The sequence below is a fragment of the Parasteatoda tepidariorum genome, chromosome 5 (assembly GCF_982258835.1).
Source record: "Parasteatoda tepidariorum strain Cologne lab strain chromosome 5, Ptep-v5.0, whole genome shotgun sequence".
In the NCBI taxonomy this organism is placed as follows: Eukaryota; Metazoa; Arthropoda; class Arachnida; order Araneae; family Theridiidae; genus Parasteatoda; species Parasteatoda tepidariorum.
Window position 1 is genome coordinate 57,933,033 of NC_141759.1, and position 72,089 is coordinate 58,005,121.

General features: G+C 30.7%; 2 protein-coding genes and 1 long non-coding RNA gene across 10 annotated transcripts in view; 2 read left to right on the forward strand and 1 right to left on the reverse strand.

Moving 5' to 3' along the window:
• Positions 1-2,111: 2,111 nt before the first annotated feature.
• Positions 2,112-50,529, forward strand: LOC107437354 (scoloptoxin SSD14). Of its 4 annotated transcripts, none has more exons than XM_087164002.1 (12): positions 2,112-2,271; positions 19,088-19,135; positions 22,737-22,940; positions 30,693-30,815; positions 32,976-33,073; positions 37,957-38,149; positions 41,050-41,216; positions 43,042-43,328; positions 43,842-44,029; positions 46,100-46,340; positions 49,286-49,399; positions 50,219-50,529. In XM_087164002.1, exons 1-12 carry the CDS (start codon positions 2,261-2,263, stop codon positions 50,369-50,371), a joined length of 1,827 nt encoding a protein of 608 aa, XP_087020128.1. In that variant the 5' UTR covers positions 2,112-2,260; the 3' UTR covers positions 50,372-50,529. The 4 variants fall into 4 exon arrangements, with proteins under 4 accessions (XP_087020128.1, XP_087020127.1, XP_087020129.1 ...); XM_087164001.1 differs by lacking the exon at positions 2,112-2,271 and adding an exon at positions 8,405-8,540; XM_087164003.1 differs by lacking the exon at positions 2,112-2,271 and adding an exon at positions 14,422-14,444.
• A 7,079-nt stretch (positions 50,530-57,608) lies between these two features.
• AP-1mu (adaptor protein complex 1, mu subunit) overlaps positions 57,609-72,089 on the reverse strand; it is a 15,200-nt gene continuing 719 nt past the window's right edge. Inside the window, exons 1-2 of one of the 4 annotated variants that reach the window (XM_087164005.1) lie at positions 63,132-63,362; positions 57,609-59,207 (exon numbers count right to left, since the gene is read on the reverse strand). In XM_087164005.1, coding sequence (XP_087020131.1) covers positions 57,931-59,199 — 1,269 coding nt within the window. In that variant the 5' untranslated portion in view covers positions 59,200-59,207; positions 63,132-63,362 and the 3' untranslated portion in view covers positions 57,609-57,930. Of the gene's footprint in view, positions 59,208-62,843; positions 63,363-72,089 lie in introns of those variants that run through there. The other 3 variants (XM_087164006.1, XM_087164007.1, XM_016049328.4) reach the window with 3 other exon arrangements.
• LOC147809402 (uncharacterized) lies at positions 63,388-67,038 on the forward strand. 2 transcript variants are annotated; one of them, XR_015433734.1, is made up of 3 exons: positions 63,388-63,755; positions 64,024-64,229; positions 66,494-67,038. It is a non-coding gene; the product is annotated as an uncharacterized LOC147809402 (long non-coding RNA). The 2 variants fall into 2 exon arrangements; XR_015433735.1 differs by lacking the exon at positions 64,024-64,229 and having other exon boundaries at positions 63,391-63,755.

A 72,089-nucleotide genomic window follows, 5' to 3' on the forward strand; every position in this document is an offset into this window, starting at 1 on the left:
GGTTTATACTCAGTGCGTGTTGTTAAGTGTGAGGATAACAACAGAAGTAAGTATTGACTTATATCATCATCATCATTATCAATATTTATCTGGGCGCCTGGGGCCGTTTGCGGTCTTTTTCCCACTCATCTTGAATTGTGATCTTTAGGGTGGTTCTTTCTGGTTATTGGAATGCAATTGGAGTAAAAGGAATTTAAATATTTTGAATTTTAGATAAAATTACGTCACTACAAAAGTGAGCTGCCATCGGCCTAAGGTTTATGTCTTCTCCTAAGTTTTCAAAAGTAAAAATTTCGTTGAATCCTGCGGTGTCACAATTTATGAACTATTCAATATTATGAAGAACTATTTCAATATTAGATAATATTCGCGAGGAGTTAATCTATTCTCAACAATAACAATTCACTGTAAGGAAATTTATCAAGGCGAAGAAGCAATTCAATATAAAAATTGCATCCGTTAGAAACAATTGGTAGTTATGGATTTTTATTATTCCCGGAAAAAACTAAAAAACTAAAAGAATATCAAGTCGATAGTCAATTTCGCGCTAAGTAGCGGCAATCATGTCAGCACCCACAGAGGTAATTCTGGTTTTTAGGTCATCAATGTTCAACACGATCCTCTTGTAAACATTGTCCTTTATAAATTCCCAAAGAAAAAAGTCCAGCGGTGTTACATCAGGTAATCTGGGTGGTCAAAGAATTGGACCTCATCGCCTCAGAATTACAACATTGTCGAACATTGATGACCTAAAAGCCAGAATTACATCCGCAATAGCCTCTGTGGATGCCGACATGCTTGCCGGTACCTGGCGTGAAATTGACTATCGACTTGATATTCTCCGTGCGACGAAGGGGGCACACGTGGAAGTTCATTGACAAGGGTCATGAAACTTTTTGAGTCAATCTAACCATTTATGTTATTAATTTTAATCTACCTTTATTATTTTATGAATCATTAAACATCAAAATGGGTCCGAGACATTATAAACACCCTGTATTTTGTTTGATACCATCATACCCAGTAATTTTATAAATATCTAACTTTTTTTTAATATATAAATATGTTATATATAAATATATTATGTATATATATATTATGTATAAATATATTATATATAAATGCATTATATATAAATATATCATGCTGATAATAAGTGTATAATTTTAAGTTATAAAATAAAAAGAAAACGCAACCAATGAGAATGAACTCATAATCTCAGAGAAAAATGAAAATTTGCTGAAAATGAAATTAAATGTTGTGGAGGAATTCTCGTCCTCAGATTATTGACAGATATTAAAAGCAGAGTAATCTTAGCACATTATTTTTTTATAATCTTAACTCGTTAGTGCATGATAATTTAAAAAGTCTCGTGTTTTAAAAAAATTTATCAAAAATTTTAAGACAGTTTTATAAAATAGCCCATTTTTATTTCTTGATGAAAATTGTTGAAATCTTTTATAAAAAGTATTTGCTTTATATAAAGGAAAAACGTCTAAAATAAACTTTGACTTTACAGATATATTATTAATTAAAGTTGTTTGAACTGGATAAAAAAAAGTTGCTAATTTGCGTCAAAACACAAATATTTCTGTTTTTTAAAATATATTTATATTTCATTATTATCTCAATTTTTTTTTATTTCTATTTTATCTTTAATTAAAAAAAATTCAAAATGAAAAAGTATTTTTAACTTCTTCTGAATTGTCATAAATGGTACAGATTTTTTTATGATAGAAATAAGACAATTATTTTTTGTACCATGATCTTCAAAATTTATAAGCATTTTGACTAAAATCAGTATAGACGCTACAATTGGAAATACTATAATTTATCTAAAATCAGAAAAATTTATTACTTTCCTTAGTTGTATTTTTAATGCAGTGAATATCTTAAAAATTGGAGACAAGCATCCAATGAAGTTGATTAACTAAAAAATAATTTCCTAAATTATTTTTAGAATTTGTTGAAATAGTATGTACTACATTAATTCAATAATAATAGAAACAAATATCTTACATCAATATTTTGATTAAAAAAAACACTGATAGTCTTTTTTGTTGCAAAGATTAGATATACTTTTTAAAATATGCGATAAATATCAATTCACTGATAATAAAAGGGGAAATCACGGTGTAAGCATTACCTTTACGCACTTAAACTCGGTCAACAAAAAACGCATTTGAATTGATTGTCATTCCACTTATATCAGCTATCTGAAAATCAAAGGACATTTCTTAGAATAAAATATATTACGGATATGAACCATAGGTAAGTGAATAAACAATTAAATTACTCGTACACTTAAACATTCAAAAGCCAAATTTTGAAGTATTTTATTTCTATTTTTATGCAGGGGTTAGACAAAAATATAGAATCACTTCTATACTAACTCTAACTGAGCAGTTTTTCATTTAGCAGCAATTGTTTTGAAGAATATTGCAAGGCAAAACTGTTGGTACAATTTGAAAGATTATGCTTAAAGGTTTTTTAAATTGGGTGCGTTTTACCCATGCAAAATTCGAAGAGATAAAGTTAAAAGCTGACTGTCTATTTCAATACCACTATAATAAAAAAAAGCATTATAATACAAATATTGCAATCCCATAACGCTCCTTCCGAGAATGGATTTTCAGAGTGGCTGTTAACCAATAAACGAAAAACAATCTGACTCAAAAATATATTTATATTTTGATCCCGTTGAATTTCCCTTGCCGCGAATTGCGCAATGAATATTATGCTTATATATATTTATTGTAATTATTTATATGTAGTGGTGATCAAACTCATTTATAATTATAATTGTAATTCAAAAAGTCAATTGGAATAACCTGAGTATTGCTACCACTTTAAATATGAAAATAAAATCTTCCGGAAGAGTTGGCAGGTATGCATTTGCTACTAAAACAAAGATTGTTTACACAGAGTTAATACAGAGGTGTTTCCATATTTATGTCCAAGTTCCCGTGTGTATTTTATATTAAAACATGATATGATATTTAAGCACAGAAACTTCAAGAAATTTTTTTGTTAATTATGAGTTAGGGCACCTGACAAGTGTTCTAATTTCGCTATAAATACGACATTTTCTAAAAGCTGATACTTCAGTTAAAAAAATTATTTTTTAATTTTATTTACTTTACAGTATTTATGAATAACAAAGGTATATAATAATAGATTATGTCCTAGACCAGGGGTGGCGAACCTTTATACACCAACGTGCCATTTTCTCTAAAAAATTACTTAATGAGGTCATAGACGTGCCGTCTATACTATATATATGCCGTCTATAAATAATAATACTAAATATACTATCAACTCAAAACTCTTTATTTACATTGGAAAAAAAATACATTTTGCAATGTCTCAGTTATACACGTAATTCAACTTAGAGTAACATCAGTGTGACTTCTGTTGTTGCAGATTAGATGACCAATAACTTATATTAGGTTGTAAGATGTTAGTTTAAGCAGGACTGTTGATTTTTTTTTGCTAGTTATTTATTGCTAGCTTGTTTTTTACGGTTATTAATTGTTTTTTTAGCTTTAATTTTTTTATTAATAATTGTTTATTATTTTGTTTGTGTTTTGTGAATTTTAATTTAATTGTTACATATGCTTCATAGCGTAATAACATTTGTGTAACAACAATTGTGATCGGTGGAGAGCCCAAAATATTGTGTCGCGTACCATAAATGGCACGCGTGTCATTGGTTCGTCATCCCTGTCCTAGACAATATATTAATTCTTAAAACATTTACAGATTATATCACAAAGCATTCAGTAAACAAGGTCAAAAAAAAATTTTTTTAATTATTATTACATTATTTTATGTATTGTATACTTTTAAAATTTCGTTGTAAAATATAAAATAATACAAATTTTAACAGGTGTGCAACCTGCATACCTTAGTTGTAGAGAACATCTAAGTCATAGATTGCACACCTGTTCAAATTTTGATTTATGAAGAGAACATTTGTTCAGAATTTTTGAGTAAATCGGATTAATAGAATTAAATATATTATATTTAAAAATAAAAAAAAAGATGCAACGAACGATGCAAAGCTAAACAAAATAGGGGGCTTACATTAAAAGGAAAAAGTTTAACAGTTACTGCCACTGATGTGTATAGTTTATCTTTAAAGCAATTTGAGATTATTAAAAAAAAAATTGACATATTATTAACTAGTCCCACGAGTGTAGCATTTCTTTCACGTGCCTGAGCTCAAAGTTATTACTGAAATCATAAAAAATAAAGATAATTGATAGAAAATCCAGATTTAATTACTACTCTAACACATTAAATTATTTTATGACGCACAGGAAGCTTTAGTCACAAAATAAATATTTTTCAATCATTTTTTTCGATTTGATGTAAATTATCTCATAAATCTTTTTTTAAACTGTTGTTCAGGGACATTTAACTGATTTTTAAATATAAAGAACTTAGTGGATGAAGTAGGCGAGTAAAGAAGTCGCATTTACATGAATGTGTTTAATGTAGCAGAATTGCTTTTGTTTTCACTTTAATTTTAACATAACAAAATTCATATCAGCTTTGAATATACTTGGATGGTTTTTATTTTAATTTACTTAGTAGTAAATAAAATAAGGCAAAGAATTATTAAACCCTCCTTCTAATAAATCTGTAATAAAATAGTTCGATACGGCTTCTTTTTCTTCTTACCCTATTAATAGTCACTCTGAAAATGTCTCAATCTTTTTTTCATCCACTCAGCTCTTTAACCCCTTGGGGACGGGTGATTCAGAAAAGCATTCGTACGAAATCAGAATCAAGTTGCAATTAAATAAAAAACGGTAACTTAAATGTAGTCGTTTCTAATTTGACAGACTTACTTTGCTTTTACTTCAATTATTGTTAGTTTAATCATATATATAATCAATGTTAATTCAAAGTATAACTAAATAGTTTTATTTTGAACAAAGTAATGGTGAATTAAATAAATCAAAAAATTATAACTCCGCCCACCAATAAATTGCTAAAGAAATACTTTGATTACCAGTTTTATCTTCTTACCCTGATTGATACGGTTTTTTGCTGTCACGTATTTGTGACAGTCGGCGCGAAAGGGTTAATTAAAATATCTGCCTACACACATGGTTCTCGCGGGTGTTGAAAATTTTAAAAATCGGTAACGAAAATAAATTGTTGCCAATATTTTAATTTCTGTGCAACCACCACTAAAATTGCTTGAATGAAATTTCCTATTCTACCCCACTTTACAATATAGTGGTAAATTCAAGTAAGAAATATCTTCTAGCATCAACCTAAATTTACCACCACTACTAAAACTTTTCAAAAACCGGGGGAACCCTGTACAATTAATTAATTGTTTGTTGCAAAACTTAAGGTTACATTTGCATTCTAAGTTTACAACTGCATTGTATTGCTATCTAAAACAAATGCATGTTATGACTCCGCTTGAGACGGAATAAGAAAAGTGGGGGCACTTATAATTCACTCGAATAATTTTCTTAAAAATAATAACCTGGTTAGAAATATATTTTTAAATTGTATAAAAGAAAGAAACCGATTGCAGATTTGAAATCAGCAATCCGAAAATATCGAAGATCTATTTAAAAATCGCATATAACAGAAAACAAAAAAAAAATGCTCCCTGGTGATATTACTTGAATAAAATAAATAGAGGTATAACAAGAAGATGAAGAAAAATTTAAATATTTAGATCAACTTGCGGTAAACCGAACAAATATACATCTCACATTGATTTTCTCAAAATTCGTGATAGTAGGAAACCAAAAACCAGTAAATTCAATGAATTCGCCATGATTCTTATGTACCTAAACGAACTCATTAAAATTTGTATCCCAATTCATTTTTTATAAACTCCATTCAATCATTTTAATCTCTGCTGACAATGATTGAAATTGATTGACAATAATTGAAAACAAATAATTGTGTCCGTTATCAAAATAAGTTTAATACGAATTCAAAACACTGAAATACCGCACTACCACTACCATTGTTATTGTGATTCGTAGTGTAAATAAAAATAACATTTCACTCAAAACGTCAGTCAACTGCTATTATCAGCTTTCTATCAAATCGGTAGAAAATTCATATCAAATAACAATGCATTCACTTCACTTATCAAATGGAGCTTGAGCTAAAAATGGCTTTTGTCCCTTTCATCGTATCCGTAAGAGTCAGCAAGGTTGATAAATTACATAAAAAAAGATTAAAAAATTTCAAATGCAATAGAATATCGTTGTTTCTTCTGCTTAGTCTTTAAAGCTGAGTGTAATAACTTATGAATTCAATTTATAAATGTAAAGTCTTGATTACGTCATGTCACTAGAAGAGCAACATCACACAGACTACAGAAAGTCTCCACACGGTTTCTATAAGCAGTCGTCGCAGACTGTTTAAAAAGTCTACCAGTTTTGCGCATAAGAAGAATTTCTATGGATGATTAACCGTGTAAAGCTAAGCGCAGATGGCGCTGGAGGTCGAAATTCGCTGTAAGACTTCCGGGTTAATATAATACGACTGATTTTTAAGCCTAAACTTGAAAAAAATTGCGCCATCTAATTTTATAATGCTTGTAGTGTTTTCAATGAAACTCGTTTTTTCAATTTAACTTTCAACGAAGCAAACAACAGAAGATTCCGCAAGCTTGCTACTTATGGTGCTACCTAAAAAATAATAAACAGCGCCATTTTACACAAATATAGCCAATTTAGGGATAACGCTCAAACCATGGCAAACCTTACATATTATTTATGCTGTGATATTAATTTTCCTAAATTTGTTTTAGGCTCGCGGCTTGTTAGAATTGATGAATTACAGAAAAGTCTTATGAAAGGTAAAATTAATCGCAAATTTAAACACAAATCACAATAAAAAAACTTCCTGGAATATTAAGCCTGTTCACACATTTCCTCGTAAGCATAACATAAGCGGAGGGATACGCTGGAAGTTTTCTAAATTTCGTCCGGTTGTAAGAAAGCTTGTTATTGTTTGCATACAGTCAACTATCCATAATAATTATAACCAAATAAGTTTATCTTATTTTAATATTCATATATTTGACAAATTAATATATAGTGGTTAGCAAGGAAGTAAGACAAACTAATTATATTCATTAATAAAAGAAATTTTTAAATATATACAGGTATATAATGCAATTTTCTTGTCTTTACTGGATTTTCTATAAAATAGCAATTGTAAACTGGTTTTCTTGCTTAATGGTCTGATCAGGCTACCTTTAAGAAACCGTGTAGAGGCTTTCAGTTATAGGAAGCAATGTCTCAATACTGTATAGCATTATACATTGTATAAGTACGCATACGTAAACTTTAGTACAAATACGTACTCCTTAGCACGCATACGTACTCTTTAGTACGTATAAGGTCAGTGTTTGCGAGCCTATGAAAGTGACGGAACATTTTCTCCGTCTTCTTCAACCCCACTACAAACATGTTTTCTCTCATAGAAAATTGCCTCGTTAAAATTTAAAAAAAAAAAAAAAAAATTAAACTATAAACGTTAAAAAATTTTTACCTTAACACTTAAGTGAGGAATTTAATTTTGCAAACCACCCATAGGGAGCGGAATTAAAATCAGGCAATGACGTGCATACACGTTTAAACGCAGATCAAATGTTTTTACTGTAAATTTTAAAAAAAACTTACTTCCAAAAAAATTTTTACAGCTATAACATGTTATAGAACTATAGAACTTAACTGTTTTTCAAACCTAAGATAAATTAAATAGTTTGTATAAAAATAGTAAAGTCTTCTCTTAAACAGTTTTAAATAAAATGGTAAACAAAGGAGAAATGACTCCCCCCCCCCTTTTTTTTTTTAGTTTTTAGAACTAAAAATTTTTTAGGTAATTTTATATAGCTTTGAGAACTTTCGCTGCTTTCAATTATAAACAGCAAACTTATATATCATGATATAATTCTGCTCAATCATGTGATTCGAAAGGCTGATTACATTTCTAATACATTTGCGTAAAAATACGACACGAACAAACAAATATATTTGTAAGGGGTACTCTATTATGACCAGGTTCTTGATCACATGTAAGAAGTAAATGAAATTATTGAAAACTGATATCGATAACAGGATAATTATATTAAGATATAAAAAGTTACTTTTTATACATATACCTGTTTGTATCATCTTTAATCTTTGCCTATACGTGTCGTTTCTTCTTCAAAATCTGCTAAACAACAAATGATGTAATGATAAACAATACTGAAAAACACGACGAGCTTTACTATGTATCTTACACACGCAAAGCAAATGTTTTTACGATTATTTTGAGACAAATTTTAGTTTTACTACAACAATAACTTTGGCGTCCTATAAAAATGTATTTGGCTGAACGTAACTTTTTATAGGAGTTAAAATAAAATTTCAAAGGAGGATTAATTATTTTTGTATGTTGCGTTATTTTGTTGCAATGTTAGACATGATTGCACCAGATCAAATCAACGGCACGCAGCTTGAGGATAGCGGTACACTTATTGCCTTAAAAAACAGACAAAAGTAAGTGGCAACTATTAAAAAACGTACGTAATTCTTAGATAATTATTTAAACTATAAATTGAATTTCAAATTATAAAACTATATAAAAAGGTTTCTACGATTAAGTAAAACTGCTGAACATTTAATTTAAATGTAACTATAATTACAATTTCAGATAAACTACTAACTAAATGAGACTACGTGAGAAACTGCATAAGTATTCTTAATCTGTTTTGTTCTCACTGCTGAAGATATTTTTTTTATTTACTGCCAATTTATTTCCTGCTTAAATTTCGGAAAAAAAAAGGTTTTCTATTGATAAGGTATAAGGGTTGATAAAGTAAATTATTGATTAGGTATAAGGGTTGATCAAATAATGGAAACATATCTCTAATAACTCTATTTAAACCATTTTCCATTTAGCAACAAATGTTTTGAAAGATGGCAACATGTTTGATGATAACAATGATTGTAACAATGTTTTGATGATGGAAAGATGAACATGGCAAAACTGTTGCACCATTTGAAAATCATGTCATTTTTACCCATGCAAAGTTCGCATCGACCAAAATAAGCTTTCGAAATTAATATATTATATTTGGCTGTAATACCAATAGGATTGAAATCATTCAATAGGATTGCAATATTTATATAAATATGCTTTTTTATAGTGGTATTGGAAAAGGAAATTTGCTTTTAACACTAGGTTTACGGACGTTTCTTATATATCTATCTCTACGAACACGCGTCAATTTGACGCATGAACGAATACATATAACAGCACTTACAGAGATGCCAACTTGCTTCGGACAGCAAATATATATTTTAAAATGGTAGTTTATCAATTGTGATTCTTGGTTTAATAAATTCAATTTAGTAGATTTTTATCCACCACTATTTCTAAACAATTCGTAGGCTTATATTATTCACCACTAAATAATTGCAACATTTAATTAGTAGTTATCTACCGTTTTTTCTAATTACTTTGGGTGTCCGGAACAGTTGGCATTATATACTAAAAGAAATAAAAATAAAAAAAATACAGATTTATCAAATATTCTACTATTTTATTTTTCAATACTCGAATTAAGCAACTGAAACCTTCAAAATCTGACATCAATTGACATTCTGCGTTTGTTCTTTCTATTATTGCTTATCGGCAAAAGTTGTTTATCGCTTGTTTCATTTGATATAACGATATCGGATAACGAATCGAAGTATTGTCGGTACATTCTTATTTATTATTGATGTGATGTTTGCATGCTTACTCAAAATTTTGTCTAAATTACGATCGCCTCAAATTGACGCATATCCGTAGCATATCCAATATTTCAACGCTTTTGAAGAAAATAGACTTCAGTATACATTTACCTCGAACAATGGATAAAAGTTATTACAAGAGATAAAATAAAAATGCAAACGGGTTTTGAAATTTTCCTTATTAAATTCGAAATGCGTCAAAAGGACGCGTCCAGAAAAAACCCAGTGTTAACTTCCTACCCTTATTTTAAACAATAATTTAAATTTTGCATGGGTGAATCTTTTGCATCATTTCTAAACGCTTCAAGCATGTCCTTGCAAATTGTTCAAGTAGTTTTGCCATCAAAAATCTTCCAAAACATTTGTTGCTACATTTGTTGTCTGATCGGTTACATAGACAGGGTTTCCACAATCGCAAAGAAAAAAATTAGTGGTAGCTAAGGTTTATTAAGAATTTTAAGAAATGCTTAAATTTATCTTTAATTTGTAAATTACGAAACTATTTCCGCTTTATTATTTGCACCCATATATATATATATATATATATATATATATATATATATATATATATATATATATATATATATATATATATATATATATATATATATATATATATATATATATATATATATATAACGTCGTTGCCGAGTGGAAGGATTAAAACAGGTCATAAGTCGGGAAGGAGGGTACAAAATTTATTTATTAATTATTAGACAAGAGCAGTCATGAGAATGAGTAAAAGTGCACACGAAAAGTTGCGCTCCTTGGTTATATGTTAGGGAAAATCTTGCAAAGTAAAATCCGTAATATGTCTTAATTTAGGGACAGAGGGAACTCTTAGTAGTTGCTATTGGTTTATGAAATAGATCGAACGTTTCCCACACAAGAGCAAAGGGAAAAATGTCCTGCTCTTAATTAAATGCATACTTGAGCCAAAAATAGATTTAAGAACAGGATGTGGCTTTTAAAAGTGTGAGAAAGTATTTCGTTTAGAATAATTAATTAGTAATAAAGTAGGAGTTGTTTTATAGCAAAGAAACTAACATAAAAAGATTAATAAAAGCTTTTTATGTTACATCCCCCCTCGCCGAAAAATTTTGACTAATATCTAAAAATTTTTAAAATTATCCCTTTGCAAAACTTTCCTTATGATGACACAATTAAAAAATTTAATACTAATATTTGTAATATCAACAAGATATAAAGTAACATGAATTATAATGAAAAAAAAACACATTTGCACACTATGTAAAAAAAATTTTCATGCAGTGTTAGAGGAAGAAAAAAAATTTGAAGTAGCGCTACTATCGAAATGACGTGTTAGATTTCCATTTTCAAAAATTCTTTGTGATTAAGTTTTTTCAGTCCTTCTTTATAATCACAGTAAATAAAGTTATTCCTCATACTAACACAATTAAAATAAACTTTTCACTTAAGACAAGAAAATCTATAAAAATTTCTTAAAAGATGTAAATATTCATATTCAATAACAAGAAAGATACAAAAATATGAAAATGCAAGTGATATGAGATATAAAAATACAAATTGACACTTTTTATCAAAAAAAATTTTCAATATAAAATGTTAAAAAATTTTTGACACAATGGTCTTTAATCTGAAGTTTAAGACTTCAGTAGTTTTATTTCAATGAGATAATAAAAAGTTTGACACTTGGTCTTTAATCTGAAGTTTAAGACTTCAGTGTTATTAGGGGAAATTGTTTTGTTGGATTAGGGGCTGTATTCCCCAAAAGGAGGAAAACAGTCCCTATTCTCAACAATAATATGCTGGAAGATCCAAGATTCAACAAGATGCATAAGTATTTATTTTTTTGGTTTTCACCACATACAAAAACTACAATCTTCCCATATCTTACTAGATTTGGGTAAACGTTGAACTTTAAGAAAAAAATTTGAAAGGTCGGATCTTCCAGAAAAAAAAAGGGGTCCACATGTTCCATTGAACTATGTGTATTATTGTCATATTTGGTATTTAATTTTATTTTCATGAAACAAAACAAAATTGACACTGGTAAATTTGATGGTTATTTTACCCTTTGAGGTTCAACTTTTATTGTCTCTATATACTATTTATTTTTAGCAAAAATATCTGAGAAATTTCTTAAAATTTCTGAAGCTGGAAATTTTTTTCATTATCTTGAATTTGCATAATTCCGTCAACATGATTTTGACAATGCGGCCCCACATTATCACAATCAGTCTCAAGAACACTTGAAAATTCAAGATTTTTTCAGTTTTGCTATTTAAATCTTTATTTTCAGTCTATCTTTTGTTTTATTTTTCTTTAAACTCACTTTGTTAACATTTTTCTTTTTACTATTCTTTTTTTTATGCCCACATTTTTATTTTCTTCCTTTCTTTTTGTTTTTCTTAGATTTGAATTATTTTTTTTTCTTTTCTATCTGCTTTCTTCTTTGGTTTTTTTTATTTATTGCAAACATTACAAATTTGATTATTTTAATTGTGCTTCTACCAAAGGGAAGATTTTGCAAATGGATAATTTTTAAAATTTTTGGATTGTAACTAAACATTTTTGGCGAGGGGGGATGTAACATAAAAAGCTTCAATTAATCTTTTTACGTTAGTTTCTTTGCTATAAAACAACTTAAAATTAAACAACTTACAACTAAACAACTTAAAATTAAACAACTTAAAATTAAATAAAACAACTTTGCAAGAAACTTAATTATTCTAAACGAAATACTTTCTCACACTTTTAAAAGCCACATCCTGTTCTTAAATCTATTTTTGGCTCAAGTATGCATTTAATTAAGAGCAGGACATTTTTCCCTTTGCTCTTGTGTGGGAAACGTTCGATCTATTTCATAAACCAATAGCAACTACTAAGAGTTCCCTCTGTCCCTAAATTAAGACATATTACGGATTTTACTTTGCAAGATTTTCCCTAACATATAACCAAGGAGAGCAACTTTTCGTGTGCACTTTTACTCATTCTCATGACTGCTCTTGTCTAATAATTAATAAATAAATTTTGTACCCTCCTTCCCGACCTATGACCTGTTATAATCCTTCCACTCGGCAACGACGTTATATATATATATACATATATAAGTTCATAACGAAGAACAAAACAAAGAAAAATAAAAGACATATGAAAAAGGGGGGAAATAATAAGTAAAAAATAACAAACAACAGTTTATTAAAAATAATAATAAAAAAAAAATTAAAAAAATTTAAAAAAAAAAAATCATGAAATGTTAATTAAAAAACCAGAAAAAAAAAGGATATAATCTTTTCTTCAGCCCACACGATTATATCCGCAAAACAGAGTGCTTTCTGATATTGTATCAATAAAGCCAAAGCTAAATAAATTAATACAATAGTGTGAGGAGCACTCAAATTTTTTTTAAAAAATAACAACAAATGAAATAGATCACAAAAAGTACAAATAAGTAAAAATAACATGTAAAAACAGATAATAAAATAAAATAAAAAGAAAAAACATTAAAAAGGGGAGACTATAAAGCGAGCAGCAAAATCAGTTCAACTTACATGGACGGATATTTTTCAAGAAAGATTTAAAAATGTTTTCGCAGAAAGATTGCCAGATTACAAAATATGAAAACAAAAGATGAAAACAAAAGCGCAAATTGAGTGTAACAAGAGGGTTTTAAAGTGTTGTTCTTACTGCACTGTTGAAGTGATTTGTTATTCTGAGTTTTGATTTCTTAGTTACCAAGGATGGGCCCGAAATGGATGTGCGCAAGGTAATATTATACTGGATAATTTTAAAAATTGATCATAAATAGTTTTAGAAGATAGATGTTTATTTAAGAAAAAGTATAAAATAGAAAAGAGAAACATAAATTGCCTGTTTTGCAGATAATTTTAGCCGCGGATTTGCACGATATGGATTAGTACATAGAAAAATTATTTAAATTATCAAAGAAAAAACCTAAGTAGATAATTTTAGCCACATATATATATATATATATATATATATATATATATATATATATATATATATATATATATATATATATATATATATATATATATCCCGCTTCCTACGTCATTTTCTGCTGGTCCGTGAAAAATGCCTATGCCGATAATGTAAAATTGTCCCGGATTTCACGCTACTCTTTTTAAAAAATCCAGCTTCATACGTTTTTCTAACATATCGAAATCCATTTTTCGTAACATAACTTGCACAAACTTTTAATTTCAGATCAGAATAAATTTCAGATTAAAATTGAACACTCTTAAAAAGAAAATATTTCAACCATGACAACATTGTTGGAAAAAAAACATTTCAACAATGATGGTAACAACTTAGTTACAAAATTATAAACTGTTAAAAAACAAAATAAAGTAAATGTGATAAAAATGGAACATTATACTAAATGGAAATTATTTCAACAATGATAAACATTCGATGATTCAACAATGACAACGTTGCTGAAAAGAAAATCTTTCAACAATGCTAACAGCTTACTTACAAAATTACATGCTGTTAAATTGCAAAATAAAACGAATGAAATAAAAATTTAGCGCTGTTATAGAAAGAAAATATTTCAATAATGATTCACATCCTGAATTATTTTGTTTTTGTTTACACAAATGTCTCATCTTTAATAAAAAAAAAATACCACTGCAGATAACAGAAAGCATCAATGCAAAGGTAGGTGCAAATGTCTTCTTTCCTAGAAAACACTTATCTTTAAACTCATAACTCCGCTATCTGATACTATTTTATGTCTCATAATGAGACATAAAATAGTCTCTCTCTCATGGAAAATACGAATTTGAAAACACAAATCGAGAATATTTTTGAAAATTTATATATATATATATACACACCTATGAAGCCATTACATTATGACCACCCTCCATCTATAAAAATGGGCTCGCCCAGGTTTTCATGGTTCCTCGCCCAGGAACAAAGTTTTCATGGGGCACATTAGGACCCATAATCCTCATAGAACAATCCCTGACGTCTGTAAGCTACTTGAACATAGTTGCAGAGCAGGTTCACCCATTCATGGCAACAGTTTTTCCTGCGGGGGATGGTGTTTACCAACAGGATAATACACCATGTCATAAGGGTCGAATCGTCGAGGAACATTCCAGTGACTTTCAAGTCATGTCTTGGCCCCCAAATTCACCTGTTACCTTACTCCAATAGAACATTTGCGGTCCTACTTGGAAAACCAAATTCGTGCTGCCACGCTACTCCCTCGCAATGTGAGGGAATTGCAGGACCAGTTGGTGAGCACTTGATACCAGTTACCTATGACTACCTATCAGCACCTTGTGGAATCAATGACTCGGCGGATGCTAGCAGTTTTGAGGGCTAAAGGTGGTCCTACATGTTATTAGCAGGGTGGTCATAATGTAATGGCTCTTCGGTGTATATAACCTTACACGGTATAGAGAACATTTCGTTTAAAAATGTCAATGTTCGAACATTGTTTAATTGTTTTATTAAATTAACCAAATGCATAGTAACAAATACGGAAACTTTAGCTTTATATTTAAAATGGTAGTAAAAGAACAGTTTAAATAGTTAAATTACTAAAAGAAGCTAAAAGCTTACCCATTTCAATCCAACAATCCTATAAACGTGGAAAGCAATTTTAAATCAAATTTACAAAACGAACAATCATATATTATAACATAAACTTAACTGCCACAAAAAGAAATTTTACCAAAAAGCATAGAAAGTTGCCAATCCTACTTTTGATAATTAATTAAAAAGGTGAAAATGAAACTAAAACCTCATCTTTGTGAAACTCAATTTAATAATTTATTAATTTAAAATTATTTGTTCTTTAATCTTCTTAAATTTATATATAACTATAAGATAAGTTAGGCTGGCGGTTTTCAGTTTATATTTGCCTAAAAAGTGACTTATAAACAAACTTTTAAGTTTCAATGTTTAGTAACCATTATAATTTTGAGTTTGACTAGCAATGTGATAACAGAAACGATTATGAAATAATATTTCTTTCAAGAAGTTCGACAAGTTAACTAAACTATTGCAGACTGTTTCTTCCAAAAATGCAACATTTAGTAGACGAATTTAAATTGATTATGCTTGGGCTAATTTAAACTTGGAGAAATTTTATAGTTTCTTGTATTGGCTACAACACAGAATTATAAAATATCGCAATCACCTGATTTTAGATCAAAATCGTGAAATATACATCATTAAAACATTGCATGTGAGTGAGTAGGCAACTTTTAGAATAATATTTAACATAATAAAAACCATAATTTGGCTTTTATCGATAAAAATTTGAAGAAGGATTAAGCAAAATTTTATCTTATCTAGTGCAAAGTTGTTCCATAGCACCAACTTCATTTTAATTTTTTCCGGTGTTTTATCATAGTCCTTCCTTCTCTTATTTAATAAAACTGGGCACCTGGGCCGCGTAGCGCCCCTTTGTTTTATTGTAGTACTGAATATACCGTGTTATTGTAGCACTTGAATTATTTATAATATCGGTAATAACGAATGTGTTACTCCTTTCAAAACAAATGGGAAAATGAAATAACTTTTAATTGAATTAATTTTGAGGAAGTTAACAATCTATAGGATTGCAATATTTCTATCAGAATGTTTTTTCCTCACTATTGTGTTATTGAAATAAGAAATCAAATTTTAACTTCCTTTCTACGAATTTTGCATGGATAAAATTCATTTAATTTCTAATACCTTCAAACTGTGCCAACTGTTTTGCCATGTAAAATCTTCCAAACTCTGAAAAGAAAGATAGTTTACACAGAATTAAGCGTTTCCATATTTTTGTTTAATCCCTGTAGGTGCCGTTTCTTACATTTAATTCCTTTTTAGTTAAAATTCTTTGCCAAGGTATTGATATAACAATTTATTTTAAAATTATAAACAAGACTTGTTTTAATTACGCTAACACTTTTTATGTGTAGTAGTGTTTATAATATTATAAATCATAAAAAAATAAAATAATAATAATTTACGTGTTTTGTTACCAATATAAAAAACAAAACCTCTCGTTAAGATGTTCGAATAAACTACTTTTTCCTGGAAATCAGAATTTTTTTTTCCTTTCGAAATGCTCGTGAATATAACCTATACCTCTATAAAGTCGCTATCTGAGTACGCAGCCCATTGAAGGCTTTAACTCATTCATTACGTATTTTTTCATTAAATTCTAACGTCATTCTAGCTAGATCATGTAATTTGGCAAGGTACCTACCCGCGCAAGCGGGCTCTAGACCTCTGATCTGTGATATGCCCTAGGGCGACTGAGACTAATGACATTGGAAGTAATGAGGACGGGAAATTTGGAGGAGTACGAGGCAGTAACGGCTCGAGATATCTGCTTATGCAGTTCAAATCATGATAACGTCATTCGATAATTTTAATAAATGCTATCAAAACTAAATTTTATATTAAAAAGTGGTAGTAACAATAATTTAATATTTTTAATTACTATTTCAAGAAATATGCAATGTCGCTACTTAACTCTTTCCGGTTCAGTGTAACCCAGTCCGGCAGCACTAATTCAGCAAATGTTACAAGCTACTAGGAATGTAAAACTCATTGCTTTTAAATGTTTAGCAACCACTAGTTAAGGTATGTCGCTTCACTTCGAATGTACTGTATAAGATCTCTCTAGCTTATTTCTTTCCTAACTGAAATTTACAATCGAAACTTGCTGTTATGTAAAGGGTTAAAGAACACAGTTTCGCTGAGCTGATTAAAAAAAATTGCAGAATCGATATTAAGCTGGGTCTGTAAGCTAGAATCAGTATATAATAAGTTACGAAACGCTCATTTTTAAATATTATGACAATTTAAATGGGAAAACTCTGCCAAAAAATTTCCATTTTTATACACTGCTTCCCTGGACGTCCAATGGTCAGCCAAAATTGTCATAGCAGCAATTTTGCCAAACCTGCCAACTTTTAATCCTTTCAAGGACGATTTTCCCGAGGGGTAGCTAAACGAAATTTAAATTACAATTTCAGTCAGAAACATTCTGTGTATTTTGAGCAAATTTGTGCAGTGTTTAAAAAATATTACAGATTAATATATATGCTTAATTTTTTTAATAATAGTGGTGGATTAAAAATATTATAAATTAAGTTTATAAATGCAAGGGACATATAGAAAGCATACATTTTACCACCATTATAAATATAGAAATAAAATTTTACGCCAAATGCGTAAAAGCTGGCAGGTATGCAATTAACTTATTATCAAAACAGGGGAAATTTACCTGTATCTAGAGATGTCAACTGCTCCGGATTCTACACAGCATTCTAAAAAACGCAAGAGAGCTGTTAACTGTTGCAGAGTTTTGGTTGATTTTGCTAACTCTTTAAAAGACGGGGCACGAAATAACTGTAAAAACCAATAAAAGTTCGATTAGCTACATAAAACATTCCATTTTGTTCAATAACAGGCATTGAACAGCCGACCCATTTTTAGGTTTATGACTATCAATGTTCCGTTAGGTTTATGACTATCAACTCCGTAACCTTGTAATTTTGCTGCAACCAAACCTATTAGATATTGAAACTCCAGAATCAAGAATCGGGACAAACTAGCCATCGAGGAGGACTTCTTGATGGAATTAACCCACGTTAAGGTTACATATGCAAGGAAAACCTACCACGTTACCGCTAGAAAATATTCATCGTTGGCAGCTCTGTGCATCAGCAACCACTTGAATGCTATACATTTTCACCCCATCCATAGCATAACTCTTTATATGTGTTCGAGTTATAGAATTATTGTGATCAGAAAGGTTTCATATTAACTTTTCAAAAACATGAAATACATTTTCGTTCGTTCGTTTGTTGTAGTAGAACTGGGCATCTGAGGCCCAAACGGCCCTTATCCCATTCATCATGAACTATCCCAAAGGGACATACATAGGAAAGTTTAGAAATACATTTTAGGATCAAAAATTACGTACCTTTATAATAATTTTGAGGAACCACTGGTAGACCTGCTTCCCCTCATAAAAAGTTTAACGATAAAAATAATCATTTTATTTTCCTTAAAATCAAACGGTAATCATATGCTGATTTGGAAGGCCATTTTACATTAAAATCAAAAAGTTTTAATTTTTTTTTCCCTGCTCAGTTTTTCTTTTTTCTTTTTTTCTTCTTCTTCTTTTTTTTTTTTTTTTTTTTTTTTTTTTTTTGCAATGGCAGTTGGTTAAGATGCTAGATTTCGTCCATTGTTATGCACTGTTTATTGTCATTTAATCTATTGTCATTTGAACTATACTTAGATAATTAAAACTTAAAGTCTTGTATTTATTTTTCTAGGGATCAATTTGTAAGATTAGAATGGGATGTTGGTCGAAAAAATGTCAGGTAAGAAATGTTTGTCTGATCAGAATGAATAATGAACATTTTTTGCGTAAAAATTAATGAATAAAAAAATGCTAAGTAGGGTCCTATTTTGTTTGATTTGTATTAAAAAAATGAAGTACAATTTTCATGGGAATTTTCAAAACTAAGCAGTTGTTAGAAAACAAGAAAAATGGGATAATAACGGCTGTGTAGTAATCATAACACACTTGCCGATAAAACTGAACCTTATATTTACTTTATTACACCTACTTTTCTCATAATCATTTTATTGTTAAATATATTTTTCTTGATATCTGATTGTTTGATTTAACCAAGCAACAGGACAGATTGGTGTTTTACGATCTTCCCCTACATTTCATAACATTTCTATTTGTGCACAAATTAATTATCTAGTTATACTCCATCTTTCCATGATCATGTATGTCATACTTTTAATTATTCTTATATTTTTATATCAAAAACAGTAGAAAGTAACTCAAATCAAGTAATATTTTTTTCTTATTTTGTATGTATATGACTTTTTAATTGTTTCAGTTATTGTACATTGCTTTTTCTTTTCTATTGACTACCTCATTGAGGAGCTTAATAGATAAGACCAGCAAGTAATATTTTTAGAGGTACATAGATATGGAAATAGCCGCTCGATACTCGCCACATGACGGGTCAAAAAAAAAGTGAATAACTATACTAAGTGAATAATAATAAAAGTGAAAACTGAATAAGCAACCGGTCACTTTTTCTTAGTTTTTTTTCACGATTGCTTAATGATAAAATGACATCAATGCAGGAAGACTCTGGAAAACAAAATTGTCATTAAAATGTCTCCATTCACAATTTTGATCCTTTAGAATTCATCAACTTGTGGCGGAAAGATTCATGTAGAAGTAGAGTTCTTTAACTATCAAATATTTCTAAGTTGTTATGCATACATTAAATGTATTTTGAAACAACGCTCTTTAACCCTTTTGAAGGCTGTGGTAAGTATACTTACCACCACGTTTTACCACTTTTAATTTAGGTTTTCATTTTTCAATAACTTCAGCTCTCTTGAAGTGAGTTTGAATAAAATTGGTAGCCATTTGTCACTTTTAAAAAACGTATAAAAGTTATAAAATACATAATTCCTTTTGAAGTTTGTAGCATTTACGGAATTTATTTTATAAATAAAGAGAAATAAAAGTCAGTATGTTCCTAATAGGTCATGTTAAATATATTTACCACCAAAAAAATGGCATTTTTATAAACTAAATGAGTTTTTTTTTTATATCAATTACTGTTCTTAAAACAATTTCAATTCCAAAAATACTTTAATTTACCTTTACTAGAAATAAAGGGCCCATCAAAGGGTTAACATGTTGGGCGCCACGCTAATTTTATATGACTTGCCCTTCTGGCCTCGGTAAACAACTACAAAAAAAATTTGCAAATATTAGACGGATTTCGCTATTTTTTTTAATGCTTTATCATGACATATCTGACAAAAATGGTGAATTATATAAGCCTACGAATTCTTTAAAAATAGTGGTGGATAAAAATCTACTAAATTGAATTTATTTAACCAAGAATCACAAGAATTAAGTACATTTTGAATACATTTTCTGCAATTCCATAAAAGAGTGTAAATTTTATAGTTCTATATCACGTTATACGCTGTCAGTCAGCTGTTTTTCGCGGCCTATGTGAAAGGTCAGTGTCAGCAAGCGGTGGAAGACGCAGCCTAAATGTAATTTCAAAGTCAGACGCCGGTAGTTAAGGCGACCTAAACGTAATTTCAATGTCAGCCACCGGTGGTTGACGAGGACTAAATGTAATTTCAGTGTCAGCCACCGATGGCTGACTCGGCGCTAACGTGTTAAAGCATCACCTCCTACATCAAGAAGCCTCCACACGGTCTTTTATAAGTAGTCCGCGCAGACTGCTTAAAAAGTGAACCAGTTGTGCGCATAAACCTAAAACCTTTTAAAAAAGTAATTGAGAGAAATTCATCATATATATTTGAGAATTGAATCTGTAGTGGTTGACAAGTGAATAAGGCAAACCAATAATATTCATAAATAAAACAAATTTTTAGTCATATATGTGCTACCACTTTCTTATTTTAACTAGATTTTGTTTAAAGTGACTCGTTCGGAAAGAGGATATCCTTCATAGTGGTCTGATCGGACTACCTATAAAAAACCGCATGGAGGCATTGGTTAAAGTCGGTTACTTATAGAATGTTTCATTAAATTACGTCATATATTTATATTATTTTTTATTTAACTTTTATAGCCATACATTATTTCTAGTATTCTTTTTTTTAAAAATAAGTTTTAATCCATGCAAAATAAGAAGTTTGCAAACACTGGCTCTTAAATGAAAAGGAACAATCGATATTGGTCACCGACACATAAAGTTTGAGGAAAGTTTTAAGAGTCTACCGACCACTGGTTGCTAATCGAAAATTTAAACTCTTAGAGATATTTATGAATAAGGAAAAATAAAATAAAGTGATAGCATCAGTATGGGTACATCTTACGTTGCAGAATTGTTTTTGCTTTCACTTTAATATTTACATTAGTGTTTAGTATGTTCACATGATTTTTATTTCAAATTAGGTAGTATTAAATGAAACAAGGCAAAGAATTGTTAACCTCTACGCACTAAAATATCTATGATAAAATAGTTTGGACACATCTTTTATTCTTCTAACCTTGATTATAGCCACTCTGAAAATGTCACTTACCTGGTTCATCCACTAAACTCTTCAGTTATAACTAAAATTAATATTTTATATTGAAAAGCAGCATTTAAAAATGGGTCTTAAGTTTAGAATTCGTTATTACATAATTGATAAAAAATTGAACTTACATAATTTCATTACTAAAAATATAACACATTTTAAACTAGTATAATTAGAGGGATGCCACAGGTGACTAAAAATCTAAAATGTGGTAGAAATTCAATTCACTTTTTTTAATATATTATTAATTACTCAATTTTAACTACCACTATAAATAATGTTTTAAATTATTCATATTTAAAATAAATTTTTTAAGTATGTAAAGGTATAAAAACGCATGTTAAATTCAATTAATATTAGCTAATATTTTGAATTTTGTTAGCACTTTTCTCTTACCTGCGGCACGTGGTATAAGCCAGTAATATATAATAAAAAAATAAGCGTAGATGAATAACTATAGATGGAATATGTTTGAATCACTAAATTGAAGAAAAGAAATCTAAAATGTATATTACATTTTTGCATCAAATTCAGCTTAAAACAACTATCTATTTTAAAGCCAATTATTAACTCAACTTGTTGCCTTTATGCTGTATTTTGTTCATTTAATACTAAAAATTACATTTTATCATAAAATTCAACTCAGAAAGGTTTAAACAGGCTATCACAAATCTAATTCATGATATTAAAAAAAGTTCACACCTAAGAGTTAAAAGTTATATTAAAATTCATGTCACGTATCGTTTAAGTTACAATGGGCATTTCGGGAACTATCCCTTCAAATTCAGAATAAACTATTTCCTATTATCATTTCCATCGTATTATGAAATTTTTTAACGCTGTCTACATGAAAATCTTCAATTTTAATTTTACTTGCAGGAAGAGCCTGACCATCAAAGCAAAGTTTATTTTTGGCTCCGTCGTCTTTGTTTTTATACTAGGCCTAGCACTCATGATAGCTTACTTTGTCATATCTACAAAAAAAGATAAATGGTTGCCAGAATATGAATCCAATTCCAAATTAGGAAAATATGAGTATGCAGCAGTTTCAACAGATGCTGCACCTTGTGCTGTAATTGGAAAGTAAGAAATTTATCTTTTCATTTTATATTGCTGTTGTTGTTGTCTTGTCTACCCATACAGTGTTAGTGCAAAGATTAGAATCCTCCGAAAGTCTTGATAACAAGATTTGCAAGTTCTGGAGCCCGATGGCCATGGAGAATGTTGGGGGGGGGTGCTCCAAGTTGAAAGAGGGAGCCGATAATGGCCTGGCAGTCAAAAACATGGTCTGGAGTTAGTTGCAAATGAGGACAGTACTTGCAGATGGGATAGGATTTTAAATTGGTGCGTGAGATCTTCATGCCTTTGAAATGTCTAGTACGTATGAAATGTAAGTAGAAATGTCTAGTCTATTGTAGAGGAAAGGTTTCTTGGGCAGTTTAGATCGGGGATTGTTGCCTTGCTAAAAGCTGGTTGTATATCCTTCGCCTGGCGACAGAATTCGCATCAGCACAGGTGACAGCTCGAGGTTGATCTTCGTCGCGTGCTTCCTTTCATTTTATATTATGTAAGTTATATAATTATTATAATGTAAACTAGGAGCAAGTCTTCAAGATAAGTATGAACCGTTGTGAATAAGGAGATAGAGCATTCGCCTCCCAATAAGGTGAACCGGGTTCGATTGTGCGATTTTTTAAGTTCGATTGTGCGAAAGTTTTAATAAATTGGTAACGAATTAAATATTAAAACTTTTAGAATAAGGATAATTACGCTAACTCTTTAATAGCGTAACAACGAGTTACACTTTTTATGATGCTTCGAATTTTTGATGTGTTGCATACCTGCCAACTTTTACGCATTTGGCGTAAAATTTTATTTGTATACTTAAAGTGGTTGTAAATATATACTCTATTTTCATTTATGAACTTTATTTTTAAATGATTTTGATCACCACTATTCTTAAAAAAATTAAGCATATATATTAATATGCGTTGATATCATGATTGTCAGATCATGTTTCTTCAAATACAACGTATTTTTCTGCTAACAATCGAAATTTTAATTCCATGTTACTACCACTGGGAAAAATCATAATAGAAGGGATTAAAAGTTGGCAGGTATGGTGTTGTGACAGAGAACTTGCTTAAAATGAAAAATAATAAACTAAAAATAACTTAAATTTTGTTACCACTAGAAAATTTTTACGAAGTGGAGCAAGTTAGCATCTCTCCATTCATTTAGTACTAGTTCACAGCTGGTAGTTATGGGATGCTTGTCCGATATATATCAGTCGGAAGAGGATCCGGAAATGCTCAATGTCACAGTAAAATTATTCTACAGGTATGATTTCTTTCTTAGTGAATTGATAAAGTTATATTTGATCTACAACAACGATTGTTGTGTCCAGATATTGCAGTGACAAAGTTTTGTGCCACAAAATGTGATGCCTATTTGAAAACAGACTTATTTGTTTACTACCGCCTTCGGGGCGTATCACGCTAACTTCTACAATTTGCGTTTACGATTTGGATTGCAAATTTCAGTTTCAATAGTGCTTACGTCAACAATTATAGTGGGCGTCTCACGAAAACTTGAAATAAATTAATAGTGTGATTTATGACTACAAAAGCTGATTATTTGTGATTTTTTGCAAACATTTGTGCATTCTGAAACTTTTATTTATCCTGGTCACGGCACCAAATACAGCTTCATAGTGCGAGTTGCACTAAGACAATTTTGTTTTCTTGTCAGCATAAAGTGTATGCTGAACCACAATTTTATTTACAGGTTATAATTTTCGAGCAGCGGTAGCTGCATTTATTCCAAGTAAGTGCAGATAAATTTATTTTATAAACTTTATAATAATTTCTGTGCTTACAATAACACTATAATGTCTAATACAATTCAAATCAGTGAAAGTGCTGTTCCCAGCTGGGTAATGGACACTATGGATGTACTAAAGCAACAACTTCAACAACAAACCGAACTCAACAAAACTCTATCTCAACAATTAAATGACATAAAAACAATTTTTGAAACTAAGATGACCACACTGCAAGAAAGTATGGATAAGATCCAAGCTGAAAATGATGAATTAAAAAAAGAAAATAGACATCTACAAAAAATCAACAAACTGAATGCAGATTCAGAAATAATAATCCCAAGCAATCCCACGATATCCATAGCCACTCCAGTAAAGAAAAACAAAAATCGAAGGAAATCATCAACAAAAGCCAATACGAATAACAACCAACAACAAACAATCAGTGACGAAGGAAAACAACAAGCAGTTACAAATAGAACCAGATCATCCAGTTCGGAGGAAGATGAACCCACCAACAAAAAATTTCCCAATGCAAAAAATTTTATTCCAATTCAAAAACAACAAACCAACACCACAGCAGCTCAAGATGGAGCCACCATACGGCAGACATCAATAGCGACCACCTCTAAGGAATGCCAGCATGGGGAACCGCCCGCTACATCCGAACCTAGGAGAAATCAACTGAACCAGCCTAATGACGTCATTGAAGAAGCAATGGAAGAAACAACAGATTTTCAATACCAGAGAGCAAGCAAACCCAGGATTCCACTGATAATAATAAAAGATAACAGCGTACAATGGCTAAACCTAAAGAAGAAGCTTCAAGACCAGCAAATAACCAGTTTTGAAGGTAAACACACAGGAGAATACTTAAAATTACATTTTTTCGAAATTGATATGAGACGTCGTGCCATAGATATACTAGATGACTTACAGATAAAATACCATACTTTCCAATTAAATGAAGAAAAGCCAATCAGAGTTGTCATTAAAAGTATTCCGGTAGAAATTACAGAAGAACAAGTGAAACAAAACCTCATATTATATGGATTCACTCCGAAAAAAGTTACGCAGATGACAAAGTTTACTGAGCAAAGCAGGACAAAATTACCTCTACATATTATCACATTAGACAAAACGGAACAAAATAAAGATATCTTCTACCTAACCCGATTCATGGATCTTGCTGTCTCAGTAACGAGTTACAAAGGGCGCCGAGGACTCACACAGTGTCATAGATGTCAACAATATAACCACGTCCAGGCCAGCTGCAGACATACACCTAAATGTTTGAAGTGCGGTCAGGAGCACCTAACTCATCTCTGTCAGAAAACCAAAGATACTCCAGCTACATGTGCCAACTGTGGTGGACCACATCCGGCCAACTACAAACAGTGCCCAAAATATCCGACTCTCAAGATCAACAGCTTCAACAATCAAAACAACAGAATTACTCCTGGCAGCACCAACAGCTATGCAAAAATCGTAAAATCAGCATATCAACCAAATACCAGCAATAATCTACAAACAGACACAACCATCATCAAGGAAGCAAAATCACTACTATCAGAGCTCAAGCTCTTTGTGAACTTTTTACAAAGCAACGAAAGCTTTAACATGTTCAAGAAAATCCAAAAAGCAGTTTACTCAGAAGAACAAGAAGCAATAGATTCAGAATACTAAGATCAACACTGAAACCAACCATCAATATTTATTTTTGGAACGCTAATGGTATAATCGAAAAACAGCATGAACTAAAAAACTTTATAATAGAACACAATCCTGATATATTCATAGTAACAGAAACTCATCTAAATGCAACCCAAAATCTTAAAATAGCCAACTATACAATCTACAGATGTGATAGAAGGTACAGAGGGGCTTAGCACTTCTAGCAAAAACCAACTTATTAACAACAGAATATAACTCAAAAGATGATAATGGATATGAGCAAATTTCTATTTTATTAAGCTACAGAAACAAGAATATCAAAATCACAGGAATTTATAATTCTCCAAAAAATAAATTATCAGATAATGGTATGAACCTCCTATTTCCAGCCACCCTAGATACAATAGTTGCAGGTGACTTTAATTCCAAACATCCAATATGGGGCTGCAACAACTTCAATCACAGTGGTTCAAAATTGAAAGATCTTATTAGCAAATATCAATTAACAGTAGTAGCACCAACAACTCCAACTTACATTCCAAATCGGATTAACCATAGTCCGGACATACTAGACTTCGCAATAACAAACATGCATGTTCCTATGCTCGCCTGCGCTCATAACCATTTGTCATCAGATCATCTGCCAGTTCAACTGCTCGTTGGGGAAACCATAGAACAATCTGAGAAACCAAATTATAAAACTGACTGGAACCATTTTCAAAATACTCTTACAATCAATGGAACTGCAATAGAAAACTATATACAGCAAATCCAGAATGAAATAACAGATGCTTTTAAAAACGCTTCCACAGAAACCAAGTATATTACCCATCATTACAGATTACCACCTGAAATAAAGAATATAATAAGATTAAGGAACTCGCACAGGAAATGGTACCAAAGAACTTACGACCCAGCACACCTGGACGCAATAAAACAACTCAATAACCAGATTAAAAACACAGTAAAAAATATAAAAAACAACTGTGGCAGGCAAAAATCGCCTCCCTCTGCACTACCAACAACTCTATATGGAAAATGGCCAAGAAACTGAAAACAACTCCTCAAATAGACAGACCAATAAATGGGCCACCAGGCTCAGCTTACACAATATCAGAAAAAATCGAAATATTCGCAGATTCACTTCAAAATCAATTTTCACCAAATATCAACTCTGACCAAAATAATCACAATATCATCACAGAAGAAGTTAATAATTTTCAAACTGAACACCTCATCCTAGAAACAATAAATTCCACCAATAATCAAGAAGTTAGCTGCATCATACAAAAACTGAAAAACAATAAAGCTCCAGGTGAGGACGGGATAAAGAATAAGATGATAAAACTATTACCAAACAACTACATCTGCAAAATCACGCATATTTTTAATGTCTGCCTTGCTCATAATTACTACCCACAAATCTGGAAAAACGCATCAGTCATTCTATTTCTCAAGAAAAATAAGAACCCAAGCTGCCCTGAGAGTTATCGCCCAATCAGTCTACTTAACATACTTGGAAAAATATACGAAAAAATCATCTACAATAGAATAAAACCACTTCTTACAGCCCTTCCCGACGAACAGTATGGATTCCGACAAAAACTAGATACCACCAAACAGCTACTCCGAATAATAGACTATACTGGTAGAGCAATCATAAATAAAGAAACAATAGCCTTCCTGATGATCGACATATCCAAAGCATTTGATAAAGTATGGCACACTGGTACAATATATAAACTCATACAGCTGAATTTTCCACCCGACATAATCAAACTCCTATCCTGCTATCTTTCTAATAGAACATTTCAAATCACCATCAAAAACAAAAAATCCACAAAGAGAAACATCACAGCCGGAGTACCACAGGGCAGCATTCTGGGACCGATATTATACACTTATGATTTTCCTATAAACAAAGCCGATTATAACAGCATAACAGCCTATTACACAGATGATACCGGTATTATATTAAATCCAGAAACCCAAATCATGCTCTTCAAAAACTACAAGACCATATAGACGAAATAGAAGACTGGTGCTTAAAATGGAAAACTGCAGTAAATGCTGGAAAATCACAAATATTAATTATACAAAAAAGAAGAATTAAAATACTTCCACAACTTCAACCAAAAATGTTCAACATACCAATACCAATAGTTAAAAAAGCAAATTATCTTGGCCTTATAATCAATAGCAAACTCACCTGGAATGATCACATCAAAAGCACAATAGATAAAGCAAATGCAGCAATAATAGCCATACAACCATTAATATACAAGTATAATCAGAATATGTCACTTAAACTAAAGAAGCTACTATATACAGCAATGATCCGCCCAATACTTACCTATGCCTCACCTGCCTGGACAACGATACCTCAACATCTACTGAAGAAATTAAACCAATGCCAAAACAAGATCCTTAGAAAAATAACCTGTGCAAGATGGTTCATCCGGAATACCAATATACATGCAGACCTCAAAATACCAATTCTATCACAGCATATATACAAGCTAAACGCAGATTTTTTCGATAAAGCCATAGAATGTAAAACAGCAAATTTTAATGAAATCTTTAAATTTGAAAATTATATCAAAGATAAAAACTACAGACCAATAGCTGCACATTTCACCTCCGACGCCTCATATCATAACTATCAAAACAAATAATTTCATCAACCTTTCTGAAAATAACGTTTACTCATGCTGATACAATTCTGAACAACTCCAAAATCAAACAAACACAGTTTAGAGCAAGCTGCTCAATTTATTTTTGATTCCTTTTTAGTTATTCAAGCAAAGAGCTTGAAACATTCATAAAAGCAACTCCATTGTCTGCTTACCTCATTGCTCAACCAAAACTGTTCAAAAATTCCAGATGAATGGGATAGGGGCCGCTTCGCGGCCCAGGTGCCCAATAAAATCTAAACACTAGGACTAGGTAGTTATGGAAACAAATTTTGTAATATTAATTTCCTTTCAAGATATTACTGGCTATTATGGTTAACACTATGACGCATCTTTACACTGCAATAAAAAATTTCATTGCTTTATATATTTAAATTTCAATACTTCATGGCACTAAAAGTATACTGTATTTGATATATTTTTTTAATAGCGGGCACTTGGGATGTATTGTCCCATTGGCCTTTTAGTGCCAGAACTGCTACTCTCTTCTCGATACCCAGTGGACACCTGTAGCGAAGCCACGGCGGTGGAGCGGGTGTCCCACGTCACATAACCACAAATCCGTTTATAGGGCGGGTCACATTCACACAATCACACACAAAGGAGAAAGGACATAGAACACAGAGAGACAGAAACATCCATAACCTGAGCGGGATTCGAACCCGCGACCATTGGCTCCACAGTCGGGTACGTTAACGACTCGGCCACCTGGTCAGCATGTATTTGATATTAAGCAAATGCAAGAATAGTTAACTACTCCACTTACTGCAGAAGATATTGTGAAGTGAAAGAAAATTAAAAATTAAATCTCTTAGAACTAAGGTTATTTTTTGTTAGGTCTTAAAAAGGCCAACATCGAAACATATTGTAAAAGAACTGCAGAAAACTAATTATGTGCAACGATTACCTGGCCTACGAGTAACTCCGGGACCAGGATAGTATAGTTGATAGGGTGTTAGTACCATGTCCAAGAGGTCGTGAGTTCAATTACTACACAAGGAATTTCATATTTTCTTTCAGAGCTGCTAATGATTTATTAATTACTTATCAATGTTAAAATTGCATGGCTTTGTTTTCCAAATATGATAGAGCCCAGACAAAATGCCAGTTGATTATCCACGGTGCATATCCTCTACAGTGTGGATTATTGCGGTGCGGGTAATCTGCAGTGCGGGTTGTCTGACGCGCGGATGAGTGCCGCAAAGGAGATGCAAAAATTATATCACACGAGAATTATCATTGGTTTCTTTAAACAATTGTGTAACTGAGCACTTTCCTGAAGAGTGTATGTATTAATTTTTTCTTTACCGTTCGTTGTATCAGTGATTTAGACATAGAGCAAAGATTTCTGTTAGATATTTAAAACATATACACATATGTGAAAACATTTTTTTTAAATAATTCGTGTTTCTATCTCACTTTCAGATTTTTTCAGATTATCCTCGATATTTGTTAACAGCGGTGCCCTTTTTGTCACCCAATTCCACGGATATTCGACGCTCTCTACTTTAATTTATTACTATTTGTGCTTACTGCTTGTACTTACTATTTGTTCCTTACAAATTGTAATTACAAGTTAGTTCACTATTAATTTTTTATTTAAATTGTATACCTAACAAGCGATTGTTAAAATTTGATAATTTGCAGGGATGTTCTGTTTAATGAGGGATCTGTGGTTGATGCCGCTATTGCTACGCTTCTTTGCATGGGAGTTGTAAATCCCCAAAGCATGGGATTAGGTGGTGGCTTCTTCATGCTCCATTATAATAAGTAAGTGTGATGAATCTTCATATAAATGCATATTGGCTTACCGTCAAAAGAAAAAACTTTAGTAAACTTTAGTAAACTTTCCCTTAGTAAACTTTATTCGGAAATGAATAAAAAAGTGTAACAAAACTATTTCAGTTTTAGCTTGTTTTTTAAAAAAAGTAATATTTCTATGATTTACTGGATTGTTTTCTTGACTGGATATTTCAGGGATTCCATAGACGACTATAAATATAAAAAGTGGTAGAAACTCATTTCATTTTTGTTTATTACAACTTGAATGTCATGGGAGTCACCGGTGACCGGCGAAGCCAAGATTATTAGAAACACACAATTTGAGTAAATTTTTAGTTTTTTTTTTAGTTATTATTATAGTTAGTAAAATGGTTTGACTAAATTAATGCAATATAGAACACACAAAAAATGTTTTATTTATATACACAGTGATTCCAACTTGCTCCGGACAACGAATAAATATTTTCAAATGGTAGTTTATTAATTGTGATTCTTGGTTTAATAAATTCAATTAAGTAGACTCTTATCCACCACTATTTCTAAGCTATTTGTTGGCTTATATAATTCACCACTTTATTTAGCGATGTAACGCTAAACGTTTTAAAACTAGCAAAATCTGTCTAATATTTGCAAATTTAGTTTGTGGTTATTTACCGTTGTGGCCAGACGGGCAAGCCATGCAAAATTAACACGGTATTCAACGTGTTAATAATCTCTTTAAATATTCAAGCGTAACTACCTCTATGACTAACATTTCAAATTATTCATATTCAAAGTAAAAACGTTTTTTGCATTCACTTTGAATAGTAAACTAAATAAAATATGCTAGAAAAAATTGCTAGCTTTAATATATTTTAATAATCTTTAAGCATTAACCTTAACCCCTTAACGATCGGTTAATTTTCAAGAAAACGGTCATAAAAGTGCCTATTTTTTGACTTTTGTATTTGTATTACGTATTTGATTAGAGCTACAACTAGTTTAAAATAAACTAACTATCTACAATTACCTTAAAAATATCCTGGTACTACCATCTGGTGTGTAAAATGAGAAATAAAATGTTTTCCGGGCAAAAGAAATGAATTAGTTTAACCCCTTGGGGACGGGTGATTCAGAAAAACATTCGTACAAAATCAGAATCAAGTTGCAATTAAATAAAAAACGGTAACTTAAATGTAGTCGTTACTAATTTGACAGACTTACTTTGCTTTTATTTTAATTATTGTTAGTTTAATCATATATATAATCAATGTTAATTCAAAGTAGTTTTATTTTGAACAAAGTAATGGTGAATTAAATAAATCAAAAAATTATAACTCCGCCCACAAATAAACTGCCAAAGAAATACTTTGATTACCAGTTTTATCTTCTTACCCTGATTGATACGGTTTTTTGCTGTCACGTATTTGTGACAGTCGGCGCGAAAGGGTTAACCCTTTCAATACGGCGAAAAATCAGCAGGGGTGAAAGCGAGACGGAAAAGAGGAAAGGCTGGTAGTAAAACCATTTCAGTTATAGCTAGTTTTGGGGAGGAGTTTACTTATTCTTTTTTAAATTTTTCAACAATATCTACTTTATCTTGGAAAAGAAGCAGTTTTATATATATGCCAGAATTATAAAGGAAATCTTGATAGTTACAGATATTTCATTTTTCTTTCGAAAAAAATGCTGGAATGAAATGTTTTATATACCAGGTTTTTCTCTTTTCCGTCTTAGTATATAAGGGCTTTCACCCATGGACTGGGACAGCACATGTCTCGTCCGGTGCGAAAGGGTTAATCCTTATTGGCGCGTTACTACTAAAAACTCCAGCCCGTCAATAACACGGGAGTGAGAAATAGAGGGCGAAAGCTCAGCCCGTCTTTTTCACGGGAGCGAGAAAGAAGGGGTTAATTTGCTACCGCTACCAAAATTTTTCAAGGACATTGCTAACCTTGTTATTTGATTAAATGTAAGTTATATATCATTATTTTATAAATATTTTTCATATCAGTGCAAAAAAAAGTGTTTTGGCAAAGGATAATGTGACGTTTATCAAATTACTTTGATATAATTAACAATCTGGTGGACATTTTCTAAAGGGGAGCATATTTATTGCAGAAATACACACAGGAAGATAATTGCGCCTTTCTCTTGTATTATTTCTAGGGAAAAAGACAGGACCACTTATATAGATGCTCGAGAAGTCGCTCCTCTTGCAGCAAGTGAAAACATGTTTCATGGCAACGCATCTCTGGCCAAACTCGGTATGATGTTATGAGTAAATATTTCGGTAAGATATAACGGTTGATTTTTTTTTTATATAAAAAAACTAATTGTTAAATTTAGTTGTATGAAGAATATTACTTAGTCACTGTTATATAATACCGGTGCCCCGTAACTACCACCCTTAATCCGTCATTGTTCGTCGAAAAAATATCGACATTAGGTGTTGCAAAATTAATATCAATGAAGGAAAAACAAAAATGCCATCGAAATCTGCCGAATCACTAATGAGGGAAGAGGAATATGAAACCTCAAAACCAGTTTTATTGCCTGGTAAAACTTGGAGATATTTCTGACAATACTACCCTTAATTTCTGTTTTTTTTTCTTTTCAGCAATCAAGCAAGCTCTGATTTTTTTTTTTTTTAGTGCCACCTTCCTTAATAATGACTTGATACAATTTAGATAGCATTTTTGTTCTTTGTTTGCTCATATATAATTTGCAATGTTTATTGAATATATTTTTCTGGACTCATTTTTGATTAGAATTGAAAAATATTCATTATAATAATATTTTTGATAATAGACATTATTTTTGGTATTATACTTTTCTTAGCTTTGAAAATTTCCTTAATTTCATAAATTTCTTAATCATTCTTAATCCAGTTCTAATTAAATTAATGCAATTTTTTATTTTTTACACTTCTCATAAAAAGCAAGTAATAAATACTTTTATTGTTTTCTTAACAATCAATGTAACGGTTAACTTTTTAATTCAATACAAGTGTATAACACATTAAATCATTGCCGCGACTAACTCGAACATCAAAATCTATTTTCAATTTTAAGCTGCATATTTCTCTAACCGCAAAAATGTTTCAGTTACAGGGTTCATTTAATTTCTCACGGTTTTCTCGCTTTCTCTGATGATTCAGCTGTAACCAAGTTATTTCAAATTTAATATTAATAACGCGAAGTCGGCTTTGTTTTTGGCTATTTTATATATCAAGAAATCGCCCTCTACGGATCTCTTTCCATGCTCTTAAGCTTCCGTTGGTTACTTAGTTACTTTTCATTCCCTGCTTATTTTTAATTATATATTTAAACCTAGTTTTCCCTAATAAAGCTATGTTTGATTAATCTATGGGCCTTTCCCCCTTTATACTAGCAATGTACAGTGCTCCAAAAAAAACGGACGATCCTAATAAACTTTTGATCTAATAATCGGATCATCTCGTTCTAGGACTCAATCTTAATAGCTCAAGAGGGTGACCTCAAATATGCCAATTAGTTAGTACAGACGGTATTTTAAGTTTCGAAATTAGACACAAAAACGTACTTTCTGTGAATAAACAAACCTTTTTTTCAACGGATTTGGATTTTTGACCACCAAAATATAGGAGGTCCCCGTAATCTGGGAAATATGGTCCACACCGTTGGGTCAGGAAATCTCTCCAAAGTTTGGAACCCCTAATGTTAATTTTACTTTTTGCGTATTTCGCCATATGTCGAGAACTTTTTAAGAAATTTGAAAAATTTTTGCACACAATTATAGAATTTGTTATCAAAAGAAGATTTCATGCAAATAATAAATGTTAGTAAATATTTATTAATTTTTTTCATAATATTCGGAAAAATTTAAGTAAGGCATACAAATTTCGTACATCATTTTAAAGTATGTAATTTTACATGGCAAAATACCAAAATTTAAGAGAAATTGTTTAAATAATTCCTGAGAAATCAAATTTTAAATCTACGACTTCTTTAATTTGGGGGTGAGAAATCGGAATCCGTTGAAAAATTTTTTATTCAGAGAAGTAACATTTTCGCGTCGGATTTCGTAACTTAAAATATCGTCTGCACACATTAACTAGCATATGTGAAATTAGTTTCAAAAACTATTTTTTCTTATAGTTACAAAGACAGCATATTAATATTTTAACGAATTAGAATTAAAAGAATTTTGTTCACCACAACTTCAAAATAACTTAAACTTATATTTAAAAGGTTAAATCGACATTATCAGATGTTCTCAAGCTTCGAAAAAAAATTTTAAAAAGTCATTTCATTTTTTTAAAAAAACAGCATTAGTTTCTTACCATTGGAAAATCATTTTGCTAAATTTTCAGGTGTTGGAGGATATGGTTATAGCATGCCTGCCAACTTTATCTTTTACCCAAAATAATTTTTTTAAGTAAAAGGGCAATTGAATTACAATTTTAATATATATATATATATATATATATATATATATATATATATATATATATATATATATATATATATATATATATATATATATATATATATATATATATATATATATATATATATATATATATATATATATATATATATATATATATATATATATATATATATATATATATATATATATATATATATATATATATCAACACTAGTGAAGTTAAGCAACGCTAGTGGAGGTCAGTAAACGAGTAGATGGCCGCTTTAATCAGCCTGCGTAGGGACATAGGGTACACGGTATCGGTCCTCGTTAAACTGTTCTACCATAAAGTGCTCGACTTCGCGCGCAGGTCGTCGGGCTACCAAAGCAGCGAAGCTATCCCCTCTGTAGAGGATAAAAATTGCGATGGTACGTCTTAGGATCATCCTCAGGGATGTTTTCCAGACCGTCGCCAATAGCCCATTATGTTGCTCTAGTGAGACGTAAATTAAGTACCTACCTACCATTGCGCTTAGCGTCGTTTTTAAAGCTCAGTTCCTTTAATAGCTGCAAAAGCGTTGCTATCCAATTTCATTATTAGGATTCATTTGGGAAAAATACAATAATTTTGTCTACCATAATGTGCAACTAACCGTTGTTCTTTCATAAACTAATAAATGAAATAATTTCCCGTCTATATTTATATCGACATTTTTATTGACGAATTCCATTTTTTCTACAAAAAATATCGTTGATAACCTACAAATTCATAAAATAAACTTTAATTATGAGTGGCATTTGAGGCTAGCTTTTAACAAATGCATTATTCTAAATTATTTATATTTAAATCTGAAGTCAATGCAGAATGCTTTGTTAAAGCTAAAATGGGTGGTAGATATTTACTTGGTTAAATACATATATATTAACGTTTTTTTCTATATGAGTGCTTTTCATAAATATACCACTTTTTACAGCTGAGCATTGATGGGTCAAGGAAATGGGATAACATCAATAATTAAAATTGTGTTTATAAAGAACAAAGTCAGGCGAGTATTTCAACTCGAAATATCGTTACGGGGTGAAAAAATGGCCCCAAGTTTTTCGTTTAAAATATTATTGTTTTATAAGGATGTATGTTACAAAAATGAAATGTCTTGAAGCTATGTTACATGTACGCCCTATTGAATATATAAACCTGTCCCACAGTGGACTTATCTTAAAGACACGGTTCCCGGTAAAACACCAAAGTCTAGCATCACTGGCTGCTGTCAGTAAACGGGTGGGTGGCAGCTTTAATCAGCCTGCGTAGGGACCAGGGGTGTGAGGTGTCGGTCCTCGTTAAACTGCTCTACCGTAAAGTGCACGACTTCACGCGCAGGTCATCGAGCTACCAAAGTGGGAGAGCCATCCCCTCTGCACAGAATCGAAATTGCGATGGCATGTCTTCGGATCATCATCAGGGACCGCCGCCAATAACCCATTGTGCAGTTCTAGTGCGACAGAAAAAAGTACCTACTTACTTATCGAAACGATAAATCTGGAGAAACTGAAACATAATACGAACGAGTAAACGAGGTAAAGGCTGCCACTTTAGTACTTAAGTGATATTTGCTGACTCAAAGGGTAAATTAAAATGAAGTTAGCAGTTAACTAGAGGTTAGTTGTTACTGAAAAATATGAAAAGTTACGAAAGAAGGGAAATACAACACAAACATAAAGGCAAAAACACACATGGGATTAGCGTTGGTAAAATTACAAACATTTTTCATTTACACATAAATATATATAAATTATTTATTGTTATGAAAAAATTAGTAATAATATCATAAATGTAGAATCCAGCAAACAGAGCAATCACCTGCTTCAACTCCCAAATACTGCTGAAGGTATAGAGTTTAAGACAAGATCAGCAGTTAACGAACTTATTTAACTAGTTTCAACACAGTAACTAATCTAAAATATAAAAACTATTAAAAATACGTCTATGGACTTCATGAATATGCTTATAATAGCAAAATCAAAAAGCAAATAGTGCAGTGCGTGTTTTCCTTCTTTCTTTGTGACATACGTTGCAGAATGACTATCATCAAAAGATACTGAGAAAACACTGTTTACTAATTCGGTCAGGAAGGTCTCTTTTTCAGGTGAATGACATGTTACATCTTCACTACTAACATTCTGGATGAATCCCATGGTTCGAGCCGCCGCATATATTGCTATTCAGAATATTATTAAAAAGAGGGGATATTTTTAGGGGGATTATTTGTTATAGAAAGAGAGCTTTTAATGTAAACAAAGTATTCGTTAATGCCAGAGATGCCAACTACTCCGGATAAGATAAAATATTTCAAGAAAGGTTGAGAACTACAGACTAAAGTTTGCAGATTTTCGGTTAATTTTGCCAACTTTTTAAAAGAATCACATGGCTTAACAGTAACAGAACTGGCGTATCACATAAGCTTTGAATTATTTAGAAGTAGTGATGAGAAAAGCCCTATAAATCTAAATGTACTAAACCAAGGAAGTGTAACACAAACATAAAGGCAAAAACATGCATGGGATTAGCATCGGTTAAATTACAAACAGACATTTAGAAACTACTGCTCAAAAATATTTATGCTCTGTCTGAAACTAGTTGGCATCTTTGTAATATTCCAGTTGCAAAAACAAAATTCCACTGTGCAATTATGTGATTATGAAAGAAAATACACACATTAATAAAAATCTTCTTATTCAGATGGTCTAGCCATAGCTGTGCCAGGAGAGTTATCAGGGTACGCTACGATGCACCAGGAATTTGGAAAACTTCCATGGAAAGATCTCTTCCTTCCAACAATCAAAATGTGTGAAGAAGGAATTACTGTCAATCGCCATCTAGCAAGAGCACTAAAAAAATACAGGGATGGGATATTATCTCGAGAGCACATCAGGTTTGATTAACCTTTAGTTTCGTATTAGAGTTATTATTATTTCGTCACGAGCAGACTCAATCGTCAATAGAGAGAAGATACTAAATATGTTGTTACTCAACCGGCCAGGTACCCGAGCGGTTAGCCATCACCTCCTACATCAAAAAGCCACCACACGGTCTTTTATAAGTAGTCCGGAGAAAGACTGTTTAAAAAGTGAACCAGTTGTGCGTATGAACCCAAAACCTTTTAAAAAAGTAATTGAGAGAAATTTATCTTGTATATTTGAGAATTGAATCTGTAGTGGTTGACAAGTAAATAAGGCAAACCAATAATATTCATAAATAAAATAAATTTTTACTCATATATATATTTGCTACCACTTTCTTATTTTCATTATATTCTGTATTAAATGACTCGTTCGGTAAGTGGATATCCTTCATAGTGGTCTGATCGGACTACCTATAAAAAAACCGTGTGGAGGATTTCAGTTATAAGAGGCGTTGGGTTCGCACGCCTGAGTGCGAAGCCAATGGCCGCTTGTCCAATCCCGTTCTGTGCCTGGATGTCTCTCTCTCTTGTGTTGTCCTCTGTTGTGTGTGATGAGTGAATGGAGCCCACCCTATGAATGGGTTTGTGGTAGTGTGGCGTGAGCATTGTTACTCGCCTCCGTGACTTTGGTTCACAGGTGCCCACTGGGTAACGCGAAATGAGTATCAACTCTGGCATCTTCTAAGGCGAAACGAATAAAGTTCAGTGCCTGTCATTCGAAAGGGAAAAAATGTTGTTACTCAATTTAATTTTCACAAATAATGCGCAACTCTACTCTGAAAAAGAGTTATTCATTCCCGCAACAGCTTTTTGTGAGCCAGGGTTATTATAGCGTTATTGAGGTTCCACAATTTCGTGATCAAAGGCATTATTGTAGCAACCGCCTTTACTTCTCAGTTAACAGATAACCATCCATCTGAAACTAAGCGAGCTTCAAGCTGCTCCTGAAAATTGAAAACAGACCTTCACAATCACAGTCGGGTGACTTTGATCACTGAGCCATTGTCACTCAATCTATTCTGAAATATCTTTCCAAGGACGTGTAAAACGCTATGAGAAGCGTGGAAGTAACAGGTTCGAATCTCGCTTTTACCCTAGATATATCTTCGTGCTGTCCTTCTCTGTATTGTGCTATCTGTCTTCCTACTTGACAAAGGTTTATGAGCCTTAACTTAACACAAGTGTCTGTAAATGTATGTTGAACCAATAAACAATTATCAAACTAAACAGTATACAAGTATTTAATATACAAGATCTTCAGTATTCAGTATCTTCTGAATTTAATATGCAAGATCTTCACTCATTAAGAATGTGGAAAATATAGCTTGCTTTATTTTGAAATATTAATTTATTTTTTAAACAAAATCATACCAATTGAGCAGCTTTTTATTTATTTATTTATTCATTTATTTGTATATTTATTTATTTATTTGCGTATTTATTTATGTATTTACTTATTTTTATTTATTTAATTTTCTTTTTTTCAAAGGCAGTTAAATATACATGTCTGTGGAGTCTGTTTTTAGAGATTTAATAAATATCTTTGGTTTTGCATAATTTAGTGTTAAAAGAATTTTTTAGCAGCATTCAAATTGATTTTCGTCAGTTAAACTAACAATTAAAGTAAATTCTAAGAAAATCTAACTTTATCTGATTTGTATCGCATTAAATTACTTATTCAAATTTACTAAACACATCATTTTATTGCTCTATATTATTTAGAAAAAAATATCCATAGGAATTGTAAAAAATACTAACAAGGGAAACTAGGGAAGTGTGACTCGCCAATTTTGAAATAAACTAGTGGGATGCATGTCTTATGAGGAATAATTTTAGGGGAAAACATTCATTTCGGCCCATAGAAGGTCCTGTGAGAGATAAAAAATAATTAAATATATAGAAAAATCGGTATTTTATTACTTCAGTGCAGACTATTAGTTAGTGTAATTGTCTCATACTCCAATTAATTTTGTGGTACTTTCACGTACTATATAATGCACATTTATTGTTAAAATTTATTTCGGAAATTTTATATCAGAAAAACCTGTTAGTTTTAATTTTAAAAAAAAATTGACATCAAATTTTTGTTTATTTTTTTTTCAAAAAACTTTCCAAATTAATTGGAGTATGTAATTGCAAATCAATTAATAATTAACTAACAATTATTAATTAGTTAATTTTCTGATTAATTTATTGATTAGCAAATTAATTAATTATCCAATTAATTACAAATTAAATGGATTATGAGACAATTACAATAACTGATAGTCTGCATTGAAGTAGTAAAAAACGGATTTTTCTATATATTGAATCATTTTTTATCTCTCACAGGACCTTCTATGGGCCAAAACGAATGTTAATTAATTTATTAATTAGCAAATTAATTAATTATCCAATTAATTACAAATTAAATGGATTATGAGACAATTACAATAACTGATAGTCTGCATTGAAGTAGTAAAAAACGGATTTTTCTATATATTGAATTATTTTTTATCTCTCACAGGACCTTCTATGGGCCGAAATGAATGTTGCCCCCTAAAATTATTCCTCATAAGGCATACATCCCACTAGTTTATTTCAAAATTAGCGAGTCACACTTCCCTAGTTTCCCTTGTAAGTGTTGTTTATCCTAATCTAATTGGACTAAATGTGCTGACAAATCATACTGTACCAGTTTGAAAATCAGAAATTTTTACATAAAATAAAAGATGGTGAGAGAAGAGATCTCTTAATAAACAATAACATACAAGAAAGGTTCTCTGCTTCATTGAATTAACCACTTCACTTAATTTAAAAAATTACCATTTTTTTGGACTTATCTACAATTAACCCTTCACTTATTAACAAATGTATTTAATGTATTTTAGAAAAGTGTTCACAAATCCTGACACAGAAGATGTGTATAAGGAAGGTGATGTTTACAAAAGATTAGATTTAGCTGAAAGTCTAAAAATTATGTCTGAAGACAAATATTCCGCTCTGTACGGAACGAGTGATATCACAACTCGATTTTTAAAAGATTTGGAAGAAGCAGGTAAGGATGATTCAACCATACTAATCAAGGACTTCCGTAGTGCTTGTTAAAAAAAATTTTCTATCTCTAGCAAAAGTTAAGCTTGTGGACAGGGCTGGAAATAAGACGGGAAAGAATTAAAACTGGTAGAGAAACTATTTCACTTAGAGCTCATTGTCGTAAGGAGTAAAATAAATTCTTAATAATTCAACTCTTAATTCAAGGATATTATAATCTTTCCAAGAACAAGCAATAATGAAATCATTTTTCTTACTAGTTTTTGCTATTTCCCATCCGTCCAGTAGTATACAAAAGTTATGCCTAATTTTACATCCAGTAACATTTCAGTCCAGTCCATTTGTGTTCAGTATAAAACAGCGATGTCAACTGCTCCGGACAAGACAAAACAATTTAAATAACGGTAGAGAACTGCAACCTAAAATTTGCAGATTTGCGGTTAATTTTGCAAATTTACTAAACTAAGAATGAAAGATTAAACGACTACCAATCAAAAATACTTATTCGCTGTCAGGAGCAAGTTGGCATCTCTGGTAAAAGTATGTTTAACTTTTGGACTCTATATATTAACTTTCAGCTCGGCATTAGCTTCTTGCCCAGTTGACCATGGTCAAAAATCAGATGAAGAAGTGAAATGAGCTGTTGGAGCTAACAGGTATTCAATACCATCACCAAAACAAAATGCAGGGCTCCCGAAGGTCTCGTAAATTTTAAAAAAATAGAAAAGGAAAATTAAACTACCATAAGTGGAGACATTTAAATTAGACAGTCATATAGGAGACATGTGACTTCTGTGAAATGATTAATGTTTTTAAATAGTTTTATCACTTTATTGCATAATATAAAAATAATGCCAAAGAAAAACTGTCATTAATCCTAAAATTTACAATGTAAAATATCTTTGCTTTCACGTAAAGCTAATAACTTATTATAACATAAATCTTTAATAATTTTTGTTCCAAATTAAATAATTAAGTAAAAGTATTTTTGCATAAATACTTTTTGTCGAGATTCGCCTCCGAAATTGAAATATTTATGTTCCTTATCAGTGAAATATAAGTTTATTTGCATTCACTTTTTCCAGAGTAGTCAAAACTGTATTGCAGAGTTAACATACCATTTTATCTTTCACAGAAGTAAAAAAATAATCTTTCACTCTACATTAAATGTCCTATTCCTCATTTAATTTTCTTCCCTAACAATTTAACGTGATGGGGGCAAAAATCAAATATCTTTGAGAAAGCGTATGCCTACTAAAAATACAAAAAGCAGTGTGTGTTAGTAAATACGAGAAAAAGTTAAACAATAAATAAATTTTCGCAATACCGATAGCAGTACGAAACGAGACTGTTACAAGCACGCACAAATAACTACAAATCATCAACAGGATAATACTCGGGAGTGCTACGAAGAGAGAGAAAAGTAAGTAATGTCTGTCTCTCAGAACAACCACCGTCACGGTGTCTGATGGGTGGGGGGTTTTAATAGCAACAGGGTTAGTGCATTTCAAGTAGGTGTGAGCTATAGCCAAAAATCAAAACAAAACAGAAGAATTTCTATCGTTGGATGTTGGCAAAAGAATTTTATACTTTGAAAGATTGCGAGAACTACAACACTGCAGCAGTCTAATTAATGTTTGCTCAGTAGATGGCAACATGTTATTTAATTTTCACTTTGTCGTAATATATATAATTAAATATTGATTAATACAAGAGCTGGAGGGCACGCACGAAACTTATGGACTTATGTTCCCTTCCTCTGATATAAGCCAATAAGATAAACAATATATGTTCAATAAAATTAGATATATTTTACTCTACTCAAATAGGAAGCATCATTACATTAGATGACATGGAATCTTACACACCAGCAATCAGAGAACCAAGCAAAGTGAAAATACGAGGGAACATGACTGTGTACAGTGCGTCACTTCCCGGAAGTGGACCCCTTCTAACATTTATACTTAATGTTTTGGATGGATACGATTTAAAACCCAGTATAACAAAAAGCAGGGAGGAAACAGTTTTAGCACTACATCGTATCATTGAAACCTTCAAGTTTGCTTATGCCAACCGAATGCACCTAGAAGATAGTTATTCGGAAGAGGTACTAGAAGTAAGTATCAAAATAAAATAAATGTTCACATAAGAGAAACAGCGTATAAGTAAATATTTTATTCTAATTTTGGTCGATACAAATTTTGCATGGATAAAAATGACAACATTTTCAAAAACTTCCGACATGCTAGGCTTAGAAAATCTTGGCCTAAGCGGCTGAGCTCTTCAAATTAGTGTCAAATTGAACTCTGCCTACTTAAAGTCTATTATTCTGAGAAGACTGGTATTTTAGAATTTCTTCTTAACGAAGCTGTTTCATTGCAAATCTTGTTTTGCATTAAAATTGAGTTATTTGTTAATAACTTAATGTTTAACTCTTCAATTAAATTTTTCCCAAGTTTCTGAGTTTTTTTTTCCTAACCTTATTGAGTCATAAGGCAGCAATTGGTACTTTGTAAAATATTCTTAAATCTGGATCCAAAAAAAAAAAAAATTAATACAAGAATATTACTTTTTTATGCAATTTTGCAATAAAACTATATTGTGCTTACTTTTATTTTCATCATTCCAGTTAGTTAAACTGTTAGAAAGCAAAGATTATGCTGATCAAACTCGCCCCAAGATCGATGATAAGAAAACTCATGACCCCGACTACTATGGAGTAAATGTCAATGTTCAAGAAGATCACGGCACAGCCCATATGTCCATAATCGGAACAAACGGAGATGCAGTATCAGTAACGTCTACTATAAACCATTAGTAGGTATTTCTCTGTTCTTCATCTTTCTTATATGAGATTTTTAATTGTAATTTTGATAAGTAGCTACGGATGGACAACATGTATAGCAGAAATATTACTTTTGACAATACTTTATGATACATAGATCAATACGATAAATATCATCATATTTGACATCAATGGCAAATGTGGGAAGGATTTTGAAACTTTATTAATATTATTAGTGTCATCAACAAAGCGAAAATTTTAATAAAGTTTTAAAAATAAAATCTAAGCTAATACTTAAAAGGGAGTTCGAGATCTTTTAAGATGTAATAAATTCATCATACAACCTAAAACGTAAAATATGCGTTTTAGAAAAGGGATTTTAAAATTTTTAAATATAGTGTCCTACTTTATAGTAGTCGAAATTCTATTTCATGCACAGCTCATCCAATTTTTTCAAATACTATCAGCACCTTTTTTATTTATTTATTTATTCATTTTGATTTATTAAAGAATGTAATAATTCTTAAAAATTTACAATTCTTATTAAAAAAAATTATTAATATACTATTACCTCTTATGTGCATATGTAAATATTATTTTAATAAAACTCCCACAGAATTTACCATAAATATGGGATAAATTTTTTGAAGAAAGAAAAAGCATTAACAATGAAAGATTATGTTGGTGAGAAAGCTATTTTTAGGGATTCGAAATATGATTAAAGAAATTCTTCTTTTTAATAACTCAATTTTCATATAAAATATATAATAGAAACCTCTCAATCAAAAAAAAAAATCATTTCTGATTTAGTTTAGCTCAATAGTCGGCAAACTCTTCAATGACACCTTGCTCACCCGAACATACCCAAATACTGTTTGCTGATGCTTCTAAAGACACTTGAATAAGCCAAACTCGCCAACCATTGGCTATTATGAATTAAGTCAGAAAAGTGCGCCTTTTATTTGACAAGAGAGCACCGCAAGGGTGAAAGTGTGTTTTAGCTCAGAACCCAGCTGATAAGATAGCAACACCATTCATTCGTGAAGACACTTTCTCAATTTAGACATAGATTTGAAGAGGAAGGAAATTTTCTCCAGACAGCTGTACCCATGGTACTGATCAGCAGCCGACCACAGTTCTTTCAATTCCACTTATATCGCATGTACTCGGTTAGAGGAGTCAAGGATCGGTACTCGATCCCTCTGAACCCGAGTCCGATTCTCTAACCGTCAACCTACGACAGCTCTAGTCCAAATGCTAGTTGCTGTTAAATCACTAAAATATTACACGCGTCCTCGATGCCTTAAGGTTGTAGACTCATTGTTTAAAACACTCAAATTTGCCACATTGTTAATTGCATCTCTTTCAAAAGAATGGCAACTCAGGGTTCGTGCAGTCCTTAAAAATTTCAAAAGTGATATCAATATTATTATAAAGAAGTCATAAGTTTCTTTTTATTAGCTTTTACTTATAAATTATATACACAGAATATGTACGAAACATTATGTTCTGTGTAATATAATGTTATATTCTGTGTGGTAAATACTAAGTAATTTAATTAAAATACATCGTAATATTTTAATATTGTTACTACTTGTTAAGTTTTTTCAAGTTCGTATGTACCTTGCATAACCGAAATAACGTACTTATTATTTTTAAAAAAATTGGATTGAAAGTAAAAAGCCTTCAAAATAAAATTTAACAAAAATTAATTCTTTTAATCAGTTATGATAAAAATTAAAAGATTCAGATTCCTTAAGCTGTTTGATTAAAAATCGTATTAATTAGATTTAGGATATTCTCCTTGAAATAGATATGGAAGTAGCGGGAGAAGCTTTGTCATCAACCAAATATTTAATTACTTTTAGAAGGAACTCAAGTTCCCTGAGCTTAGAATAATTGAAAATTGGCCAAACAATTCTCAATTTTTTAGTAAATCAATGTTTTGAAGACAAGACTTATCGTGATCAACAAGCTTTGGAAAAAGAGTATTTTTGAAGAAAATTGTTTGTTTCTTTATTTATGTCAACCTGTTTGTTCTCAGCTGTATTTGAAATTACCTTTTATGAATTACTTTGAGAAAATTCCTTATTTTTCAATAGTTTTGGGAGCCAAGTAATGAGTCCTTCTACTGGAATACTTCTAAACAATGAAATGGATGATTTTTCGTCGCCAAATATCACCAATTTCTTTGGAGTTCCGCCAACGGGGAAAAATCAGATCCGACCAGGCCGTAGACCATTTTCATCAATGGTACCAGCAATCGTTGTGGATGGAAACCGAAACGTCAGGCTTGTTGTAGGTGGCAATGGTGGGACTCAAATAACCACAAGCGTTGCTCAAGTAAGAATACCATACAGATCACAAAGCGAAACGGAAAAGTGAAAAAAAAACTGGTAGTAAAAGTATTTCTATAATAGATAATTTTCAGGAGGAGAAATTCTATTTTTAACAATAAACAATTCATTGCTATCAATTTTCTCTCAGGGAAGAAACAATTCAATATATAAATTTTGACAGTTAAAAAAATTTGGTAGGTATTGATATTTTATTGTTCCCGAAAAAAAAAACTAAAAACTAAATTTATTTTTCACCAGTTTTCACTGATTTCCATCTTGTTATATATTGACTTTCAACCCTTTTACCTCGTATTATTCTCTCACTCTTTTGTATGTGTTTCTCACGTTACCCTGTGCATAGTCCGTACTTGTGTACATAATCATTTAATAGGTTTTTATTTTAATTGTTTATTAATTTCATATAACGTCATTTAATTCTATATATGCTTATACACACGACCCCTTTGGTGTCATCAGTGACCTCTACGATAGTGCTTCGACTCGCCCCCGCCTCTCCTTTTTCTTCCCCATCTTCGTTTTAATTCACATTTTATATCGCCATCAACCAATCGACTCTTAATTCCGACGAATCAGTCTGTGCCGCCTTCAGCAGCAGCAGATGCCGAGATACTGCAATCATCGTGATACCATAAATAGTTCATTGAAATTACATACATTTGCAGGCTTGTTTGCTCAATTTAGGCTTATAAACCTTTGTCAAGTAGAAAGACAGAACAATTCAGAGAAGGACGTCACGAAGAATAATACATCCATGGTTACGGCGAGATTCGAACCCGCTACCTCCACGCTTTGCACAGCGTTGGGAGGGCGATATCGGTCAAGGAGGCCCCCCATAATTAGTTATGAAACAATTATAAGCCACAAAAATAGTAAAATATAAAAAGTGGTGTTCAATTTATAATAAATTTACTGTATTCAATAAATTCCTCGATTTCACTACCATTTTCATTCTTAAAAAAATATTAAAAATAGGTGCCTATTAAAACTAAATTATACGTTCTATCATTCATAAATTCCTTAAGTTTATCACAATCGGGTGCTTGCAACTCGAGAAGCAGAATACGTGATTTTTTTTTCATAACCGTCGTTGAACAGCCGACTCAATTTCATCGGTTTACGACTGCTGATGTACAACTCCGTAGCCTTGTAATTTTGAACCAATCCAGAAGACAAGGAAACTCCTGAATCAGTACCCCCACAGGTATTGATTTGTTATGGGAACATGGAGGACTTTGAGACTCGACAGATTTAACGTGCATCAGTCACCATTTCCTACATGGGGAGTATTCGGACGGCGAGGATCGGATCCACGACCTCTTGGACATGGGCCCAGTGCCCTACCGACGAGGCTATCCCGGCCCAGAATACGTGATTATGCCCAACCATGTGATTCAAATTCGATTTAATTGGATGCCTGTAAGCTACGACACGCTTGTGAGACGAACCTAATCTGAATCGACGAATGCTACGTTTTACACAAAACGATGACTTCTTTTGCAGGTATCCAATAGGGTTTTGTGTGTATGTTTTTTTGTCTTTTCCAAACTTGATATTACTTTCATTTAAGAAGAGCATACTAATATCTTCCAAAAGTCTTTCCTTCAAAATGCTTATCGTAAGACAATAACTTGACTCATTTTTCTAAATTTTGAAAATCATTGAAATAATTTTTTAATTGCAACCAATTCTCTTTTCAAAAATTATTGGAAAATGTCATTAGGTCAATACTTTTCATCTGATTTTTTGATATTGATCATTTTCTATGTGATATGCTATAAATCAACAACATTTGCTTACCAAACATTCCCTCCTTAAATCAGTACCAAATATGTTTAAAATATTTCCGGAAAATTAGAAAAATATAGCATTCTCTTATGCCACCCCCTATTTTGTCAGGACTCTTCCTCCAGTAATCGCATAAAATTATATTTTAACTATTGAATCGCGAATTCATTACAAGTATAATTTTAATGGTGTCGATATACTAAACTGCATCGGAAATTATTTATGACTCCTCCTACTTGGAAAACAGCAACTGATTTGGGATTGAAGTAATAATCAATTTCTGTAAGAAAATAACACTTTCAATTCAATTTTAGCTACAAACAAGCTTTAAAAAAAAATTATTTATAATTTTCCTAAGTTACTGAGGCTTTGTAAATTAACAGCCACCGCATAGACTGCTGAACTCAAACTGTTTTTTATTTTAACTTTTCGTAATATTTCATGATGTATGGCAGTGTTTCCCAAAATGTAGTACGCATACCCCCAGGGGTACGGGAACAGTTTAGCGGGGGTACGCGTTCTTATACGAAATATCTTGCAACAAACGAAAATTTCAAAAAATTTGATTTAAATACCAAACTAGAAATGAAAGTTTACGATTACGTATTTTTCAATTGGCTACTTTTTGCAAAGTTAACAGTTAATAATTGATGGTGTCAACAGTCAGTTGTGATTTTTAAATTTAGTGCAATTTTTTATAGTAAAAAATACATTCATTTCTTTTTTATTAGTGGTACACAGTGTTACGAAAAATTTAGAAAGGGTACACAAAAGTCATAAGTTTGGGAAACACTGATGTATGGGATATGGGCCTTCTGCCCTGCCCAGGTGCCCAATTTTTGTAAATAAAATATAACTCAATATCCAATATAAATACATTGAAGCAACCAGTAACTGTTACTTCTCCTGATAAAGTGATAAATAAATACCTCTGAAAATGTCAATCAAAAATTGAAGTGTTATCCATTCAACTCTACAATGCAATATTTTTTCCAAAATAAAACAATAATTGAAACGAGGAAACTACACATGATTATAAATTTCCTAAGTTTTTTTTTCTTCTTTTCAAATTTTTCTTAAATACGATTTATTATTTTAAATGGAACTTTTTGTACTGTAACCAATATCTATTTGTCTTTTAAGGTAATAATCAGAAATTTATGGCTTGATGAAAACATAAAGCAAGCTATAGATGCCCCACGATTCCACCACCAACTTTTACCTAACCTTATAGAACATGAAGTCAACTTTCCAGAGGTAACAATACAAATTAATATTCTTTTATATATTTCTTAGAACTAATATGCGTGATTGAATTTTAAAAATAGTTTAATCTTGGTTTCACTAAATTTTGAGGGAAAAAAATAACAAAATATGCACTTGAACTTTCCTAGTGAAATCTTAAAGGGCCTTGAAAATTTTTTAATTAATGTTAAATGTGTATGTTAAGGTTAAATGTTTATTGGACCATTTATTTCTAGCAGTGCTACGCTGAAATACTATTGTGATTGAGACTGAATTATAAAAAGAAATTCATTTAGCTTATTACTTAAATCTAATCTGAATTTTATAACCATTTTTTTCTTTTGGTGACCAGGTGGGTTGAACATTCAAAATTTTACCTTCCTACAGAATTAGCCATAAACTTTAACTTGTGTATATATATACCCAATATATAAATTCAGCGTTTATAACTATAAGTAAAAAAATGATCAACTCTCGAGAGAAAATAACTCTCCAACCTTTTGACCACAAGCTAACCTTTACTGTTACTTACATTTATGCATAACATAACCCTCACTGGTGATTTCTTTTTTTTTATGTTCCGAAGTTATCAGCAGCTGAATGCAAAAAGCATAGTTATGATAATAGATTTCTTATAGCTTCCCATCAGCTATAGTTTCCCATAGGTATGGGTTCCCAACAGCATTTAAAAATTTATAAAATAATTAAGAAGTACACTTCCCACGGCCTTATAAATGGTTAACTAACAGTAGAGTGTTAAAGAGGTAAAGAACTAACCCCAGCTCATAAATCTGTTCTTGAGTTCACAATACTTTATTTTCTTACTTACAGGATATTTTGTCGGATTTGAAGAACAAAGGTCACGAATTAAAAAAGCTTGGTGACAATATGCTTGGCATTATCATGGCTGTTGCAACTGACGAGAATGGCCGAATATCAGCCAATTCAGATTACAGAAAAGGAGGTGAAGTGGATGGATTTTGAATCACATTGCAATTTTTTAGTTTTTGTACAAAGTACTTGTAGTATTTATTTACTTTCATTAAAATCATTACGCCATGAAAGAAAAAAACAACAACTTTATTCCTCTGTAGCAGTATTTTTATTATATAAATGTCAATAAAGTGTGTAATATAATGCTACTATTCACTTTCATTTTTAGCACTATAAATATTATATCGAATGCAAATAAAGACTATTAAGTGCTTGAATATAAGTACTAGACGTAGTGTAAGCATTAATAGACTGCGTTCTTCGAAGGTTGAGCGCTTTTCATCTAATAATATGCTACTTTCATATATATTATGAGTTTGCAGCAATTAGTCATGACTGTTACATAACTGTCACCTTCTGCGGTCGTTGAGAAAAATTTTGAAAATTGGCAGTATAATACATTAAGTATAAAGAATTTTAGTATAAAGAATTTTAGTATAAAGAATTTTTGTATAAAGTATTAGTAAGTTTATTTACTGGGAAGTTATTTTGGTATAAAATAGTAAGGTTTGTATGTTAACACTAGAAAAACTGAGCATTGCTGTATACCTTAAAAGTCTAAAGGGGCCAGTCCGGCCCTTCCCAGTGTGTATATCAATTTACATCCAAAACTCTAAAATATAATCATAATTAATTTAGTAAGAAACACATTTGATACGCGGACATTAATATTATTTGGTATTTTATTTGATTTGATAAACGAAAATATTTAATTGAATATAATAAATAATAATTGAAGATATGTCGAAATACTCTCGTTTTTTTTGTTTTTTTTAAAATGAAATCGGGATACTATTTGATTAAATAGGCACTTAAATTGCATCAAATAAGGAAAAGTCAGAAGTACTCAATACTTTCGGTAAGTAGTTTTTTTTTAATTACAGATAGGTTCCTTCCTAGCAGAGCAATAAAAAACGAAAGGGGCCATTTTCTATTGTTGATGTATAAATTTACTACAACTAAGAAAGAATTTTTGCAACAACCGTAGAATTTGAAACCTACGCTGTTAAATTTGTCTAGTTTTAACCAACAAACTTTATGCTACTAAAGAAAAAAAATATGCAACATTTTTATAAGAAAAAAAGCCACAGTTTTGTATAAATTCATATCAAGTGATTAAAGGTTGAAGTACTGAAAGGAGATGATAGCTTACAGGTATAAGTAACTTTTTTATTCATAAAAGTACTGAACCCATATTTTCTTGAAGGAAAATGGAATAAAAACCTGGCGAACGAGAGTCAACGAATTCCTGGAAAGCCAGCAATTCAGTATTTTCGGAATAAAATTCTTTTCCCATAAAAAGTCGTCTAAAGTTAGAAAGAAGTGGTAGTCAGTGGAGCAAGGTCTTGAGTGAATGGAGGATGGTGAAGAAGTTCTAATTCTGTAGTTTTTCTATAGTCGTTAGTGAAGAGTATAGTGTTTTGGAAAAGTTGTGCAATAAGATAGAAGATTATTTATTGACCATGAAAGGCTATTTTTCTCTGAATTTTTGCATCATTTCTTGTAGTTAGTTGTAGTATATTTTAATTGTGACCGATGAGTTGATTTTCATTAAATCATGATGGTTCGCAGTTGCGCTTAAAAACCAAATGCTAACAATTAACTTTTTTTTTAATCGAACGCTTATTTCAAGTGTGTTTTGGAACTTCATCATTCAACCAACCAAATACACTATCCAAATCGAATCGCTAAACCCAAACCAACAAGACCACTAAAACGTAATACATTATTAATGCTTGGCGTGATCTGTATAATAGTGTGATTGACCGTGATTATTAATTTATTCCTCTCTCGGATGCCGTAGTTCCACTTAAGAACTCTTACTACAGAATAGTGTACATTTTTGAACGTTCGCTTTTCAGTAAAACTAGTTATTAAAAAAAATTATTTTAATATTTTTCAGAGCTTCCGAATATTACTATCTGCATTTAAGATATGTAACTTTTCAAAAAAGGAAAGAAAAAGGCCTTAAATTATGCCACTGTTACAACAAGCTGCAAAAGTCTTTCTGCAAATTTTATCCTTGATGACCAAATAGTTTAAATACAAGGGAGGGGGGACATTACTATGCGATGATTGTAATCTGTTTTTCCTGCTTAAAAGAATATATCTGTTCTGAAAGCAACGGAGAATTTTTTAAAAACAACAACAAAAATTTAATCAGAAAAAAGGGAGATTAAGAAAATTTTTATTTTTAACTCTGCAAACTACTTTAAACTTCATAAACATTTCATACATGAAGAAATGGGTACCTATTCGTTTTGGAGGACTGCATTAAACATGTTACCCCAGTAACTAAATTAATGTATTAAGTATGAAATGAATAATCCCAAGAAACCGAAGTGAAAGGATATGATTGTCAATGGAAAAACTTTATTAGGCTTCAAAAAATTATGGGGAAAACGGTTAAAAAGTTTTCAGCATTAGAAGCATGCAGACTTTTTCCATTCTAGTTTTTGAAGTTAATGAATTTATTTAATTGATTAGGTTTATTTTGTTTAAGTATCTACAACCGCAACATCTATTTCCACAACACCAATTGTATCGTAACTATTATTACTATCAATTAATCACGAAATATTATATCAAAATTAATATTCAGTTTGAAAAATTGTTAAAACCTAATATTCACTACAAATAAGCTATTTTACTAATTAATAATTCAATAAAGGTGTGTTTAGTACAACACAATGATCACTTTTACTGATTAAAAAAATTAATGCATAGAATCGATTTTTTTACATTATTGTGCTGAATTTTACACTGCTCATCCTTTAGCTCTTTTATTCACTAATTTATCTTTTTTCTCTTCCTCTTTGGGGGGTTTATGTTTCTTGAATTGGTCAACTGCCTTTATCAAGTCCTCAGACTTTGTGAAATGTTGTCCAATGCCTTTTGTGATTATATTGTTCGGTATTGCCCCGTACGGCCCTTTCAATGTCGTCATTAAGTGAGGCATACCCGGAGGTTGGTGTCTTGTTGAGTCACAAAACAGTTCTAGATCCGATTCTGAATTCTTCAGTCTACAAAATGCGGATTGAGAGCGAGTTACCATTCTATTGAAACTGACTTCAGGAGCACAAGTGTCGTGCAATTTCACATCGTTTAAAATCGTTGGGAACGATCCAAAAACAAGGAAGTTGGGTTCCATTCGAACTGAAGCCAAGAGACATTGAACGTCGATTTTGCCTGAAAATTGATTTTGCTATTTGGAAACCCTTTAATGAGAAGTCCTACCCCACCAGCCGTATTCGCCAGACCGTTCCCCTTCGGATTATCACGTATTCCGGTCGATGCCTCATAATCTGTCTGAGCAGAAATTTACATCATTTGAAGAAACCAAGGAACGGGTCGATTCTTAGATTTCCTCGAAAGAAGAATTCTTCCGATATATCCTAATGCTCCCAGAAAGATGGTAAAAAAAGGTGTCTAGTAATGGACATTACTTTGAATAAAAGATAATGTACCATTTTTTCACAATAAACTATTTTTTTAATGGAAAACGGCGGAAACTTATTTGTACTCCCAATACATAGTGAGACAACATAGATTTTTAATTTATAATGTAATCCATGAATTTGCGTAAAAAAAACGGGAAAAAAAGGAAAAACAGTCACAGGGAGTTCCTTTTCAACAAATGAATTTTCAAAGTTTAATCGTTTTTCTCTTGGCAAAGAATAACTCCTATAAAATAGAGGGATTAATTATGAAACTATAGTAAAGGCATTTTTATAAGTTAGCTATAAAACGTAAGAAAATTCAACACATATATTTTATTTGAGAAATATTTTGAAATTAGCTAATATATTTTACACAATTTGCAAAATTTTGCAAATTGTTTTATAGAATAAATGTAGTTCCATTAAGAATCTTGATTTTCCTTGATTTATTAAAAAAATTTCAATAATAAATTGCACAAAATTTTGAACAAATAACGCACTTTCAAATTTATTTTTTTCCTATTTTACATTTATTTCTGACCGTAATATGATAGGTTTGCGTAGGTGGTAAACTTTTATCGATAAATAAAAAAATAGCGAGAACTTTTAATAACTGCTAAACTAATACAGATCATCCAAATGTACATTTGGATTATCGGACTTATAATACAATATAATACGTATTATAATATAAGTCAATAATTTTGACTATAACAAAAATCAATGCAAACGACTCTATTGTAATCATTTAAAGTTTCAGTAGTGGCGGATCCAGCGGGGGGGGGGGTCATGACCCCCCACCCCCCAAATTGAAAAAAAAATCATAATAATAATTTTTTTAATAGTTTACAAAAGAAATAAAATATTTTAAAAATTATTTAAGGAGGCATATACACCTAGGTAGGTCGGAAAAATCAATTTTTTTTCCATCTAATTATGTTCGTCACTGTTTCAAGAATCATAATCCAAAAGATTAAAAAGAAATTCGTCATAGTTTTATTGTAAACATAAATAATGTTTAAGCACGCTTTAACCAAAGATTGTATAAAGGTGAAGATGGGAAACTTGCGAAACTCGATTAAATTCTCGACAAACACAAAGAAATAATAATCAGCCAAACCAGACCACAGAAGAATATTTTTGGAAGGCTATTTATATTCCTTTATTGGATAATATTTTAACAGATTTAAAGGACAGACTTTCCCCAGATGTGATGAAACTTTTTAATCTACGAGTTTTTTTACCTCGTCAAACTGTTACAGAAGAAGATCTTATAGTCGTTCGTGAAACTGCTGAGTTTTATAAGAATCTCTTAAATGCTTCCGTAAAAGTTGTCGAAACAGAATTTCATCAATGGGTGGCAAAATGGCAGCGTGAAACAGAAGCAGGACTTGAAGTGCCCAACGATCTTTCCAAGATTATTAATGCCTGTGACATCGATTTGCGTACCCATCAATCAATATGTTGTTGATAATTTTAATAACTCTGCCAGTTAGTGCAGCAACACCAGAACGTTCCTTTTCAACTCTTCGACGTCTCAAAACTTGGCTTTGAGCAACTCAAAATCAAGAACGATTAAATGGACTCGCCTTATTAAATATTCATCGAGAAATTGATTTGGATGTTGAAAAAATCATTGACAGATTTGTCAAAGTTTCTAAAAAACGCATTACATTTATTATTTAAAGATTTTGAATACTTGAAGTATTTATGCTTTAACTAGCTTTAAAAACCCGTTTTTTTTTTTTTTTTTGTTTTTTTAATTTTTTTACACAAAAAATTACTTGTGGGGTATCCGTGTATATAAAGTATCCGTGTCTATGACCCTCCCCAGGAAAAATTTCTGGATTCGTCCCTGGTTTCAGTACAAATGCATTTACGTTATCATATTAATAGTCTTTCGAGATTATAAAATAGAACTGGGCTCGCCGCAACGCCAAATGCGATGAAATCGTAAATTAGGTGAAACAAATGGTGTTTTAGCGAAAGTATTGGTGAATGATTTTTGGTATGGAAAGAAAAAATATAAATTCCCTTCAATCCTTAAAAAATAAAAGGGAGTTTTTTTGAACAAATCCTAAATTTTTTATTCGATTACGGAATAACTTTCGTTAGATACATCACATAACCAATTAGAATTATAAGTCCAAATAATGTAAGCAACAAGAGAAATTAAGCAAGACCAAGCACGTTTGTTGCCGGATCACGCGATATCACAAGACGAAATTTTTTCCTGCAATTTCTGTCAATAAAATGAGACTTAGTGGTAGCCCTCAAATATGCATATTATCATCCAACTATTCTGACAGAAAATGTGTTTTTCTCGTGACAATAACAAATACAATAATGTGACAAAAATACAATAATGTGACAAAAACACAATATTGCCTAAGGTTTACCCTTATATTACTGCTGTAGTCTATGGAGTTACCAAAAATTAAACCCAACGTATTCCTATTTCTCAAAAACAATAAAATAACATTTACATTTTTTATTCTCACTTTCATTCATTGCTCCTTTAATCCCATCAAACTGCTTAACGATTCTGGATTTGAATTTTTTTTAAAATAATTAAATTTATCGTAAATTTGCATTTTGATTTAAAGTTTTCTTTGTGAAAAAATCAATTATAAAAAATTTTTAAGAATTTTGAAATTCGGCTAATACTTTTGATGTTTAGCTAATAATTTGAAATCCTTAGCTCGGGCCCGAACTCTCATTAGCGATTTTGATATACAGCTGACTTGATATACTAGATAAAATTTTGTCAAGTTTTTAACTCCTAAAAAAATTTTAATAATAGAGGTAGATAAAGTTGCCTCCCCCGACAATAATGTATTACATATGTAAATGGTACAGTGCAAAAAAATTTATATATATATCATAAAAGTTACTGTCTTTTAACAAGAGTTATCACCTTAAAATGCAATGCTTCTTCGACAAATTTAAGGAAGAAAAAACATATATTTTCGAATTAAAAAATATAGAGTAGTGTCTCTATAACTCAAAAATCATAATAGTGTGGGTTAACATACAAATAAAAAGTTGAGCTCAACTTTGACAAGCGTAATTTTGTGGGAGTTGCAAATATCTACACAAAAAATTTCAGATTTTTGTGTAGATATTTGCAGGTAATTGTAGGTATTTTTTTAAACAAATATTATATACACTGACGAATTTCAAATATTTAGAAGAAATTATTTTCAAACCATTGTAATTGAAACCTAAAATGAAGAAAATTTGCCAATAATTAAAACTAAACTAAATTCTTTCAAACACGTGAAGAAACTTTTTTAATAAGCCAGATTTTAACAAGATCATGTTGGTTAGCCGTTTTATTGGCTCGTAATTTACAAATATGTGATAAAAAATAGAATAATTTCACTATCAAACAAAATCTTTACCTGTCACACAAATATACCACAATAATATGTTTGATTTCTTTTTACAAGATATTATCAAACAAGATATTCAGTTTGTCCCAATATTTATATATTATAGTATTTAATTTCTGAATCTGAACTGAGATGGCTCAATTAACTTAGAACTCAAAACTAGTCAGCTGTTGGCACCTATGAATTAAATTTCATATTAATTGAATTGGGAGCAAAACTTTTTCAATTTAAAGTGTAACAACCAATAAAGAGAAAAATTCTTTTAAAACCATTTCCTTACCTTGTGATGTTTCAACAAATCTATCCATTTTTCTTATGAAAAACCATGAAAATTATTAACAGTGTAGGTTGCTAACATTACTAGATCTGCCAAAGAAACACAATTTATCCAAACAGGGAGATAAATATTCTTTATTTTACAAAAACAAATATCATACAACAGCTAATTATATGGAATTTCTTTAAAACATTAAGTACCCTACAGTTTACATGTATTTAAAAGAGATGTGCTTTATCAACATATTTTTAATCAAGCTGAAAGAGCGAACTAAATTTGCTACAATGAACCTTGTACAATCTATTTTAATTAATAGAAAAATATTATAAAGTTTTTGGTTATCTCACAAATTATAATAAAATCATAATTTAAACTCTTTTTTTACCCTTGTAAGGTTCACCAAACATAATAGGACCTAATAGCACAACATGCATAAAATCAATGAGTTCTTAACTGATAATCGCCGTTTTGAGTAATGTATCTAACCCAAGGCAGAGCTTGATAACCACTTTTTTCAATAATTTTAAGATAGCGAACTTGAATACCAGAGGTGGTAAAATATGGAATTTCAAATTTAACTTGTATCGGTGGTTTTCCTTCAGACTCTTCGCTTTCAACACTGGGAAGGCCAAAATGAGCTCTCATCAGATATTCTTTACCACCAGGGAAAGATTTCACACTCCAGATTATGGCACTCGATTCAGGGGCATATTTTACATTGCCAACAGTGGTTTTAAACTTAGGTGAGTCTGCATCAGTTGGTACTGGAATGATTATTTCAACATTATTTGCAGTGGAACGTCGTTTAAACTGGCTTTTTGCTTTTACCATATATTCCACACGACTATGAGCATGGCGCTCAATCACTGACTCGATCCATATTAATGGTTTAACATGAGTATTTAACCGGTAAGACATCAATTCAAATTCGCCATCAGGAGGAATGAAGGAAATAGTGCGATCATTTTCAAACCTGGACAGCCGCACACACTGGTGGAATTTCACATCCTCCAATTCAACAGATTTGCTCTTACCACGACCAGTACTTTCAAATAGAACTTTGTCGTTCAGTCCCAGACGCAACTCAGGCATACCAGAGAGATAAACTCGCATTTTGATGCAGCCAACAATTTCACTTCGTAAAACATTCCCATTAGCATTCGCCAAAAGGTTGACAGACTCTATGACATCCAAGAAGACTTCATTCTTGCGGTACTTAATGCCTTCTGACCTCCAAGATACTGCATTGGTAACAGCCATAGGTGGGCGAGGTTGGGCCTCCATTTTGTGACTCTCTTGGGTTATAAATTCTTGCAAAATCTTACTATCTGTAGTTTGTGGATAGCCAAAATCCATAAGTTCATCTAATAGCTCATAAATTATAACAAAATTATCTCTAATACTCTCTTCTTCAAGCTCCTTAAAGTATTCAATGAAAACCTGCACAATTTTATGCAGAAATACAAATACCAAAGCAACATTTGCATTTTTCTTAGATGTCGCCACAAGATACAAATTGTTATACTTAATATACATGAATGTCACACCATTGTGAGATAATATTGGGGTGATACAACCTTCTTCTTCCTTTTCCATCAGCAAAGGCATAAACTTATCAACAGCTGACATATCTATATCTCCTCGATAGTTTCTAGAAATTAAGACCTTACCCTTAAGGTCGAGCAAATATATAGCAGAGGCAGACATCTTGGTATCTAAAATGAAATATGCAATATTACCAACTGATTTAAGACAGAGTTTGCTTGAAACAGCTTTTTAACACAATCAATTAAGTAATGGTGAACAGTATGGTAGGTATAAAAGTCAAAGTGTTTTAAAACACTTTTAACGGTAGTAAAAAAAAGTAATAAAATACCTTACCATAATTAAGAAGCACACAAAATCTTATAACCCTATATAGATATCTTTTTGATAAGATTTTGCAAACTTCTTAATAATTAGGAGAAAGATTAAACTACTTTTTGGCCAACACTAGCATACAATACCATAAATAAAGTCTAGCAAAAAAATATAAGAAAAAGAATGAACAAACAAATTAAACAAAAAAATAACAGTGTGTGTAGCCAAATCTTTCAACAAAAAATAAACACTTTTTAAGCACTCAAAAAATATTTTTAAGCACTACATACATTAAAAAAATACAAAATAATTTTCAAAGACTTTACACGATTATGATAAAATAACTAGTTTCTGACAAAGAACTCTTTTCTTGATTATATTAGCTTTATAAAATGATCAAGAGATTTTTCAGCTTGATATCAGAGGGTTGAAAATGAAGCTGGAAATCAAGAATATTTAGCAAAATGCAGCAGAGTTGCACATGAGAGGGCAAAAATCTCACGGAACCAAACTCATTAGTACATGTGGACTCGCAAGTATTTCATCAAATGTGTCAAATGATTGGGGCTTTCATACATTAGAGAACGAGAGTTCCCCCAAATGGAGTGTTAGAATGAATTGTGAAAATGTTGGATAGAACAATATGAAAAGAACGTTTTTGCATAATATGTGGCGAAAATTGAAATGTTAAAGAAAAAAATTTCCATTACGAAAAGGGAAAAAAATCTCACTTTTAAAAAACATCCAATGAAAAAAGCTTCTTTAAGGGGTTTTAAAAAACAAAAATCGAAAATAAACACTTTTAAGCATTTCTTAAAGAAGCTACGCACCTTAAATAAGAAATCACTGGTAAAGCGTAGAGATTATGGATGCCATTGGCGAAGAGATAGTGGGTATATGTTCCCCTCAATAATTAAAAATCTAAGTCCCCCTGAATATTTAAAAGACAAAGAAAATTTCCATCATTCATTATCAAATTAAATCCATCAAAGTTAAAAACAAGAGATAAAAAAAAATTTTTTTTTACATATTTAGCATATATAAGAAGTTTTATTTCTTAAGTTAGAGTGCTATTATATCTGTGCATTTAAATTTTGTTCCCTATAAAAATTGAATCCCTGCAACGCCTATAGTAGAGATACCCATATTACAAGAAATTAAACCTCTTGAGCGTATCTTACCGAAGTTAACAACTAATTTTCATTTAAAAACTATTCAAAAAATTTTAAACAATTCAATTAACCAACTGAATATCTTCCACATCTAAAAGCATTCTTTTATCCACTGCTTTTCTTGGAAAAAACTGATTCTCCCATGTTATTTAAGGTGAAAGTTAGGAATTACAATGAGGGTTCAATACACGCTTGTTTCAATGCGAAATGTTTGGTTGGTTAAATAAAAATCAATGATAAATACTCTATCGCAAATGAAATAGTTTTTCTCAAAAAAATCTTTTATAAATCTGGAATAGAATGGCAATCTTAAACATAATACAATACTCAAATAATAATCTTATTAAAAAAGTATTTCAATAAATCTAAAAAATTACTAAATGAGTGTCAGATATACAAAATAACTCATACATCTCTTTTATTTTTAAAAACAAAGCAATCCACTGATAATACTTTTTATATGCATCATCTATGACTATAAAGAATTTAATCTAATATAAAAATATTAGCTGTGGTGAAATCAAAGAAAAATTTTTTTCCCAAAAAACGTTTTCTTTTGTTTGAAAAAGTATCAAAATATTTTAAAATATAAATACAAAGCAAAATATCAAAAACATAAAAGCTAAATTTAAGTAAGATTAAAAATAAAGGAACTTAATAATTGCTTTTTTTTCAATAAAATATTTGCAGAATTTAAATTAATTTATGAAAAGAAAAATTAAACTTAACATTTCTCTTATATTTAAAGAAAAAAAAAACAATCTTGATTGCTAACATGTGTTACCAATAAAAGAATAAAGTATGCTTAAAATAAATTTGAAGTACCTATGCTCTAAGAAACGATTCTTTTACTGCTATTGATTTCTCCATAGTTTTTAAATCCGATATTCTTTATACGATATTATTTATTCAAACAACCTAATCTCGAAACGAAACAAGCATTTGAGGAGTCCGATTCACATGATTATGTCGTCAATCTTTTTTTCGGAAATTACTACTACGGATTTCATGATTTTTTATTGTGATGATTATTTACAAAATGCGAAGGATGAAGTAATTTGTGCGTTTCTAGCTATGCTAGAACTTAACTCACAATGCTAGAACATCACTCACAATGCTAGAATATCACTCACAATGCTAGCTAGAATATCACTCACAATGCTAGAATATCTCACATAATATAAGAATAAAAAATTATTACATGTTCAATTAAAAACAAATTATATAGTTTTTAGTTTGTAAACACTGCACTTTTGTTATTTTAAATTATATGTTCGTAATTATTAAAAGTATCTTGCAGAAAGATAATAGTGCTAGAGAATTTTGCTGCAGATAGCTCCAAAAAATTCTGCCACAGGGGTGAGGATTAAGTTTTGAAATATACACATAAAAGGGTAGTTACAAAATTTTTGAATATCAAATTCAGTTATTACGTAATACAGTACAGAACCCGTTATCCGGAAATCAGAAAACCGGAAAACCAAAAAACCGGAAAGAAATTCGATTAGTTTCCCCGCCATTTTTTTAAAAAAAAACTTTTTTTTTTCCTCATAAGATTTTAGGATTTTTCGTTCTTTTTTGAAAGATGTTTACCTTACCATCATTTTGGAAATAATCATTAATGTATTACTTAATCGTTTTTTCTTCTTTTTAAGATTATTTTTAATTTTTTTTTTCCGTTGGGTTTAACTATAAAAAAACGGCTTTTTGTTGCGATTGAAAAAACTGGAAAAATCAGTTATCCGGAATATCGATGGTCCCGATCGTTCCAGATAATCGGTTCCCCACTGTATAACACATTTTGATAAAGTGTTGCCGTGTTAAGTGAGTGCCCTTTTTTGTGTGGTAGCACCCGGCACTTTTTTATTCCTATGAAGAGCTCTGATACCAGTATGGAAATATTCCCACATAGATAAATTGCAAAAGTATGTTAAATGGGCCCGACTAATACCTTACTTCACTACCAGATAGCCTTTCAAAGGAAATTAGCAGAAAGCACAGATTTAATAGATCCATAATTCTTATTTTTATACAGCTTTAGAATAAAAGCAATAATGAGATCTTATAAATGTATAAACACATAACAGGCGAGGGAGATAGACATCACAACAGTAATGGTATAATAATATATTATAACAAGATCAATTTCAGTAATTGCTTTCCTCTAAATCATTACACAACTTATCTTGCTTGACAATTAAAAAAGTTTCAGATCCAAATAGCGTATTATTAAACCTAATTCAAACTGTATTAAATTATATACAAATGATGGTTGTATTTAGGTCTTTACAATAATTATTAGAAAAACTTATGGCATACTTTGATGATTTAAAAATCAAATTTCAGTTAACATATCATAAAAGTTCACGTCAATACAATAAACACAATCACAAATAATCAACAATATGTCATTTTAAAATTTCAAAACTAAGTAGCCCATTTCATATGAGCATATAATGTCTAAACTTTCTAAAACATATACATGCTTATAAATTGAGATTCGATTATTTCTGACAAAAGGAAAAATTCATAAATAATTATATTCTTTTCTTCAAAACATACAATTTTAAATAATAACAAGAAACTTTAAAAATATTAAAACTTTACCAATGAAACGTCTGCTGCAGTTGGAATTTTGATTTCACTTCACACCTATTCTCAAAATTTTTTTATATATATAATTTAAATAAATTGCATGAAACAGTGTTATTTATATGTAATTTGACAAGAAAAACTATTTTAAACTCAATATTTCATTTAAATTTTATTTACAAGACGAAATTATTTTAATTTTAAATATGAAGAATTATAATCGATTAATCGAAATCTTCAACTAAATGATGGCTGTCTGGACGGTGTGTCTATTGCACCGATTATCGGCGCAGTAAAATTCATTTTGCTATCTTACCGATCAAATTTTTAACCAATCATAGAGCGTATCTGTCCACGTGACTCTCCGATTTTTTTTCCAAAAATAATTTAGCTCTGTTTATCGTAGTCAAGGCAGCTACAATTTTTGTAGCATCTTGATTTTCTTCATATGAAGAATAACAAATAGCCATTCATGAATTTGAAAAAGAAAAAAGGACGATCTTCTGGAAGAGAGAAGCGAAAACTTTACAAAATGCTTCAAAGAAATTTAAAAAATTTGATAAGGCTTCACTGGAATTGAAATACACATGGTGGAAGAATTCATTAAAAAAAATGTACAGATAACAGTCGCCAATCCAAGTAAGTAAATTTTGTATTGTTTAATTAATTTTTAAAATGTGTTATTTAAAATGAATTATTTAAAATGTGTTAATTGATTAGCAACATCGTTCCTGATGTCACCATGTCAATAGTCACTATACACCTTGTAAAGAACAATTTAACACTCTTGTTTTATATGTTCTCTGACCTGCTATCTATTATTTTATATTGTGTCTGCAAGCCCTTATAGAGTTTAGTTTATACATTTTTTATACGTAGTTTGTTTAAAAAAAATTTTATTTTCCAGAACCTTTACTCAAAATTGTTCAGCTGCTGTCTCCAGATGAACAATTTTTGCAGATAAAATCAATGAATGAGGATCATGACCATGTCCTCTCCGAATCTTTGTTCCGTTCTTCGCCTAAAGAAAGCCTGATACCGGTTGAGCACCAAGAGAAAGTTCAAAAATATGTGAATCTCCAAGTATCTATATTTTTGTTCCATTTCATATAGGTAAAAATTTTTCCTACATTTACTCTGATTATCTCCATTTTCTATCATAATATTGTTTGTATAGTTAAGAAATTATTTTGTTACTCAGAGTGATTTACACTGACTTACGTGTGAATATTATAATATCTATTTGAACTTATTGTTGTTGCTCAAACTGTTGTTAATGGAGATTTCTGTATCGTGATCTGCGGCAGAGTAATCGCAAAGTCCAGGAAACTTCCGGGCAGTGACCCGCGAGAAACTAAAAGAAATGTCATAGAAAGGGACGGACTTGTTAGGTATAACTTGTAGTTACCCCTAGGCAATTATCTACATATATTTTTTTAAAAAATTTGCAAGTTTAAAATCTGTTTGGCACCTTGGCAATTGTAGTTGCTTCGCCAGATCACAATACGAAATATCCCCTGTTTTTTTACCTTGCCATAATGTCAAATGTATTTCAGTTATATATAAGAGCATAGTAAATTTTCATATGCAGTCCTTGCTTTAAATTTTATGTATCCATAAAATATGGTTAGAAGCAAAGACGCATAGAAAATTCAAATTCTGAATTTGTTTTTGGCCAAGTAAAATAAGTTTTGAGGCAAATTTAATGTTTGTGTTCTAAAAATAAATTCAATGAAATACTTGGAAGTAAAGCAAGTACATTGACTTTAGTTATGCAAACTGTTATAACAATATAATTTTTTTAATAATTTAATGCATGACCCTTATAATAGTATTATATTAGTATACAATTTGTTTCCGATTGAGGAAGAATATATTCGGAGTGTTATTATCATAAATAGTGATTTTGTGCTGACATTTAATATAATTCATATTTCTTTAAATATCTTTATTCACTTTAAATTATGACATAGTATTTTTTATGATAATGATATTTTTTTTTATAAGTTTTACTGTGTAAATATTTTTATTTAAATAGTATTGTAAAAGCTTAAAAATAGAAATAAATCCAAAAAGTTAATATAAAATGCATATAACAAAATTAGAAGGAGTTTAAATAACGCATCATCACCAACTCACTAATACATATACAGTGATACCTCGAGATACGAGTTTAATTCATTCCCTAACCTTGCTCGTATCTCAAAGCAATTTTGTCCATTGAAATGCCATTAATCCGTTCCGTCCCCAAAAATGCTACCCTCAATTGTTTTTGTTGTGTGTTTTTGAATAAGAAAAATGTATTTATAAATGACAAATACTATGTAAAAACATAATAAAAGAGAATGTAAAGCAGAAAAAACTGCTTTTATAAAGTGTTCATGCATATTTGTATTTTGGTTACTTAAATGCAACTTACACACAACTTAAATGCTACTATATGCTTAATTTTAGTCACTGCTTTTCTCTTCACTGATCTTTGCTTTTTTAGCCAGATTTTAAAAAAAACTGTCCAAGGAGGTTTGTTTCTTCCTTTTCAGAATGCTGGAGAAATGAGTTAGGCAAGTCTCATTAAATAGCTCCAATGTACGACCAGTTTCAACTTTTTCAGGGTGTTTCTTTTCCACGAACTGTGAAATTCTCTTCCACATTCCCAAGAATTCTTTTATCTCATTTGTAGAGATAACCTCCTCCACCTCTGGTTCTTCCTCGAATCCAATTTCTTGCAGTACGCCCGAATGCTCACCCATCACCAGGTCCATGGATTTTCTCAGAGGCACAATCTCCTCCTCCGCTGGCACTTCGAGTTCGAATCCTTCAAAGCTATGGACTTAGCCGACAGCACAATTTTCGGCTATAGATTTCGAGGCTCGGTGGGTGAACGGGAGCATTGTCGAGGACGAGAAGGGCTTGCAAGGCCATTCCTCATATCTCAAATAACTCGTATGTAAGGGCATTCGTATCACTGTATTTGAATCTTTTTTATTGTTAAAGACACAATTTTTAACTCTAACATTATAAAATATAAATGCAACAATAATGTGAAAGGAACAAGTATATTAATCTTGCATTAAAACAATTTCAATTTGGTCAGATTTATTATTTTCCCTTCCTTAGCTTTTCTAACTGCACAATTTAGCAAATCAGACTACAATACACAATTTAGCAATTCTTTCTAAAATTAAAAAAAAAATTCCTTTTTTTTTGCATATTTAAAAAAAATCACTCATTAAATGGCCCAAAAATTAATTCTATTATTTATGCCGGGTTCCCATCGCCCTTAAAAACTACTTTATTTTTATTTTAGCAATTTTTATCTTCTGCAATGATTTCTTTTATCTAGCTTTTTTTTTTCTTAAAATATTTTTTATTTTTAGGTTTAACGACAAAAGTTGTTGGTTTGAAGAGGAAGAAAGGTAATAGGCCCACTCCTTTTACAAGAAAAGCAGTTTTGGAGGGGAAAAAATATGCTTATGAACTGCTTTGTAGATGAAGAGACATTATCGAAGACCATAAATAAAGGCATTTTGAAGAAGAAGCTGCTATAGAATGTGGTATAGAGAAGGTTTCTTCTTGTATGGAATCATGTGTTGAAATTAATGAAGTGAAGCTGTTCTTTACTTCTGATGGGTGGCTATTGGTTAAAAATGTGATTTTACAAAATCGAGAATGATGACATGAGAATGTTATTCATGCAAACAAGATTGCGGTATGGTGATACTATTTTGTGCGACTCTTATTCGCAGTGGTATCACTATTCCTGTGTCGGCCCTCTGCAGCCTCCAGAGCAAAAGTATTGTTCAAAATCTAAACTTTTTAGACTTTTTTTTTAGCTTATTTTGATTTTCTTCCTGTGAGATATATTTTGAATAGATATTTGTCATGTGTAAGCCAATTTTGAATAAATATTTGTCATGTGTAAGCCATCTTTATATTTTTTTTAATTTTGAAACAAACTTTATTTCTTAATTAGTAATTTTTATTGCTTTTTTTTTAAAAAAAATATTTGTTTAACCATTGTCAAATTTCAAGTGAATGTCCACATAAAAACTCATCATTTACATTTCATTATTAATTTCTGATGGACTTCAATGACATAAATTTTCCCACCAAGTTGTTAAATAATTAAGTTTCTAGGTATAGGTGTTACCTATTTTGATAGAATAGTACTTTACTTTCAATAAATTTGCATTCAGTATGTTCCTTTTAACTGTAATTTATGTAGTATATGTTTCTTTCAACTTTGTGATTGCTTGCTTCTAATCCTAATTGTATAAATTTATATTTAGTTTTTTAAATCTGCTACATTTTTGTCCAATAAAAGCTTAGTTTCTTCCTGCATTTGTGTTTGATGAAATTTTGATAATATACAAGGTTTTGTATTTATAGAAATGTTTCGAGAATAAATTTTTAAAAAATCTCCTTTCTTTCCTACACTTATTCTTTAAATATTGATTATAAAATTCCTATTTATCAACTTCCTCTGTTTTATGAAGATTTTACTTTGAAAATTATCTTTTATATTTGATTCTTAATTTAAATAAGTGGAACTTAAAAAATTTTAACCTCCACAACATATGTATAAAATCAAACATATATAGTACCAAACATGGTATTACTTTGATACAGGCACTGAAAACATTAAATCGTATTTAATTAATTTTAAATCTTAAATGACAATACAAATAAATCTGAGTTACTTAAGATTCCAGCAGTTTATCTTCACACAATTTTATTTTTTAACTTATTTTTGTGTCTACTCCAGGTTAGTGAAAGGACATTTTATACTATGTCCCAGGTTCAAAAAACAAGTGCTTTAAATTTCTCAAGAAATACTTAAAGATTATTTTTTAACTTTGAAGATGTTTAGTTTTTTGCGCATCAGACACAGATCTATAGCAATTCAGTTGAAATTTGAGACTTCTACCCGTAAGGCAGAAAAAATTCTAAGTTTATTTACAATAATTCTCTTAAGTGGTAAAGTGACAAATTTAGCTTTCAGTGGTCCAAAAGTAATCGTAACTTGTTTTGTCAATAGGCAGGGCTGATTACGCTCTGGGAAAATCCCGAATTTTTCGCTAACAGTGATCCTAAGATCGAAGGTTCAGACGTTTCAAAAAATCATTGATCACAGAAGTTTCTGGAAATCAAAATTTCAAAGGCGAAACTTAAAAACACAGTTTATTTTATTTGTTTGATAGATACTTTATTTGTTTGCCAGATACTTTATAAGCTTATATTCCTGATAAATATTTATTTTTTATTAGTAAATGGTTATTATAATCATAAACTCAAGAAAAACATACAGTAAAACCTTTTTTTGTGCATTGTATAGGGACCGCATAAAAGAAATCATACAAAAAAAATTATAAGTTATTACGTATAACAAACAACTTTGTACGATATAGTACCTAAAAAAAAAAAAAATTTATGCGGTGCTTAGGGACCGCATAAAAAAAGTTGGACTTAAAAAAAATACATCAATGATTTATGAGAGAATGCTTTCAATTAAATTAGACCTAAAGAAATTTTAAAAATAATTAATTCTTCATTGTCCATGTACATGGAGAAGTTTTCAAATTATGCGTTAAATAGTTTGCTGCTACTCGTCGTAAGCAAAACGCGCATCTTCTGAAATGGTTAACAATAGCTTGAAGATAGGATTTCAATTGATTTGTTTCTTAGTACCATAAAATTGGTGATCAGTTTTATGACGACGGTCGACTGGTCAATTGCTTGTAAACCTCATGAAGTGTAACTTTAAACACCAAATTGTATCTCAAAAATTTCAGATTGACCCTCGTATGTACGTAACTGACTCTGCCTTATCAAGAGATTGTTTAAAATAAATGAACAGAGCATCGCGAAATCCAGATACATCGTTGTCAAGGAGAGACCACGTAATCAGAATTCGCCCACAACATGTATATGTACATTGATAGGAAAAATTAAACTGGCGCTAACGCCGCTAAGATTCATATACCGCATAAAAATAAATCACACAAAACCAAAATCGCATAAATAAGGACCGCACAGAAACAGGATTTACTGTATTTGTAAATTTTAATTACTTTTCCTGGTCATCATAGGTATGTATAAAATTTTAAATATATTCTAAGTAAACTAAGAAATATTGAAAAAAAAGGAAAAATCTGAAATAGACTAAAATTATGGAAAAAAAAAACTTAACGCTTTTTTTATTTTTTTGCATCCTGACTGAATTAGGAAGTAATATGACCCTCAATCCATTAGTTACATATGTAGTTTTAGTTTAACACAAAAGAGAAATTCTTGGAAATTGATCATGATCCGATCTAACTGTACAAACAAGTACGCTTTTAAAACATTGCCCCTGTCCCTGAAACTGATATGCCTTCAACCATCAAGATTAGAAGCAAAGCTATTTTAAACTGAAAATATTTTGCCATAGTAAAAACGAATTGACTATCCTTTAATGACAGAAAGAGATGTTTGTCCTGAAATGTATCGTAACATACATTCCATTCGTTTTTCAGCCTGGAATGTACAATGCGCAACAAAAGGAAAAAAAACAACGAACTGGACCACCCTGAATAACTTTTGATTTGATGATAAGATGTCTAGGACTTGCAAGTCTGTACTAAAATTAGCACATTTGAGGTCACCATGGTGACCTCAAATGTGCTAATTTTAGTACAGACGATATTTTAAGTGCCAAAATTAAATAGAAATCGCACTTTCTTCCAATAAGCATACCATTTTTGACGGATTTGGATTTCTAGACCCCAATATATACGGGTAGCAGCAGTCCATGAAATATGGCGGTCAAGAAAGTGCTCCAAAGTTTGGACCTCTTAATGTTAATTTTACTTTACTTACGCATCAAAATTTTTTAAGCGAATCGAAGAAAATTTTCACACACTTATAAAATTCATTTATCCAAAAATAATTTTTAGTAAACTTTCATTATTTTTTATTATTTTATTCAATTTTGGTAAAAAAAACTTTTGAAAAGTTATCAAGTTTTTTTGCATCAGTTTTTAAATAATATAATTTTACATGGCAAAATACAAAATTTGAGCGAAATCAGTCGAATAGTCTCTTAGAAATTGAATTTCAAAAGGGCTAGATATTTAAACTTCGATCTCTCAGGAACTATTCGATCGATTTCGCTCAAATTTTGTCTTGTAAAATTATAATTTTTAAAATGGGTGCAAAGAATTGTATACCTACTTTTAAAAAGTTTTTCAACCATTATTGAATAAAATAATGAAAGTTCATTAAAAATTAATTTTTTGCATAGAATTATCTAATTTGCTTTAAAAGTTCTCGAGATGTAGCGAAATACACAAAATAGTAAGATTTACATTAACTTCTCCTGGCTATAAATTGTTGCCGCTTCCACCTATATTTAGGGGTTTCGTAAATCTGTCTGTAGCCTTCCAAAAATGGTATATGTTTATTCAGAGAAAGTACTTTTTTTTTTCTGACTTCTTCGTAACTTAAAATATCGTCGACTCTTATTAATTAGCATATTTGTGGTCACCCATCTCGTGAACCATTAAGATTGAGCCCTAAGCGTGAAGGTCTCTGATCATTAGATCAAAAGTTATTTAGAGTGCCCTTAAGGATAAATTGAGGTATTTTTCAAAGGTAAAAATGAAATTAATATTTAAATATGTCATTAGGTTGAAAAGGGTTCAAATGAATATCTCAAAATTTACCTCAAATATACCTCCAGAGGTATATGTAACAACCTGAGGTGTTTCATCTTACATTTGAGGAGAGGTAGATATTTACTACTTTAAGGTGTTTCTTTTTCAACCTTAGGTTATTACTTATCAACCTGAAATATAATTCTTTACACCTAGCTATGGAACTATTTGTTCAACAACCTTAGGTGCTTCATTTTAACACTTCAAGTTATTCTGGAGCTGCCTAAAGTGTATTTTTTGACAATTGTAGAGGTAATATTTCATTAACGTGAAGTGTTCGCTGCTCTACTCATTACAGATATATAACAAGAAAACTGACTAGAGCCTAAAATAGCTATTTTTAACGCAAGTAAGTAAGAATGTTGGGCCCAAGCTTTATAAATGTGAATGCACACTTTAAATATTGCCAATGATTTCCCCATCATTTTAAATTTAAAAACATTAATCTGAAGACAAAATGTTAAGTGTAGATATAGATTCCTAAAACACGGTTTCAAAGTATCTGTCTTTGGATGGAGCTCCCACTCTGCATTTTTGCATTATAAAACCAAGTGAGAGGTTTTCTTGGACTATGGGTTGGATTTTGTCATTGGAATCCGTCATTCACTAAGAATTTTGGAATTAAATGACTAAGCAAAATTAATTACTTTTGATAGTTAAATAAGACAAAAATTAAATTTTTTTGCCATTCATTTTCATTGCCTCGTTATTGGATACATAACTTATTGAAAAAAGTTATTTAATCTTCATTTAATTTATAAGTCAACCACCGAAAATAAATTACATAAAATATATTTGATCAATATGAAGTTAATAACATTAATAATTTATAAGGCAGTTTTCTCTCGCAGTCCCAACAATTCTCTACTAAAATAAATAACTATTAATATTAATATATTATGTTCAAATGCTAGATGTATTATAAAAAGCTGTATCGCAAAACATATTTTCATATATTTTAATGGTATACCATTAATTCCTCTGTCACTTTATGTAGTGTATTATTATTATTATAAAAACAGTTGAATTTAAATTATAATTATGAAATATTATTATTAAAAAATATTTTCAACCAGACAATTAAGTTTAATATAATTTATTTAAATAACCGTAATAGCTATCGCCCCTAAAACTGTCTCAAAAAATTTATAAATTAAAAGAAAAATAATAATTTCGAAAATTTTGGTACCCTTTGAAATAAATGATAAATAAAAAATAGATATACAGAAAAAAAAGTAGATATACAGAAAAAAAAGTAGGAAAAGACACCTTTATTTGT

Bases quoted from the DNA above. Each gene is read 5' to 3' on its own strand.
- LOC107437354 (XM_087164001.1), top strand. From the start codon at position 8,434: ATGTTGCGTTATTTTGTTGCAATGTTAGACATGATTGCACCAGATCAA. The intron at 22,941-30,692 runs GTAAGAAATTTA...GATAATTTGCAG, and splicing joins CCTTGTGCTGTAATTGGAAA to GGATGTTCTGTTTAATGAGG. The intron at 30,816-32,975 runs GTAAGTGTGATG...TATTATTTCTAG, and splicing joins TTCATGCTCCATTATAATAA to GGAAAAAGACAGGACCACTT.